The sequence below is a fragment of the Oryza sativa genome, chromosome 11, assembly GCF_034140825.1.
Source record: "Oryza sativa Japonica Group chromosome 11, ASM3414082v1".
Taxonomy (NCBI): Eukaryota; Viridiplantae; Streptophyta; class Magnoliopsida; order Poales; family Poaceae; genus Oryza; species Oryza sativa.
In genome coordinates, this window is record NC_089045.1 from 4,574,076 (window position 1) to 4,646,164 (window position 72,089).

Genomic DNA, 72,089 nt, shown 5'->3' on the forward strand with positions numbered 1-72,089 from the left:
ATATTATATGGGACACCACCTCTCCTCCTCCTTCTTGCCCACTAGAACCGTAACACTTCTCATCAAAGGTTTACGGATATCAAGCTGAATCTTTACTCTCAAAAATCTACTCGACATTGGATCACTATCCTCCAGGTCCACCTCCATGACTTCACCAATTTCCCCTCCAAGCGCCTCCCCCACCATCCTGTTCATCATCCCTCAGGGAGGTTTGTGATCCGCACCTAGATCGGGATGAAAGAAAAGTCTATCTCATCCAAGGATTTTGAACCATCAAAATCAGCCATCACCAGTAGATCTCTAGAAAGCATCCATGGACCCTCATTCAAAGCCTTCTTCTTACCCAAAGCCTGGTGAAAGGTGAACATAAAGTGATTATCACCCCAATCTGTGCATTCAATACCCTTGATTGGACACCAGATCTTCCCTAGGGTTTGCACAAAAGCCTCCACAAGAGCCGGTTTCTTTGAGAGGAGTCTACCGACTGTGCGATGATCCATCCCATCCTTCAACTTGTCTTCCTCCACCTCCTTGATCTTGACCCCCTTCTTCTCCGTTGCCGACAGCTTGAGTTTCTCCATCAACCCTTCAACCTTCTCCATCACAGCACCGAAAGCCAAGGAAACCGCATAACCAAAACATGCTAGCAGATCTAGGGTTTTACCGGCTGCAAAACTGCAGTGATATGGTGGACACCAGATGGCACGGGATTGGTTGAGGCGACCTAGAAGATGGGAAGGAAAATGAGAGGGGATTGGAGACCGAAAATACGAGGAGATTGGATGGGTGACGAACCCTAGACGACCGACATGAGACTATCCTCGAGTCGCCTAGGAAACCCTAGATGCCAAGACCTCATAACTATTACTATTGAAGCATATCTTGAAGGTCTTGGTAGTCTTTTGGGTCTTTCCTCAATGAATAAAATATAAGGATGTTGCTCAAGTCAATCATTATTATAAGAAGAATCTAGTGGAAACTGTGTACATCATTGCCCAAATTTAAACTAAATACTCCCTTCGTTTCTAAATATTTGATGCCGTTGACTTTTAGTACATGTTTGACCGTTCGTCTTATTCAAAAAACTTTTGTGAAATATGTAAAACTATATGTATACATGAAAATATATTTAACAACAAATCAAATGATAGGAAAAGAATTAATAATTATTTAAATTTTTTGAATAAGACGAACGGTTATATATGTTTAAAAAAGTTAACTGCGTCAAATATTTAGAAACGGAGGAAGTATCATTAATGAGGTCAATTAGGAAAATGAAAATTAACCAACATAGATGGTAACAACCTATGCCCCCAGGACCTGAGGTTGGGACCCCGTACGGGAAATTGATGAATGCTATTACCAAATACAGTTGTCTATAATATGTAACTATTCTTTATAACATATTTATAAATATAATACGAGAATGCTCGGTGCCTGGCGTCCGATGCCGCGTGCTTGCATCGGACGCTCCTGCCGCGCAGGGCCCCCACGCCTATGCTGCCCACGTGCGCCTGTGCTGCCCACGCCTCTGCGCTGCTCCCTCCACGTGTCCCCACCATACACGCCGTTGCAACAAATCACCCATATATTTTGGAAACCCTCTATTAAGGGAATTTAGTTTATTTTTTGTTCCACCAAAAATGTTTCACCTAGTGTAGTCACAACGTTTCACTATGTATAGATCTAATGTTGCAGTGAACTAAAATACTCCGTTGCAATAAAAAACCCACATATTTTGGAAACCCCCTATTAAGGGAATTCGTTTTATTTTTTGTTCCACCAAAAAATGTTTCACCTAGTGTACTTATAATGTTTTACAATGTATGGATCAAATGTTGCAGTGAATTGAAACATTATTTCACTATTTGCTGAAACATTGTTTTTATATAAGGTGAAACAACACCCGATTTAAACGAGTGAAACATTTTCGATCTACTTAGTGAAACAATTCCGATATACCTGGTGGAATATTGTGCAACACTTAAAAATAATTCAATAATAAGCTAAAAAAAATTCGTCGGAATATATCCATGTGTGATCTTGTTTTTTTTAAGTTGGCCAGCAGTGTTAACACTATTAGTATTATTTTTCGAAGTGGCCAATAGGGTTTGTAGTATAATTTTCCATCTTTCCCTACAGTTTTTGCAATTGCCTACAATGTGATCCCCACATTACCCACAGTTTTTGTAGCTGGTGAATTGTACCATCACTGTTGGCCATCTATGCAAAGACACTGTTTGGGAAAACTACAAAGACTTGTAGTAGGGCATGTTCATCATCACTAATACAGTTATCTTATTAATAGTGCATGCTCAGCAATAAATAGGTCGTAACGCCTAACCACTCTGCATTAGTGATAAACAATCCAGTTCAGCGCGCAACGCCTAACCACTCTCTGCACCGTGACTGAGCGTATCTCCAACAGGCTCCTTATCTCACTCTCCAAGTTAAATTTTGATAATTTTAGAGTAAAATCGCACTCCAACAAGCTATCCAGCTGGCTAAACTCCTCGCTGGCCAAATTTGGCCAGCCAACATCAGTAGCTAAATATGGGCCCCACACATCCCCACGATTTTTTCCCATCCTCTCTCCCCCAGATCGAGACGGGATGGGCAAGAGGAGGTGCATGTGCGAGCGCTGTCACCGGCGGTGCCGCTCCTTCCCAGCACCCCCTCCACCGATGCTGCTCCTCCGCGCCGCCTCACCTCCGTGGATAGCACCACGCGTCAAGATGGGCTGGGCGAGAGGAGGCGCATGTGCGAGCGCCGTCACCGGCGGCCGGGCTGAGGCCGGCAACGCCGACCGCCCTCGCCGACGCCCTGATCCGCCAGTTGCTGTTGCTGTCGCCGGCTGAGCTCGATTCTGGTTGCTGTTGCTGCCGCCACCGGCTTCTCCCCCTCTCGTCGCCTGCCGTCGCCGCTGCCGGGCTTTTCCCTCCTCGTGGCCTGCTGTCGCCGGTGGTGCTTCCCTCCCACGTGGTCTGCTGCCGCTTCTCTCCTCTCGCCACTGTTGTTGTCGTCAGTGGGTTGGGAGAAAAGTGAAGGGGAGGAAGAGTGAGAGAGTGACATATGGGTCCTAGTGTCATAGACCCATAATAGAGAGGGTGGATGGAGAGGCTGTTGGAGTAAGCAACGGGTTTAACTTACTAAATCAATTGAAGAGGTGGCTATATATAGATGTTTAGAGAGTGTGATTTGGGTGGTGTGTTGGAGATGCTTTGACCCTCTATAAAATTAAGTTGATACCGGAGCATATATACGCACCTTAGCTATTAGACCACCACCTTCTTCCGGACTCGTACATGTGGAGGCTGAAGGTGTCGGAGGGCGGCAGCCCATGGCTGCGGTCGGTAAACAATCTCCTCGGCCGGCAAGTGTGGGAGTTCGACCCTGACCTCGGCACGCCAGAGGAGCGCGCCGATGTGGAGAAGGCGCGCCGCGAGTTCGCCGAGCACCGCTTCGAGCGCAAGCATTCTAGCGACCTCCTCATGCGGATGCAGGTTCGTCCATGTCCACGACACATCCATCGAGCACATCTTCTCGGTCCTGTGGTCCTTGGCGCAACCCGTTGTACAAAATATTTTTCATTTCCAGCACGGGAAGACGGCTAGCTACTTTGGGCTGAGTCAGAGCTGTGCGCTAAACTGAACCTAATTCACACTAAACTACTTCCTCCGTTTCACGATGTAAGTCATTCTAGTATTTCCCACATTTATATTAATGCTAATGAATATAGACATATGTTTATATCTATCTAGATTTATTAGCATCAATATAAATGTGAGAAATGTTAAAATGACTTACATTGTAAAACAGAGGAAGTACTTAACTTCTCTTGTAAAATTGGCACTGAAAAAAAAAACATACACTGTTCTGTGCTCATGACCACACTGACTCTCTTACCTTCTGCTCTCTATTTTGCAGTTCGCTAAAGAAAACTGTCAAAAGCTGGACCTTCTCGCTGTCAAGCGTGGAGAGCACGAAGACGTCATGGGGGAAGCTGTGTGGAGCTCTTTGAAACGGGCCATAAGCCGCGTTTGTAATTTGCAGGCACATGATGGACACTGGCCCGGGGATTATGCAGGACTTATGTTCTTTTTGCCTGGCTTGGTACCTGCTCCATCTTGTTTTATCTATCTATTATATTATTAAAACAGCTTTAAAAAGAGACATCATATTCGCTGTGGAACCTAGAAATTACTACATTAATCAAAGAAAAAGAAAAAATATTAACCACGTTAGATCATGGTAGATCCATATTTTAATGGTCTTAGATTGATACAGCAGGAAAAGCAATGGATATAGACTCCCGCATATAGAGTCATACAAGGATAGAGTCTGACCATATCGACTAAATCGAGCCCTCATAGTAGAAGTCATACACGTAAAAAAAAAGGCATCTGCATCTCCCGCGTATGCAAATATATTCTGAGTTTTCTTCGTCCTTATCACTTTATGTTCTTCCCTCAAACATATATCTCTATTGGTTTGATGCATTATCTTAAAAAATATTCTATTTGTGTCTACGTTTGCACAAAAATAATGTTAGGTCTTTAAATGATTTTCTAAAAAAAAATATTAGTTTCATATGTTCTTCCTGTCAGCGAAGGAAAAAAAAAGATAAAATTTAAGTAGGAATACAATGTATAAATAACCAATTTTTTTTAAAAAAAGGTAAAATTGAAATAGCATACATCTAGAAAACAACACGAGATTAATTAAAATTTAGAATAGAAAATAAAATAAATTCTAAACTGGATTTTCAGTACAAAATTCAAATAAACTTTAAAAAACAATAAAATTCAAAACAAAATATAATAAAATAATTATATAAGTAAAGACTACATAGCAAGAATAATGAGTTTAAGTAGGATTATAATTTAGATCGTGGTCGGTCTAGATTTTAACGGTTGAGCTTCAATAAGAGTCCACAAAAAGTTCTGGAAAATTACAGTCGTCTATCTAAAGTGCATTAGAAACAGATACATCGGTACATTGCAACGACAGACTACGACTCGGATATGTACAAAAAATTCAAACAAATTAAGTAGAAAAATTGGAATAATAAATCAAATAAATTCCAAATTTGGATTTCAACACAAATTCTAAATAAACTTTAAAATCATTAAAGGATCAAAATAAAAACTCACTTTGGATGGTAGATAGTCCCACATTAACCTGAGTAAAAATAAAGAAGAGTTCAAGTAGAAATATAATTTAAAAATATACTATGTTTGTTTTAGATATTAGAAATTCTCACATTAATTGAAGGCAAAGAGAAAATATCCTTAGAAATAATTGAATACAAAACAAAATTATATCCTTAGAAATAATAGAAAGGGTTGTAAAAAGAGGAATTAAGAAAAGGTTGCATAACTGGTGGGCATCCTAATACGATTCGGACTATTATGAGGACTTTAGCCTAATGGAATTTTTTTTCTTTAAAAAAAAAAGACTCGAGACCTGCTAGAAAAAATGAGGGCTTTCCGATAGGGGGAAAATGCAGAGGCGTTGTTCGATCAGGCTGAACTGCTTAAGGCTCATGTACAGGCATTCAGCCCTACATTGCAGCCATACATCGATTGTCTCATTAAAATTTGAAATAAAAAATACATTGTAAAATTGGATTTCAATACGAGTTTCAAATAAACTTAAAGAATCATTAAATTCTGAAATGAAAATACAGTATCAAAAACTACCAGAGGACGATGACAGGAGGAAAACGAGTAAGATAGAGGATACGGTGCTGACCATATATGTGGGACTTCTATTGTAATCACAGCGATAATAAGTTTAATGAAAATATAATATCAAGAACTACCAGAGGGTGATGATAGGTGGAAAGCGAGTAAGATAGGGGTTACGGTGCCGACCACATATGTGGGACTTCTATCGTAATCACAGCGACAATAAGTTTCAATTTTGAATGGCACTAAATGATAAAGAAAAATAAAGATGGCATGGCTTGACGAGTGGATAGACGAAAAAGGGGTAGGGAGGCAGTGGTTTCCATGGGAGAGCAAACCGAGAAGCAACAAATGAGTAAAGCAATGGTGGCGGTGTCTAAAAACTATAAAAGGAAACCCGGACAATGCTAAGGTTCAATTTTATAAGTGCCGATGACAATAAAGATGAAAACAGCAGCACTGGTAGATAAGTGGATGGGTGACAAAGGAGCAGGGAAACGACGATTTGCCATCAAAGAGTGAGCTGAGGGATGGCAAATGACAATAAATAGGGGGAGCAACAAATGAACTGTAAAGGAGTACATCTAAATATTGTAAAAAAAACCTCAATTACAACTAGATTCAATTTTAAGAATCCCAATGTTGATAAAGAGTAAGTGTAGCAGATAGGTCATAAAGGTGTAGGTTTATGGCGGTTGACTGGACTACTAGAAAGTAAAAGAGTAAACGCACAATAATCAGGTTTTATTTTCAAATTTCCAATAAGAATAAAGAGGGGAGGGGGCAATAAGCGGACATTAAAGGAGTAGGGTGACGATATTTGACTGGACTTCTAAAATTTCTAAAAACATAGCCTGATAAGACAATAAACTCTGAAACCTATAAGATCCAATTATTTTAAAAGTGGATGAACATAGAAGTCATGGAGGGCCGGATAAACAATTAAGCGGCCAGTTAAGGAGTAAGGGGTGGTGGTTGATGTGACTCAAAAATATAAAATTAAAAACTCGATGATCAAGAGGTTCAACTTTTATAAAGTCCTAAGAGAATGATATTATTATTTAATAGTTCTTATAGAAAATTATGTGTAAAAGGATTGGAAAATTTTATCTGGGTGCTAGCCGCGTAATTGTGTGGGTTATTGTATTCCATGACACACCGTGCTATTTTGATAATTACCCACGTCACGACCTGGGTGCATTTAATTTTGTATAGGCAGAATGCACCCACCCTCTAGGGTGTTTGGTTCGTAGGGACTAAAATTTAGTCCCTTTCGCATCGGATATTTAGACGCTAATTTGGAGTATTAAACATAGACTAAGTACAAAACTTATTCTGTAACATTGGACTAATTCGCGAGATGAATCTATTGAGCTTAATTAATCCATGATTAGCCTATGTGATGCTACAGTAAATATTTGCTAATTATGGATTAATTAGGCTTAAAAAAATTCATCTCGTGGATTAGCTCTCATTTGTGAAATTAGTTTTTTATTAGTCTATGTTTAATATTCTAAATTATTATATAAACATCCGATATAATAGTAACTAACAAAATTTTAGCGCCATCTAAAAATTGCAGTTTTGTTGTAACTGCTCGATCCAAATTGCAACTCGAACCGTTGCAACCGGCTCCATCCGAGTTGGAACCAGCTCGGTCCGAGTTGCAACTGGTTTGGTCCAATTGCAATCGTTGCGTCAAGCTGCAATTGGCCTAGTCTCTCGGTTGCAACTGCAGCGTACGTGCATTCTGAATAGAGAATGCAACTGGGTGCATTTTAACCTCATATGTTATTGATTTTTCAGTTCTTGCTAGGTAAGAAAGCTGCTCATCATTATGTTTTGACTCGCATGTGCTCAGATTATAACATTGCATGTCAGTGGAGTTCTGAACACTGTTTTATCATCGGAACATCAGAAGGAGATGCGCCGGTACATCTATAATCACCAGGCAAGGTTACTTTAATTAATTTGTTGATAAACTTTACAAATTCTATGCTGCGAGAAAGCAAATTCATTACTTTTCGTGAATATATGTTGGAAATTGAACTTACCACAGCATCAATGTGAACAGATCTCGTTTGTGCCACATGCTAATGCAACCACATTAAACAAATTAATGTGACTAGCTAGAACATCTCCACCTAAGGTTGTTCTCAGCTGCCCCTCTTTCCAACACCTCTCTCGTTTTTCACGCGTACGCTTTTTAAACTGCTAAACGATGTGTTTTTTTGCAAAAAAGTTTCCATACGAAAGTTGCTTAAGAATGGAATTAATCCATTTTTTAAAAAAATAGTAAATACTTAATTAATCACCCACTAATCGCTGCTCCGTTTTTACAAGATTCAAACATGCATGCATAAGTCTAGATTATTCCTAACAATATATATAATTGCAGAATGAAGATGGAGGGTGGGGGTTGCACATTGAGGGCCACAGCACCATGCTTGGCTCATCCCTGAACTATGTTGCTTTGAGATTGCTTGGGGAGGGTCCAAATGGTGGAGATGGATGCATAGAGAATGGTCGAAACTGGATTTTAGATCATGGAGGAGCCACATTTACGACATCATGGGGGAAGTTCTGGCTCTCGGTATGGGATTAATACACTTCTTTGTTTATGGCATTTATGCCATTTCAAACTTTTTCAAATTGGTTTTATAGAGAAGCTTCCGTAGTTTCATTTCACTTATTATCTCAGGTACTTGGAGTATTTGATTGGTCCGGTAATAACCCAGTGCCACCAGAGTTATTACTATTGCCGTATCAACTGCCGTTTCACCCAGGTAGTACTGCTTGCTTTCTTGAGGCATCATATTCATGCACGTGTTGTATAGGGAATGTGTTTGGGGTTAGCCCCAAAAAATCTTAGTCGCAACTTAAATTTAGGAAAACCTGGGGTGTTTGGATTGTAGCTATGCCAACACTATCAGTATATACCATATATATGGGCCTTATGTCAGCTCTATGGACAGCCACCATGTACGAGTAGTCTAATTCGCGACTAGTCGCGCTAGCTCTCCCGCGCGACTGACGGCGTGTCGCACGCAGAGAGGAGGCGGCGAATGCGCGTACGGTTTTGTTTTTTTTTTTCTGTTTTTTCTCTTCCGTATCCTCTCCAGTTTTCTTTTTTTCTTTTTTTTCTTTTCCGTATATTTTTCCGTTTTCTCGGTTTTGTAATACGTATGTATGTAAACTTTGTATACACGTATTTTTTGGTTTTTTATACGTAAGCCCACAAACTTTATATACATATGTATATTTTTATACATTAAAAGTGTATACATATGTACGTATACAAAGTTTGTGTACGAGTATACAAACTTTGTATATGTGTACAAACTTTATATACGTGATGTATTTTTTTATTTTTAATATGTACATATATAAAGTTTGTACGTCGTATATAAACTTTGTATACATATGCAACATATACAAAGTTTATATACATGTATATATTTTTTATAGTAGTAGTACTAGTAGGACTATAGTATAGTAGCAGTAATACTGGTAGTAGTACCGTTGTAGTAGCACTGCATGAGAAGGTAGTACGGTATTTAGGGGTGGCCGCGCGCCTAACACCACCCCCCCCTAAAAAAACCATGTACACCCTCTCTCCATAGTACACGCGCGCGCAAACACATATCCGTATGGCACCTCTAAACACTGTACGTTGTGCACATGTCATCTGAATTTCACAATGCGTATCACCACTATAGCTCATGTACAGATCAACACATAAGAGAGGAAATTAATCTTATTAGCTACGACTAGAGATCAATGAATGAGCCTCCATCTAGGGTGAAAATTAAATTATCTTAATACGGCAGATTATTCAACTGCAATACACCGAATTGATAAATGCTGAAGTTTCTATGTTGTTGGCCATTCATTGATAATATGATGTATTACTGATTCATAACATAATGCAGGTCGAATGTCGAGCTATATCCGAATGGTGTTTATACCCATGTCTTACATTTATGGAAAAAGGTTTGTTGGCCCAGTAACACCAGTTGTGCTAGAGCTAAGAAGTGAACTATACAATGACCCCTATGATGAGATTGACTGGAACAAAGCTCGTACTCAGTGTGCAAAGGTTGGTACAGAAAATTGTGTAGAATAAAGCTCGTAGTCAATGTACTGTACTATTTTTATTAATGTACTGTACCACTAGAAAACTGTTGTTTGGAAAATATATTAACAAACTATTTGCTAATTACATATACTACCTCGGTTCTTAAATATAAGACGCCATTGATTTTTTTCATTCATTTGAGTTTTCATCTTTCCGGCAAATATTTATTGAAATAGACAAATATATTTGTAAACCATAAAATAGTTCTGATGTTAGATCTAATGTTACCCATTTCACTTTACACTAATTGATTAAATAAATATTGTGAGTCATTTGAGTAAGAAGTTAATGGTATTATACATTTAAGAGCGGAGGTAGTACTTGACATTAATGTATTGTACCATTAAAATATTGTTGAATCACGACAAACTATTGGCTAATTACACATACTTTAAAACAAATATAGCTCTATAATTAGCGTCTTGATCGTCTCACCAGAATATACAAAGCAACTTCATAGTTGCATATATACTATCTCCTTTGTAAAAGTGTAAAGTTTAGGATAAGGTTTTTAGCTCTTTTAAAACTAATTAGCTTGTCGTAAATCTCATGTATTAAAGATTGAAGGTAGTAGAGGAATAATTACACAGAAAATTATCTACAAGTTGTATATGTATTGGACTTGCACTACAAGAAACCAGAATATCCTTAGCGGCCAAAAACAGTTTGTTTCGGTTATTTTTATATGACTTTGTTTCAACAGTTTGAATTTAAATTTCAAATGATGACAACTTCAAACAACGTTTTCAAATAGTAAATGATTTCAACTGAAAAAATCATCAACAACAAAGTGGCATAACTCATCAAGATCTATAACTTCTATTTTGGTCATTTCTTCATCCGACAAAGTGATTTGTAACATTGTTCACAAAATGTACATATCTCCTATATAGTTTTATAAACTATAAGAGAGATATACAAATTTTGGGAAAAATGTTACTATCATTTTGTCGGATGAAGAAATGACTAAAATATAAGTTATATATCTTGATGAGATAACTTTTTTAGTTGAAATCATTTACTGCTTTAAAATATTATTTAACTCCCATGAGTTAAAATTTTACGAGTTAAAATTTTACTGGGAGTTAAATTTTAACTCATGAGTGAATCTGCTGTTGGATGGGGAGGGAATGGACGGTTGAGATTGAGATCGCGGGAGAAGGTGTGGATCGATGATGTGGCGTGAGGCGCAAATCGGTGATTTGGCACTTGGCGGGAATTTTTGACCTGCAGGTGCACGTAAAAATATGAAATTATCTTGGCGGCTATTTCCAACCGCCAAGGAAATATGTACTAAGCAAACTATATATTTCCTTGGCGGTTGGAAATAGCCACCAATGTTTTGCTTAGCGGCTAATTTGAACCGCCAAATTAAAATATAATCTTGGTGGCTGATTTTAGACCGCCAAGAAAATTGCATGGCCACCAAGCCACCAAGGATATTCTGTTTTCTTGTAGTAATTGTATGTTGTCGATGCACAGTTTGGTAGAATAAGATCATTGGTCTTCCTAAGAATAGGTGAAAAAGTATCAACTATCTGTAAAATGGAATTGAAATAATTTATTTATAAAATAATACCATGGAATAAATATTCTTATGGAAGGATCATTCTGTGAATGATATAATTCACATCAATCAGATGAAAATTTATAAAAATGCATTTTCTATGAATACATACACTACTATACAGAGCTAATTATATAGCAGATCACTGACACCTTATTTTATCAAATGAATATTGATGAGCCAGCATTCATGAACTGGAAGTGATTAGCCATGATCTATTGATGACAGTTCTTGGTAGACTGTTGGTGATAAAGACAATGTCACTGATGGTTCTTACTTGATAGTGTCATTCTAACTCCGCAAAAAAAAAAGTCATACGAGGATTTTGTAGGAGATATTAACAAAGAAGTGAAGTGATCTTCCTTTGCCCCTATTTACTAACGAAAGGGCATGTAGCCTGACCTGAGTAGTACCGGTCCTGAATTCAAATATCCTATGGAGCGAATTTCAGATTGAGTTGTTTGCGGGGCTAAGTTCCCTATTTCAATGACCGTATATATCCGGTTGGATGTATAGGCCTGGTAAAAAATACCCTTCTCTAAAAAAAAAGTCACGTTACTAATTGTTGAAAAACATATAGGGTGTGTTTCGCCATGAGCACTCAATGGAAACAATGAATATATAAGACATCAATAATTATTGAACATTTTTTCCCTGAAATTGTAGGTTGCTTGCAATCAAGAGATTTAAAGTTTGACTATAAATATTATTTTTAATATTTCAAATATACCTTTGAAAATAGCATAACTAGATTTTTTCTTGAAAATGAATTTAGCAACTGTCCTACTATATCACTAATTTATAGTCTATGTAGTATGTTGGGTTCCTTGTCTAGTAAAAATGGCACTCTGTTTTAAACAGATAGTAGTTACAATGTTGCTGTGAATTTTGGCTAAATTAACAACGAAATGTAGCACAAGTCAATGCAGTAGGGTTTGTCTGAAATTCCCTTGCAGCCTGACTGCATATGAAAACACCTTACACTAATGTAATAGGATTAACCAGGAAGTCCCATTTTTTAGAGTGCATAGGATGTAATAAGTTAGCCTCGACCTATCTAAACTTTCAGTGTGATCCAAAATCAGACAACAAAAATTAACAAATTAAAATGGGCCTTGCCCATGGTCACCTCAATAAATGTTAACAGTCAAACTATTACAAGTGTTGGCGTCACTCTACAGTAAATAGTCTACACAAATAATAGTCCTTATTCCTTTTCATCAAGAACACACGATATTCAGTGATCAATATGACTATTTACAGATTTTAACTGGCAATATAGTTAAGTGCATCTTTCATACGAATGTCTCCTGAAGTATATTTTCCATATCAGATAGTAATTGAGCACAAAGCAGTTGAGTGACATGAGAATTAATTATACTCCCTTGGTTCCAGAATATAAGTATTTTTAGTATAGTGACAAGTCAAATATTTTTAACTTTGGCTATTAATAAAAAAATAAAGAATATCAATCATGTAAAATTGATAGTCATGTAACTTTGACTATGATAATATGCAACTCTTTTTATTTAAAACATTTTATTTCTATAGATATTGTTAGTCAAAATAGCATCTCGAAGAACGTGTCAGAGTCAAAAATACTTATATTTTGGGATGGAGGGAGCAGTGAAAACTAAGAAAGTATATATATAAGAGATGTCGTATTATAGATGTCATATCATCTTGTTCTGTGACCAGGACTTTTCTACTGTCTAAATGATCATTTATATGCTCACATCTCAGGAAGATATGTACTATCCACGTTCATCCAAACTGGATATGTTTTGGTCCTTTCTCCACAAGTTTATTGAACCAGTTTTGTTGCGCTGGCCTGGGAGAAAACTGAGGGAGAAAGCTCTGGCCACTTCCATGAGGAATGTTCACTATGAAGATGAGTGCACTCGATACATCTGTTTCGGTGGTGTACCCAAGGTAAACTGACTATGATTGTTTGTTATTTTTTACATAATAGAGGTGCTGTCTTCTTGCTTAGAACTTTCTTGATGCTAATTGACGCAGCTACTTTTTTAGTGACCTTGCCAAAAAAAAATACATGAGTGGGTAGTAACACTCCATTTATTTTAGGAACAAGAAGTCCATCTTTAGTCTTTTATAATATGACAGTGCATATACACATAGCGTCCCTATCCATTTTCATGGGGCATAAACAAGAAAGTACTCCATCCGTTCCAAATAACTATTTTATTTTGTCTTTTCTAAATTAATTAATAGTAATTTGGAAGGGAGGGAGTACTATGGTTGATGACTATATATATATGACTTATGTGGACTGCACGTAGCGCGGGTGGCAGGAGCCAGTGGCTCGCTCGGTGCTAACCAGCGTTCAAGTCTCAAGACTTGACACTCGTCCCTCGCCCGTGGGGAATTTTCCCCTCTTTCCCCGGGACTGTCTTTGGAAGGTCCCGGGTAGGTAATAAGATATACACACGCGTACACGTTCAGTGGGACTGCACGTTTTCAACGTGCACTGAGACCTAGTGCCTACAATCTCTTTCCTAGCGTGTGTTAGGGACGTGCACGCTTGTGTGTGCGTGTGTCGTGGTGTGAGTGTGGTGTGTGTAAAGTGTGTGTCCTAAGTTGTACCCTTCTTAAAAAAAGATATATATGGCTTATAGGAACAATCTAATCTCACGGAAGATTGTTTTGCGGTCTGAGTTGGAAAGTGTTCTACTATTAGCAACGACCACTAGAATATGTTCGGTCATCTGTAACGGGTCTAAAGCCTCATCTCTATCGGATAGCGCCTCCGTCACTAAGCAAAGGTCACTGATGTGAGAAAATATCTCAATTAGGCATCCGGCCATCACGGATGACACACATCTCAATCGGGCCAACACTATAGCCCATCACAGATGACTCTCATCTCTAACGGACCTAAACTATAGCCTGTCACGGATGACTCCTATCTCAATCGGGCCTAAACTATAGCCCGTCACGGATAACTCTCATATCAATTGGGTCTAAATTATAGCCCGTCACGGATGAGTATAATAAAAAATAAATAAATTATGTTTTTTTGGCTAGCCTCAGCACACATAACCGGGAAGAATTTCTCGGTCGGTCACCCATCTCAAAATTGCTCTAACATAAACACGCTTGACCTTAGAGTTCTTTAGGATCACCTTCCGGAGAAGAAGTTGTACGTTGATTCACACACACAACCATCAATATATTTAATACAATCACATTCACATAACATCCATTTTGATCACATATTTCACATCCATTCACATATTTCACCAGCAAAACCGAGTTAATTTGATCAAATATATATTTAGCAAGTATGAGGAGGAAAATCAGACTTCTAGGCAAAAATAAATTTCGAATTGAATTTTATAATACTAAATGAACTCATATGAAAAAATCGTCAAAAACAAAGTTGTAGAACTCATTGAGATCTACCAATTTTGTTTTGGTCATTTCTCCATCCGGGTTTGATTGAACTATATAAAATTTGAATTTTAAAATATAAGAAATTTAAATAATTTTTCGAGCAGTAAATGATTTCAAATGGAAAAATTGTCAACAACAAAGTTGTATAACTCATCAAGATCTATAACTTTTATTTTGGTTATTTTCTATATAACATTTTTTGAACAGTTTGAATTTGAATTTGAAAATATGATAACTTCAAATAATATTTTCAAATACCAAATGATTTCAAATAGTAAAGTCATCAACAACAAAGTTGTATAACTTATCAAGATTTACAACTTTTATTTTGGTCATTTCTCTATATAACATTTATTGAACAATTTGAATTTGAATTTGAAAATATGACAACTTCAAACAACAATTTCAAATACTAAATGATTTCAACTAAAAAAGTCATCAACAACAAAGTTGTATAACTCATCAATTTCAAGCCTGTCACGGATGACACATATCAGTGACGGACCGTAGTTTAGGCCAGATTGAGATAACATTGCATATCTCAATCGGACCCCAAGTTAGCGCCCGTCACGGATGACGGGCGCTAACTTGGGGTCCGATTGAGATATGCAATGTTATCTCAATCGGGACTAAACTACGGCCCGTCACTGATATGTATTATCCGTGACGGGCCTGAGTTATCTCAATCGGGCGCTTTTTTGGCCCGATTGAGATTCTTGTGACAGTCACTAATTCCAAGCATATTAGAGGCCGTCATAGATGGAAGATTCTGTACTAGTGGACATTACTATGTGGAAGACAAATTGTGATCATCAAAATGCTTGGTAGAATAGCTTAATTAGTGAGAAAATATTGTAACGGCATCTTGTTATTTATTTCAGCATATACATTAGGAAAAAGTAGTATCCATAAACCACCACTACTATTTGTAGGAGCGCCCCCATCTTTTTGCAAGGGCGGACAAAAAGATCTGTCACCCCTGTAAATATATTTACCAAGGGTGGACGTGGGAGGCAAGCCACCCCTAAAAAGCAACTCCATTTCCAAGGGCGGAACACGTACACATAGGGGCCGAGTCTAGTTCCAAATTTTTTCTTCAAACTTTCAACTTTTCTATCACCTTAAAACTTTTAACTTTTCCATCACATCGTTCCAATTTCGACAAAACTTCCAATTTTAACGTAAACTAAACACACCAGGAGATACAGCTTCCAATCCAAGTAATTAACAAGCAATGAAAGGTGAACCGCTTTAACTTCGATCCGGTGCTGGAATTCACACAGCACACGCTCCGAGAAACCGATCAATTAATTTTCTCTTGATGAATGGGTTCAAATTCTTATCCCAATTGGGGTGTGTTTAGAGCAACTACAATAGCAGACTATTAGCCAGCTGTAAACATATTTTAATGAGATAAGGGATGAGAGAGAAGAGCAGCGGGCTACAGATCTGTAGCCAGCTGCAGCGCGGGCTCCAAGACATAATGTGTGTATGACACGTGAGACCATATATTAATAGTATAGTAAGCAACTATTGTATAAATTGGTTATTAGATTAGCTATAGATGAATTGGAGCTAGTAGTGGGCTATACTATATTGAACTTGTTCTTAGTTCCAAAGTTTTTTTTCAAACTTCCAACTTTTCCCATCACATCAACCTGTCATACACACACAAACTTTCAATCACATCGTTCCAATTTTCAACCAAACTTCCAACTTCGGCGTGAACTAAACACAGCCTTGGTTAAAATTAATACCGCTCCGTTAAAAAACTATTCTAACCAGTTAATATTCAAGCTGGCTAGCATATAGGATATATGTGCCGGTAGGGAATAGCACCGGTTGTCGTTGGTACAACAACAACGATGTATGTTTAGTTCATTATTCGTACAACAACGGTGGTACGTTTAGTTCATTATTCGTATCGGTTGTCGTTAGCACCGGTGTGAATGTACTAAACACAACCGTGTACTTTGGACCAATACGTATGAGCCGATACGAATGACGGTCTCTGCACTAGTGATATTTTAACACCAAGATAAACAGATGCGTATGTACAGCGCATCTGTTCAAGCTCTCATTATCTCTTCACCCAAACCGAAGAACCCGTGCTTTGACCAACAAGGATAATGTTTTAATACATGCAGTGCAGTCAAGAAAAGACAGATGTGAGGTTCCAATACCCATCTTATAAAGGGGCAAAGTGCCTCTGAACGAACTATCCAAGATTGACCCTTTTGGACAATATGGTTGTTATCAGGGTCATTGTATGCTGTTGTTCATAACATCGCTCATTCCAAGGATTTTATAAATGAATGTCATGCCTATTATACAGTACCATATTTAGAATATATGGTTCTATAGTTCAGTGGCATTAGAGAGAAACCAGGAAGGCCATGGAAGTACTGACGTGGAGTAGTGGACATATACTGATATAGGCTTTAACACCATATGCTACAGCTAGCTTCATTACCTTGAGGTCGTGTCCTTCACACAACGGATAGTATGAACAAACATGTTGAATAATTTTGCTAACTTCAAATCAGAGAGATCCACTATCTGTCTATCCATCTCTATTCTAATCACAACCTCTCAAGAAATTCCAAGGTTAGTTTGAGAAAATAATTGACTGTTAATCCAATGTGGGGCCAAGTAATAATTAATGGTGAGTGTTGGAAATTTTTTGTAACAAGTTGACAAGCATGATCGTAGCACCTAAACGCCTTGCGATGATATGGTGTTGCCAACCACCCTAATCTAGCAATTGCTAAATCAAGATGGGTTTCGATAGATTAAACCGGCTAGAGGAACCGATTTAGAGATCAAAATCAGCCTCTAGGCCGATTTAGATCGATATGAGGATAACTACCCGTCTCGTGGGTAAAACGGAAGGTTTTTAGGACAAACCTACAAAGAGGTGCCGCCCTCTCGCAGCGGCGGCGGATGATTTACGGCGCAAATCGATAAAGATGTACTAAAACTAGGGTAAAGTAGAAAACATGGCTAAAGATAAAAAGAAAAAGCGATTCAAGTATATTGTGTATTCAGGGTATTACAATGAGCTGGCCTTGTCCCTTAAATAGGGATTGGTCTTGCCCTCTACAGGCCCTTCTCCACATTCAACTCGGGATAGAAACCAAAAGAAACCCAAAACATGCCTTTCCGGGCAAGGAAACCCGAGACCCGATGAAAACAGACTCGGACTCGGACCCTGACGGTCTGACCGACCACATACCTGTGGTTTAGACACGGCCCTACTAGCCGGTGAGACCGCCCACATACCTGTGGTCTGACCAGCCCTGTGAAGGAAACCCGGCAGTTTCTAAACTTTGCCAATTTTCTCTATTTCGTCCATAGGTGCTAAATTTGGGTGTAAACACATGCATCCCTGCCTTTTTTATGAACATCGTGAATCTAAAAGCATAGAACATGTTGTCTTAGGGCGATAATCCAATTACCAGCCACAGGACTTCCTAAGCATCTCGCCAAACGCTAGGGAAGTATTTCTTCAAGTATTTCCCATGGATTGTTTTCTTGAAGTGCATCCATCTCTTTCAAAGTCTTCAAACGCTTATCGATGACGTCTTCAAAATTGCCTCCCATCAATATCTTGTAATCTTCAACCGACAAGTCGTCTTGCTTGAAATACCGAAGATAGCCAAGATTTACCTCAATTGGCAAAACGGCTTCTTGTCCACAGACCAATTCAAAAGAAGTGACTTTGGTAACACCATGTTTAAATATCCTATGAGTCCATAATGCTTCCGAAAGCACCTCATGCCACTTCTTTTGGTGTTCTTCAATCTCCTTTTCGACTAATTTCAACAATGTTTTATTACTCGACTCGGCTTGTCCATTAGCCTGAGCGTAGTAAGAAGAAGAACTCAACAACTTAATATCATAAGATTCGGCAAAACTCTTCACCTCCTTGGACATAAAAGAAGCTCTTTGATCAAAGTTTAAGGAATATCAAATCTATGAACGATATGCTTCAAAACAAAGTCAATTACCTCCGTGTAAGTAATATTCTTGAGCGGCACGGCTTCGGCCCACTTGATGAAGTAATCCGTTGCGATTAGCACGAACCGCTGCCCCTTTGATGATGAAGGATAAATTTGACCAATGAAATCCAAAGCCCAACCTTGGAACGACCATGGTTTATTGATAGGATTCAACACAGTGGTAGGCACTAATTGAACATTGCCGATCCGTTGACAAACTTCACATCCTCTATATTACTTGAAACAATCATCAATCACTTTCAGCCAATAGAATCCCACTCTCCTAAGCAACCAAATCCATCTTACGGGCCAATTGATGAGTTCCACAAATCCCTTCATGTACTTCTCCCATAGCAACCTTAGATTGATCATTATCTAATCACTTCAAAAGTACTCCATCTATTTTTCGACGATATAATTCTCTATCAAGCAAAGTGTATTTGAACGCTTGTCACCGAATTTTCCGATCAATCCTGAGACTAGGATCTTTCAAATATTCTATTCAAAGGGATTCTCCAGTTTTCTTCTGACTCTTCGGCACAAATATCCGAATTCACAATTAATTCAGCCTTTGAATCAATTATAACGTGCCCCTTAGCTTTTTGCCCGGGATCAGTTAGACTGGCCACGCAATGCCGGTCGGACCGCCCTATCTGCCCGGTCAGACCAGCCATGCAATGCCGGTCAGACCGCCCCTGGTCTATGATTTTGTCAATTTCTCCCAAAGATTTAAAAAATCAAGCACCGGCTTTTCTAGTTTCAAAAAGTAATCCTTTCTTCATATTATAGCCAGATGTTTGGTGTATCAAATTACTAGACCAAAATTTCTTCTTTCTAGACATATGAAAAATTATAACATCCAACTAATATATCTAGATGAATACTAATTCAAGTGGCTTTTGAAACAATAATCATCAAGGCATCAAAAATGCTTAGCCGCTTGAAGTATGATCAATAATGAATCACCAAAGTCATATGTGTCACATGCATAGATTCCAATAAACTACAAATGTAAGTAATCGACTTAAGCATGTATGCAAAATATTAACAATGCCAATGTTCCTAAAAAAAACCACTCTAGAGCAAATCATCACATTGACCATTGACATTAGCCGAATTACTAAGCAAAATTTTCATGGTGCAATAAATATGAAATCTATATCTTATATGGTGATCCATAAAAACATACATGATTTGGCTTTTAATAAATATCAAAGAACCATGAGCCAAATCATACTTCAAACAAATTATATGCCAATTTACCAATTCCACTACTTAGAACTGGCATTTGCAACATGTATGTATAATATCAATTTGATAAGCAAAAACACATGTGCTAGATAGCAAGCAATGTTCTAACATGGCATAGGCATATAATATAATGGTAAACATAATAAACACATACCTTGTCTTAGCATCCAACAAACGGCGGCTCAAAGATGTGATGTTGTACCCATCGTTGTTCATCTCTTTTGATTTCTTCATGAGCATATTAATGTCTTGCCCCCCGAGCAAAATCGGCTTTCTTGATTGCACGATTTCAAAGGCAAGATGAATACCGCACTAATACCCATAGCATCATATGAATGAGACTTATCTCTAATGACCGATGATTCTTCTCTCATCAAATTGGATTTATCACTACTTTGGGAAATCACCAATCTCTTAACTTTTATCTCTTTAGGTCTCCACGCTCGCTTAGGTGTCGTTCGAGGCTCAAAATTGTTACATATTTTGTTCTCCACATCTTCGGCTTCTTTTTCTTTTTGACCTATGGCTCGAAGATGTTGTAGCCTCCTCTTCTGAGAGCGAGATAAGCCAGAAGGTATCCACTTCGGCTGTGGTTGTATTCCAAGAGCTAAATGATGATTCTTGATTTTTTTTCAGTTGAAGTGGAAGTTCTTGTGTTGTTCTTAACTTTCCCACTCTTCTCCAATGCCCCCCGGTCAGACCAGCCTCTGGGCCCGGTTAGACCGGTTGCAAGCCGTCGGTCAGACCAGCCAGCTGTCTCGATCAGACCACCACTTTTGGCAGTCACGGCGTCGGCTTCAGTCTTCTTCGCTTGTATAGTTTTCACCGCATCTCTAGTAGGTACTTGAACGTCTTGAGATTCCTCCTTGATAGTGACGACCTCCGGAGCTTTGGCTTCTTTTCTCACCCACACCTTCTTCACCTGTTTCACCTTTGATCCACCGGACCGACTCTTTTGTGGGAAACGGTCTTGACTAGAGTTAAATGAATGACTTGGTACTGACCTAGATGATTGCTTCCATTCTTGATGAAACGGCATATATGGTTGAGGCATCCATGGCATATAATACATAAAAGGATAACCATATAGTGACATTGGATATGGATACCATGGCATCACAATCGGAGGTTTGTATGGAGTTGGTATAGTTGATGGCTCCGATTGCTTTGGTGTTTGACCAAATCTCTTCCTACGATATGATCTTGGTCTTTTCAAATCACTAGTCTGATTATCGAATTGTTGACCAGCTAATCCTTTCTTGTACTTAGCCATAAGCATCTCAAAAGTGAGGTTCAGCTTTTTGGTCTTTTGGAAACTAGATGACTCATCCTTTACAACTTTATGATCGTCGGCTTTTGTATTATTGATCCTAGTCTTAGGCCGAAGATCCCCAATAATAACACATTTCCCTTTTGTGGATTCGGCTTGACTAGGCCGAATCACTACTTTCTCGTTATCTAAATCAATAGGACTAATAGGGAGAGGATTACTAACAATTCTGGTCTTAGCAAAAGGTATAACCGAAATAGTATCACAAGTGACCGATGAATTATCAATCGGATTTTGCTCCATCAAGCTTGCATCTTTAAAATAATCATGAAACTCATGCTCCATTTGCGACCATGTAGAAATTGAATTGGGAGCAAGTAAACTATACCATATAGATGCAAAGTTTGACAAAGAAAGAGAAAACAATTTTAACTTAAGCAAATCATTACTACCGGTCTTACCAGATTGTTCAATAAATTGGCAGATATGCTCCATTGTTGTTCTAGCATCCTCACCTGTGAATTTCGTGAAGTTGGGCACCTCAAATCCTTGCGGGTATGGGACCAAATCTATGCGTTCAGGATACGGCCTTTGATATGTATGCATAGCTACTTTGGATTCTATTTCACTACTATACCGCAAGACATTGTCATCACCTTTTCCAACATCCACATGATTGATTTGTGACTCGATCTTAGGTGACAATACTATTTCACTTTCGCTTGTGATACAATCCGAACCATCATTTAGTTCGGCTATATTTTCAATGGCACTATTGTCTAAGCTAGCAACACAATCCGAACCAACACTTAGTTCGGCTATACTCATTATGGCATCATTGACCAAATTATTAACACAATCCGAACTATCGCTTGGTTCGGCTATACATGATATTGCACTATCATCTAAACTAGCATTTAAGCTATTGTTATCCACTCGGCTTTCCTGAGCCAGAGCTTCATGCAACACATGATCAACATCAAGAAATATCTGGCCATTCAATCTCTCTTTAATATAATCAAGCAATCCATCATATGCAATGTCGGCCAAATCTTTGTCAGTTATTTTCAAACTAAAACATCGGCTTTTAATATCTCTAAACCTTTCAATATAATCAGCAACAGATTCATTGTGTTTGTGCCTAACCGATGTTAAATCAAACAACCTAAGCCCAGTTTTACCAATGCAAAAATAATTATGAAATTTTTGTTCTAATTGAGCCCAAGTATGAATAGAATTTGCCGGTAAAGAAGTAAACCATGTAAAAGTAGTAATGGACAAAGATAAAGAAAATAAGCACAATTTATAAGTATCAGAACTACTAGCCTCACCACGTTGCGTTAAAAACTGACCTACATACTCCCATGTGGTCCTACTATCCTCACCACTAAAGTTGGTAAATTCAGGAACTCTATAACCACGAGGGTATGGGATATTGTCATAATAATCAGGATACGACTTTTGGTACTCCCTAGCACGATCCATCGCTTCAATCCCAAATTTATCCCTAATAATGATACTAGTTAACTCTTCCATATTCTCAGGCCTATGCTGATTTGGTGGTGGGTTTGGTGACCTAAAAGGTTGTGGTTGTGGCGCAATATAATTATATTAGCCATACCTAGTATCGGGAGGATATCCCCTAGTAGGATCATTGTAAACATTAGGGATATGTGGGGGAACATAGGGATTAACAGTAGATACAGGAGAATCATGTACCGGAATATGGTATAAAAGCACATTATTTGTCATTGGATCAATCCCCTATACCAGGATAATTACGCCGATCTGACCGGTCTAGGGCCCGTTCTGGCTGGCATCCAGAGGTGCGGTCAGACCGGTTTAGGGTCCGGTCTGACCGCTGGGAGGAAACCCGGTCTGCCGGTCTGACCAGCGGCGAGCGCGCGGTCTAACCGGCCGTCTAGCCCGGTCGGACCGGCTGAATGCGCAGCTCCTCCCTCGCTGGTTGTTTGCATATTTGCCCCATCGGTTTTGGGGTAAATTTGATCTACATGGGCTTAACTAGTACTGGTAGAGGCTTTATTTTAGGTTGGAAATCGGCTATAAAAGAAACGAATTTATTTCTCAAAAAATCAGCAAAACGAGATTCAATAGATGCATCTAATTTACTATTTAGAGCAGCAATGGATGAATCTATTGTAGTTGCTATGTGTTGTTGGATAGGAATTGATACCTCTTCAGTACTCACCATATCAAAACTAGGTTTGATCAACGGTTCAGGCTTGAGAACCACACCTTGGTGGGTCCTAAAGCACGATCTCATTAGCGCCTCCTGCGTGATCGCTTTGATGCACTCCTCCGTAATCTTGCGTGCTTCCACATCAAGATCCTCCAATGAGATCTTGTTGATCTCGTTCCCGCTCGTCATGATTGATGAAGAAACTCCTTAATTAATTTCAGCCATACAGCTCATAACCAAAATATTTTGACCGAATAAATTAATATACGGTCTCTAAATTTCCTTGATATGCTACTGTTCTTAGCCAATTTTGTCCAAAACTAGCTTTTGTTGATTTCCTGGACGTAACAGTGAATTCGGTACTGTAGCAAAATATACAAAAATTAACCGATCTGAAATAAGATCGGCTGCTCTGTTTCCTATTTTCTTTTTGGTAACAGTGTGCTACAATAAAAAGGAAACAATATTCTTGCTGCTTTTTGTTTCTCAGCAACCGTGTATAACACGTACTAGCACGATTAATCAGACTGATCGGCTGCTGTGCCGCTGTTAACTGGTTCCTTGCGTGTTGATGCTCCTGCTTCCTGCCGACTAGATCGGCGACTGCCCTGGTCAAACCGGACTGAATACGTCGGTTAGACCGGTGCAATATGACCGGTTAGACTGGCTCGGCTATGTCGGTTAGACAGGCACAGTGAGCGGTCAATTAATTGACAGATAGATTTCGGCCGTTGGGCCGAAACTCTTGATTGGATGAAACGATAGACAATTAGATTAAACGAAATTCAGCCGTGATATGGCTGATTAGATCGTTCCCCAGCGAAGTCGCCAAAAAATCGTGTTGGCAACTTTTTTGATAAGTCGACAAGTACGATCGCAGCACCTAAGCGCCTTGCGGCGATATGGAGTCGCCAACCACCCTAATCTAGCAATTGCTAAATCAAGATGGGTTTTGATAGATTAAACCGGCTAACGGAACCGATTTAGATATCAAAATCAGCCTCTAGGCCGATTTAGATCGATATGAGGATAACTACCCGTCTCGTGGGTAAAACGGAAGGTTTTCAGGATAAACCTACAAAGAGGTGTTGCACTCTCACATCGGCGGTGGACGATTTACGGCGCAAATCGATAAAGATGGACTAAAACTAGGGTAAAGTAGAAAACATGGCTAAAGATAAAAGAAAAAGCGATTCAAGTATATTGTCTATTCGGAGTATTACAATGAATTAGCCTTGTCCCTTAAATAGTGTTAACAGTGAAATTTGGTAAGCCCGAAGTCATCATCAGCTAAGAATAAGTATCGGCTCTAGAGTACTGGAATCAGCCGATGGGAGTCATCAAATCACCAGCAACCGTATTTCCCGTGGAGTCGGATCAACTAAAGGGAATTTATCCATAAGAGTCCGAATTCAAGAAGGATGCGGCATAGCAAGTTATCTATTAATTAGGCATAGTTTAGTTTCCTTTTATCTTTAGGAAAGTGTGTTTAGTGTCCGATAAGGACTTTATGTTTTTCTTTTATCTTTAGGAAAGTTTTTTTCTTGTCCGACAAGGACTTGTACCAACCCATGGGTATAAATATGTACACATGGGGTCTATGTGATCAATCAATCGATCAAAACAACTACTCTCGATGCATCGCCACCCTCTTTACTGAGGTTTTTACTTATCTTCCGGCGAAATTTGGGCACCTGACGCGGGGCTACATCGGTTCAGTTCGATCTCCGGCGAAGGGGTAAGTCCTACGTTCCGTTGGGCCCTGGTGAATCTGTCATCTACGTTGGCGTCGTTCAAGGCTGCATCAGTACATTGGACCTCTTGGATTGCTCCGGTTTGGATGATATGTTTGCCTACTTATTTATCATATGTCTCTGTTAATCTAGTGTTACCATATCAATTTAGCTCTATCGATTGCTTTTCGCTTTAGGGTTTCTACCGGTATCGGCTAAATCGTGTTGCTAGATTAGATTAGCTTAGGCATCTACCACCCTGAAAATTAGTCAAGGGCTTGATTGTCTAGATATTGTTTTTCTTTTTATACTTAGTGCTGCATCAGTTAAGTTTGATCTACTAAGTCGTGCTTAGAACCATAATCCCTAGCCTACTTGTTGACTGCCAATAAGGGTTTCATCGGGGTTTCAGCCGATGAATTATCTGGACGTTGCATCGGCTTATAAGGATTGTATATATAAGTTGGATTTAGCTGATCGCAACAAAGGTTTCACTGTTTAATATAATCTTGTGGATTTTATGGCATTGGATCTCCAGCCGATGTATTATTTAACCTTCGGATCAGTGCTTATTCTACCATGTTATTATTAGCCGATTGGTTTCTATTGGATTATATTATTGTTATTTTATTACATCATCATCAGCCGAATACCTTTATATCATCATCTACATTGGACATATAGTCGGTTGCTTAAGCCCTATCGCTATCGGCTGGTATCGGCATCGGCTATTATCGGCTATCGGCTGGAACTACTCCATCGGCTTGTCAGCCGATCGGCTGTTTGATCTACTGTTTACATATCTTGTCAGTTACAGGATCAAACTGACTAGCACGCCCGCTTCTCATCTTTTGAACCTGCACTGGAGCTAAGCAGATCTCCCAGGCCGGTGTGTTCGATTTTTTCGTCAACAAATAGGGATTGGTCTTGCCCTCTACAGGCCCTTCTCCACATCCAACTCGGGATAGAAATCAAAATAAACCCAAAACATGCCTTCCCGAGCAAAGAAACCCGAAATCCGAAGAAAACAGACTCAGACACGGACCCTGATGGTCTGACCGGACATATACCTGCGGTCAAACCTGCCCTACTAGTTGGTCAGACCGCCTACTTACCTGTGGTCTGACCGGCCCTGTGAAGGAAACCCGACACTTTCTAAACTTTGATAATTTTCCCTTATTTCGCCCATAGGTGCTAAATTTGGGTGTAAACAGTTAGGAATAAAGATTTGAAGTTAGCATCTCTATTCTAATCACTACCCACGAGTCCATATCCCTCACGTTTTATTCAATGATATTTTTTCCTGAGATCTATCTAAAATGTACTCTAAGAAATCAGAGTCATCCCTCCAAGAAATCCGAAGCCCTCAACTGTAATATCCCCTGCCCTATGTATCACTGTAGTAGTAGTTGATGGCCTATGTGGCCCAACTGTAGTAGTGATATGGTGGGGTTGGTACAATGTTCTATGTTTAGGGGGTGAGGGGCCAGCAAATACTCGTCATTGCTCGAAATGTAAAACTTTGGTGTTAACCGTTTTACATGAACTGATCCTTTACGATTTATTACTTTGTGTACTTCATAGTTATTGAACTTCTGTCAGAAATTAGTTTATGCCCTAGTGTGGTTACATTTGTTTCCCATCAGCTTGTCACTAATAGCTGAAAAATAAAATAACTAAGTAAATTATACACAGGCATTAAATATCCTTGCTTGCTGGATTGAAGATCCAAGCTCAGAGGCATTCAAATGCCATATTGCACGCGTATATGATTATTTATGGATCGCTGAAGACGGCATGAAGATGCAGGTAACTTTTGGTCGTTCTTTGATTGTTTTTAAAAGCAAGTATAATAATGAGTTTTAAGCCTACTATAAACTTAGATGGAGAAGAGAGATAGTAAAAAACAAGGATGTTGGCTCTCATGCAAGAGCTAGCTTATCACAAGCTCCAAGATAAATACATTAAATGTATAAGTGAGAGATAGAGAGAGGAGAAAAAAATTATAGCTAACCTTATAGCTAATCTATTATATATGTTGGTTTTAAGATAGGCTAACAGTAGGAAGTGAGCTCTACTATTATCTTTGCTCTAAGAGCACCCGCAATGGTAAAGTAAGGTGCTATCTATAAAACATGTACATCTCAACAATAGACTAGATTAATAGTAAACCACTTTAATGGTATGTCTACATGGGTATCTATAGCTCTCTAATCCATTACCTCGTTTTTCTCTATAGACTATCTCTAAGTTAGTAGATAGTTTTGTTCTCTCTCTTCATTTAATCTCTTTCAAGTAAGAAAATATGCTGACATGAATCTCTTTGTAGAGAGACTATAGATAACCATTGTGGGTGCCCTAAGGCTCACTTCCTGCTATTTGCTTCACAACATTCCATACAATGGCTACTGCATTAACAAACTAATTAATCAACATTTACACTTCAACGGTGTTTACTAATTGTTTGTTCATGCTCAATAAAGCCATTTTTAGTATACCAAATACTGAATATATCATAACTGTTGAGATTGATGTAGTTTAATAGATGAAAAGTCCTTCCTACCCTCTCAATAAATGTCCTTTGTTGGGACAGAACTCAACAAGTGTGTGTATTGCCTCTATATTCAATGTGCCTGAATGTGAGCAGTGTTTACATATATATATACAAGGGTATACAAAAGGAAATGTCTTCAATGCCCCTAGCCCTATGATGAATCTCGAGTGGCTGGCCAGTAGGCCAGCCTTTAATCTATTAGTAATATCATAGGTGGCAGGAGGGAGGTGTCCATTAAGGAGGCAGTACCGATTCCCGAGGTAGCTCGCTATTGCTCGCCTAAAAGCATGCTCCGGGTAATAACGTGCACCGTCTGGACGTCATCAACAGTGTCAGGGTTAGTTAGAGCATGTAATGCGCATTTACTCCAACCCACTAGCGCCTGGTCCTTGAATTTGGGCCGTTAGGGCGTATTGTGCCTTGGTTCCTTCCGAGCCGCACTATTAGCTCTGGAAACCTCCGAAGCTCCGAAGTCCCTGGCCGCCTCCGGAGCCCCTTGAGCGTGCTCCGAAGGCTCGCCAGGCTCCGGAGCTCGAGATGCCCTCCGTGGCTCCAGGAGCCTCGGATGCTCCGGCTTCCTTGATCACTCTCGGAATCCCTTGGGCGACCTCCGAAGCCTTGCCAGGCTCTGGAGCCCTTAGTGGCCACCGGAGCCATTACTATTCTCCGAGACCCTTAGTAGTTTCCGGAGCGGCGGCTTCAGCCAGGGGACCCAAAGTGGCATTCACCCTCGGTTATCTCCCTGGGGAGGATGGCTCCTCGAAGCCCTGCAGGCCTTCCGGAGGCTGACCATTTAATCCGGAGCCATTCCCCCAACATCCTTTAATATACTACTATTCAGGCAAGGTGAAGGTAAATAGAAAAATTACATTCAAGGACTCCACTGCTACCTCGGTGGGTAGTCAGTATTACGAGTTTTAATTTGGGCTACGCAGCCATTTGCAGTTGCTCAGAAGTCTCCATTAGCATTCAAATTTAAAAACTACTATTCATAACATAAATGTGTGGTGGAGGCGTGGAGCAGTAGCGCCCCTGATTTCACTGCAGGGTTACGACTTCTCAGGCCCTAGTGGGGTTACAACGTTAACTATTTAGTGCAGATTTACGATGGCAGCCAGGTGTGGGACGCAGGTTTGACAGTTGAGGCCCTTGTGGCTACTGACCTTGTCAAAGAGCTTGGACCAACTCTTAAACGAGCGCATTCCTTCCTTAAGAATTCGCAGGTATATATAATCATGCCACTAGACCTCAGTAATTTGTCCATAAAATGTCAATTTCAATCAGCATTACTTACTGGTTATGTATAATAAGGAAGCTATTTTCTATATGAAAGTTGCTTGACAATTGCCCCCGAGATTTCAACCGCTGGTATCGCCATATATCCAAAGGTGGATGGACATTTACAACAGCTGATGATGGCTGGCAAGTTTCAGATTGCACGGCGACAGCACTGAAGGTAAACGATTAAATTTTCCTTATTACCAATATAGATGTTTTTTCATCTAATTTAATTTCTTTCCCTTTGTCTACCGAAAACGTTATGTGCTCATGCATATACAAAAAATAAAGTAGTAATTCTTTCAGAAGCATAACAGTTTTCCTGGACACCACTACTACAAAAACTCCTTTTACAGTTGCTGCAGAACTATATATTACCGCAGTAGGATAAAGAACTTGCTGTCAAATAAATTAGTATAATGTTTGAATATATATATATATATATATATATATATATATATATATATATATATATATATATATAGGGGCATGCATGAATGAAAGTTATCTTTTTCATTGTCCAACCAAATCAAGTTGAACTAAGGTACTATGGTTGTGTTTAGTTCCTGAAATTGAGGAGAAGTTTAGAGAAAATTGGTAGTTTGGAAAAAAAAAGTTGGAAGTTTTGTGTAGGAAAGTTTTGAATGTGATGTGATGTGATGGAAAGTTGGGAGTTGGGGGAAGTTTGGATGTAATGTGGTGTGAACTATAGATTATTTTCTGGAATACATAGAATAGCTGCAAATCGTATCATTATGGAAGGATAGAAAAAGAACCTCCAGAACATGCCCAAATCAAAAGATGCATAATCACAACCCACCAAAGTCAAATTAGACGGGACCCTTAGTGGACGAACAGTCACCCCAGCGAACGGTGGGTCCCACCTGCCCTTACTCATTCCTTATCTTCTTTTTTTTTCTTCCTTTCCACCATCTTCTTCCCCCGACCACACGTCTGCACCAGCAGCAGCATGTACCGCCCGCGGCCAGTGGCGAAATCGCCACCGCGCCCAGGGGTGGATCTACAGTATTATGACCGGTGTCAGGCGACACTGACGACTTTCGGCAAAATCTATAGCAAATTTGCTTATCCATATGTTATAACACCATAATTTAAATATAATTAGGATTCTATGACACCGATAGACACGTTATGACACCAATGAATCGATTTTCTGGATCCGCCACTGACCGCGCCTCCCCCCGCCTCCCACCCCTGCGGCGTCACAGCATCCTCCCGTGCTATTGCTGACCCCTGCCACTGGGGTCCTCCCAAATCCGGTCGGCAGCGCCACCGCCGGCCGCAACCCGCCAGGCCACCACCACGGCCGGCGACCATCCCTCTAATCCTGCCTGCCATGGAACATTCGAAACCCCAATCCCTAACTCAAATCCCTCCCCCACACCCCCGCCCCCGCTGCTGGCCTCCGCCACCACCCGCTTCTCCCACCTCTCGCCATGGCCGCTTTTCACCACCCTTTTGTTTCTCTTGACGAAGAGTTGAAGACAACGGGTGCGGATGGATCAGAGCAGAATCAATCAGCACCTTACGCGTGTCCTTTCATTACTTACGGTAGCAACACACGTTCATCAAATAATATAAGGATTTCGCAAATCAGAACAGAAACACCACTGTCAATGAAAGGACCACCATAGCACATGACAACACATGGAGGGGTTCCTGGATCAGTATATATATATTAAGACCAGACTCTTTAGATACTAAATAATTGATTGTAAGAAACTGGTTGTAACTTTTAAGGGGTGGACTTTCTAGCCATAGAAAATGTGAATATGAATATTAGAGACTAGCTGCTATCTAGCTAGTTAACCTCAGATCATGGTTGTCTCCTTCAAATAATTAATGAGTTGTCCAGGACATTAAAATGGCCAAATTGGATTTGAGTAAGGGTTGAAGAAAGTTTTAATTATGGAATAGGTTCAAGTTCAAACCAGCCAAGCAAGGGTGTGTTTAGTTCCACGTCAAAATTGGAAGTTTGATTGAAATTGTAACGATGTCACGGAAAAGTTGAAAGTTTGTGTGTGTAGAAAAGTTCGATGTGATGTTTTTGGGTTCAAAGTTTGCATCTAAACACGGTGTAAAATATAACAAAATTCAAGAAAGTCCCATCAGCATCATTAATTCTTGGGTGCAAGTTCATTATTAGTGATGTTAAATTGGAGTAAATAACTAGCCCAGTGCAATAGTAATTTGTTTATGCTTATTGTTGGTTCCAAATATTAAACGTTTAGCTAATTTTCCCAACTTGAAACACATGTTGGAATTACAACAATAGGGTGTGCGAGTGCCTGCAGAAATACTGAGGGGGAGTGGGAGCAAATGGTCATGGAACATATAGGGCCTCCACTTTTTGCCCTCCACATTTTTATATTATCTTTGTGTCATCAAGTAACACACCAGATACACATTTAGTACAGTCAGTTAAAAAACTTGACTCCCTTGAAGTAATATTACAGTTGGCCATGCACTGTACAACATGTTTATCAATATCAGTTCGTAGATCCTCACATGGTTCAAGAACTCAAGATAATGAACCAACTGTACTGTCAACATCTTTTTTAACCAACTGTTGCATGTTGTTTTTGTTTCTTAATAAATTTCTTTGGTTTTTAAGAGTATCTATGCTGTTACAATTTACGTACAGGCATGTCTATTGTTATCAAGGATATCTCCTGAAATCGTTGGTGAACCACTGGAAATTGATGCACAATACGATGCTGTTAATTGTCTGATGTCTTTGATGGTAAACATTTTTCAATCTTCCGTCTACTATTCTACACGAGTTGTTGTAGTCAATGATCAGAATTTTGTACAATATTCAACTTTGAAGAGCCTTGTGTCTGATATGTTTGTGTTAATTACCATTTACAGAATGATAATGGTGGCTTTTCAGCATTTGAACTCGTAAGGTCTAATACATGGCTGGAGGTGAGGGGTTGATTTCTTTCAGGATGCTCCTTTGTCCTTTCCCATGTTATATATACACGTAAATCCCAATGTACCAAGTTATTTTTTCTGTTGCTAGCAAAAGGGGGAAGATAGCGCGCCTAAATAAGTGGACTTTGCTAATGAATAATAATGATACCAATGCTATATGATAGCGGTACTAATCTGTCCGGGAAAAAAAATACAATTGCACTCTTAACAGGACAAGAGAGAAGATCTCTAACCGTGGTAAATTTATAGAAATAAAGTGTTGCAGTTAAAAAAAAAGGTGGATGGAGAAAATCAAGTACAACGGATCAGAACTTCAAATTCACCCCTGTTTTGTACAATCTCAAGTAAATGGTGTCATAGAATGCAAACTTAAACAGGATAACTGTTAACATAGTTAAATGCACATATGCATATATGTAAATTAAATGCATATCTGTTTTTCTCCCTAATTATATGGTCGATGAAAAAGCACAGCTACATTCATCACTGTGACTAAATTTGGCTAATACTGACATGTTTTGTTGGAGTTCAGCATATTAATCCTACAGAGGCATTTGGGCGTGTAATGATTGAATATCCGTAAGATGAGATAACCCATTGAATTTCATTTCTTATATACTTCCCTTTTTTATCGTATATAAGACAATCCCAAACAATATGCATCTGAATTGACAGGTATGTCGAATGTACATCATCATCAATTCAGTGTCTAGCATTATTCAAAAAACTTCACCCAGGGCACCGCAAGGAAGAGGTGGAAAATTGTATCAGCAAAGGTGCTAATTTCATTGAGAGTTCTCAGAGAAGCGATGGTTCATGGTATGTATTAGGACAGGATGCATACATAACTACAAATATGTGCGACCGATGATTTTATAAAAATCCCTACTCAATTCTGATTAAGCTGTGTTCTTACAGGTATGGTTCTTGGGGGATTTGTTTCACCTATGCCACATGGTTTGCAGTGACAGGATTAGTTTCTGCAGGCAGGACACTTGGGAATAGCGCTACAGTTAGAAAGGCATGTGACTTTCTCTTGTCAAAACAGCTTCCTTCGGGTGGCTGGGGCGAGAGCTATTTGTCATGTCATGACGAGGTAACTTTCGCATCAGCCTTATCAGTTTGGACAATTTCGTTTATACCCCTATTTTGATGTTTAATATTGATTTTATCCTTACTTTTTAGGGTTTTCGTTTTTGTTCCCACTTTTTTTGAACCGAACAATCTTTTTGCTCTTGTTTTAGATAGAGAAGTTAATGGTGTTAAATACTTGGCAAAAGGATATTTATACCCTTTCCTATCTCTATTTACTAATTGTGTTTTGCCTCCATTCTATGCATGACTTTGGAAATTTATTTAAGTGAATATGTTTTAAATTAAATGACCCACATTGAGTAACATAACAATTTGGACAGATATCTGAATTTGATGAAATTTTGATAAAATTTCAGCAACATTTTAACAGAAATTGAACAGACTTTTGACAAAATCTGAACAACATTTTACACAGTCGTATTAAGTCATTTAACAGCCTCACAAGTACTATCACAAATTTCAACTCAATGTCATTGACTTGTCCTACAAATCACATCACAGCAACAAAAATACACATGTACTCCCTCCGTCTCATAATAGGTGACGTTTTTAACTTTTTATTTACAACGTTCGACCATTCGTTTTATTTGAAAAATTAGTGCAAATATAAAAAAGATAAATCATATGTAAAGTACTTTTGATAATAAAGCAATTGACAAACAAAATAAATAATAATTCTAAAATTTTTGAATAAGACGAATGATCAAATATTGATAAATAAAAACTAACTAAAAAGATAAAAAGATAAGTAATATAAGTAATATGGGACGGAGGTAGTTAGCTAATTGTTGCTTGGATGGACGGCGCCGTGCGTTTGAACGAACCCGCCCGCCGGTGTCGCGTTGCTGCTGATCCTCAGTTAATGGCGTGGAGCAGCGGCCCCGTGCTGTTGTCGAGGAGGCAGGTGGACGTACGGGTACGCCGCCTCCAACGCCATATGCCCCGCGACTAATCATTAGATAAATTTTTTAAGTCTAATTAATCTATAATTAGATAATGTTTACTGTAGCATCACATATACTAATCATAAATTAATTAGGCTCAATAGATACGTCTCGCGAATTAGTCCAAAATTATGGATGAGTTTTATTAATAGTCCACATTTAATATTTATAATTAATGTTCAAACATCCAATATGATATGGATTTAAAAGTTTTAGTCTCATCTTAAACATGGTCGTAGTCCAACGACATCGACGCCCACCAGTTGGTGCAGTCGACGATCAAGCTGCTGCGACGACTGGTTGTTCGTCCAGATGGACGTACGTGATGCCCTCCACCGCCGCCGCCTGCCCGATGCCCAATCGCAGCCGCCTGCGCCGCTCGGATTGATTTCAGGACTGACCCCGTGTGTGAGAGGAGAGAAGAAGAGACTCTAGGTAGGGTAGATATTTCCCATGGGTACAAACCTAAATCACAAATTCGAAAAATGTTTATTTACTGCTATAAATCTGGTCCCACTAACTTCTGTCTAAATCACGGGTGGTAAACGTCTCTTTCGGTTAAAAAAAGTAGGGGCAAAAACGAAAACCTAAAAAATAGTGTTAAAATCAAATTGAACATTAGAGTAGGTGAAGAAACAAAATTATCCCTATCAGTTTTGTTTGAAGCTGGTATTTAGGGTGGCTATTGTTGCATGCTGCTATGTCAGGATTTAGTGTTTCTACGTATTTCCTACAAGGAGTCAACACGACGGATGCTATTGGATTATTTATTTTCGCAAGAAATTTTGAAAAAAAAAACAGCTTGAAGATTATGGATTTTGGAATCCGAGATTCAGCAACATGGTTCTAAAAGCTAAAATAAATAGGCCCTAAATCAAGCCTTCAACCACGTAGAGCTGACCAACCATCTTCTGATTTTCATTCAATCAGGTTTACACAAATCTTAAAGGCAACCGACCTCACGGTACGCACACTGCGTGGGCCATGATTGCACTAATTGATGCAGGGCAGGTATGTTTTTTTTTTTTATGTATAACTTTTGGCCTGTGGATTTTGGGACAATAATTCAAGGTGCTGTTATAGGCTGAAAGAGATCCAGTGCCTCTGCATCGAGCAGCCAAGGCTTTGCTCAACTTGCAATTAGAGGATGGAGAATTTCCACAGCAAGTAAGTAACAGCTGATCGACTGCTAATTACAACAGCAGTGTTAATTTAATTATAAACTATAATGGTAAATAAGGTTCATGCACTACTACAGAAAGCTTTTGATCGCTGATTCGTAACCACCACCACCACCCCCCCCCCCCCCCCCCCCCCCAAAACTGCACCACTGGTTTTGGCAACCACTAGATGAATAGTGACAGTGATAGCTGCTCGAACCCACAACGACGATAGCCCTTAAGAATGAAAAAGAACAGTGTAAAAAATACTTCTCCCTTCATATTTTAATGTATGACGTCGTTGACTTTTCGTCCAACGTTTGACTATTCGTCTTATTTAAAATATTTATGAAATTATTATTTATTTTATTGTGACCTGATTCATCATCAAATATTCTTTAAGAATGACATAAATAATTTCATATTTCTATAAAATTTTTGAATAAAACGGATGGTCATACGTTGATGAAAAAGTCAACGGCGTCATATATTAAAATACGGAGGGAGTACATAATTAATGGTGGTATACACTTTAATTTCTCCCAAGAGACTACCTAATGTAGCACTGGATCAATCTTCCGGTAGGTATGACAGATTCGATTTTGGTGGATAACTTGGCGTAATGATATCCAGGCTTTTAACTCGAACCGTTGAAGAACCCAACTCCATTGATCTTGCCAGGAATTAATGCTTTCCATTGCAAGCGAATCAAAGGACACAAACAAGAAAGTGAAAGAACGTGATCTGAAATTGCAGATGCATATGAGAGCAAGTATAATAGTAGGCTATAAGCCGGCTAAATGCTGAGATGGAGGAGAGAAGAGTGGAGAGAAAGGAAAAGCGGGCTGTAAACTTACAGCCGGCTTGGACACAAGAACCAAAAAAATCTATGAGAGAGACAAGTGGACCCTGTATTAATTATAAAGAGTTAACTATTATATGGATAGGCTGAGAGAAAGCTACAAAGAACCTTATAGCCAACAGGTCGGCTGTATTATTAGCCTTGCTCTGAAGCGAATCCGAGTATGAAGTTTGAGCTCTTAACATGAAAGGACTAATCGCCATTGTCGAGAAGAACAAGAACAAGGGGCTTTGGATAACAACAAATGGACATGTCATCACAGTTATAATGAACGATATGTCTAGATAAAACACATGAAACTAAGAGACGGCTATTGAGCTTTATGCACTATAGGATGACCTAGGGTTGGGGGGATTATTGCCCGACACGATATGAGGCCCGATGCCCCGATACAGCCCAAAACTGGCCGGTGGCGTACGTAGCACCTTGTCGTGACTACACGGAATGATCCACAAGGCTTCTTAGTCTAGAGATAACTAGAGAATGCCCCGCGCGTTGCTGTCGGACTTGGTTAACATCAATTTGTTAGATAGGAGGTACAATCTCAAGAAGAAACGGAAGAAACAAATGGCTTTCTTGGAGAAATTCTTTTTAGCAACCCTATTCAAATTTTGTAGATAATTTAGGTAGCACATTTAAAGCATAAGCTACAAAGAAGCAAAATGGTCTGATCGTAAGTTAACAAATTGTAATGTTAACTGAATGGGCGTTCAGTCATAAAGCTCTTTTATACGGATTGATGGGCCGGATACATGTAGATGTGTGTAGAGATGGGCCAATATGTTTATGTGGGCTATATTTGGCACTGAGGAGATAAAGAGACTCACCCGGTGCCTGACAGGTTGGGCTCTATGCTGCGGTCCATCCAATGGTTGAGAACCAATATAATGCATTCATTCAACGGTTCATAATTGATGATGACGTGAAAATATGAGGTCTGAGCTTTTAGCATTAACTTTATAGAAAGAAGGGATAGAAGAACCGAAAGAAATCATTCAACATTATTAGCTTATTACCAACGCATCAAAGTATGCCTAACTCGCTTCAATGTCGTATGAAGGAGATATTATCATTTCCATGTAGGGTGGTCAGCTAGTTCCGAACCGAACGCTAGCTAAAGACTGAGTTTGTGACAAATTGTAACTTGGTGCGAGAATGGCTCGTGTGTATCCACCATGGTGATGTCCTAATCACTACCAGACGATTTCGCACATGATGTATCCTCGGGGATTCAAACACTCGTGCGACCAGAGCATACTATGCCATACAGTCACTTGTGATTAGTGAAGGGACATTTTTATAGTAACTAATTCTCTTAATCTCGCTATATTAAATATTTGGATATAAAAAATGAACCCAACTGAAAAGTTCTAAACAATTAAGGTTCATATCTCGTAAAGCACTACAATATCCTTCTGAGCTCATTTAAAAAATTCAAAATTTTGAATTTTAGAATATCAAAAATAGTAATAAAATATTTCAGCACCTAAACTTATAAATTATTTCATCACCTAAACCATTTTAACTGAAAAAGGTTGTCAACTACAAATTTTTAGGCCTAATCGAGTTCTAAAACTTTTTATAGAACATATCTCTATCTGAAGTCATTAACAAAATCAAAAATTTAAATTTAGATGAAAACTTGTGAGCTACAAATTTTAGATGTCCTCAAAATCTATAATTTTAATACACAAGTTGTCTTTGTCTGACTTCATTTTTAAAATTATAAATTTCGCTCCCGGATCTCTGTGTCATTGTACTACTCACACATCACCGCTAGGTCAAGACTGAAACTGGTGGTTCAAAGTGGTGATAAAATAGCACTCCCTCCGTTCCATAATATAAGAGATTTTGACTTTTTGCTTGCACTGTTTGACCATTCGTCTTATTAAAAAAAAATTAGAATTATTATTTATTTTATTTGTGACTTACTTTATTATCCAAAGTACTTTAAGCACAACTTTTCATTTTTTTATATTTGCACAAATTTTTTGAATAAGACGAGTGGTCAAACAGTACAAGCAAAAAGTTAAAATCCCTTATATTATGGGACGGAGGGAGTACAAGTTATTGATGTCAGTTTGTAGATGAAACCAGCAGTTATATATCCCCATGCACCGCAATTTTAAGGAGTAAACAAAATAATCTTGTAGTAGCAATGATGTTATTATGTTTGCCAACTATACCATGACTACTATAAAAAATAAAAGATAGCAGATTCACACTAGTCTCAAAATCGTTATTGATCTCAGCATGTTTAAACATAATACACCTGAACCTATTTTGTATATATATCTGTGCACATTTTTTGCATTGTATAATATGGTCAGATACAATAGATCAATCGTTGAGTTGAAATGAGAGAACATGTTTTATTGTAAATATACATAAACTTTTATTACTATATGCAAACAGTTAATTAAATTTTTATTTATGACTGTCAACAACAGGAAATTGTTGGAGTCTTTCTCCAAACTGCCATGATCAGTTATTCCCAGTACAGGAACATCTTCCCTATAATGGCTCTCACAGGGTATCGCCGCCGAGTACTGCTTGCAGGCAACATATAGGAGCATGATTTTAAGTTATGCCAGCTCTTGGCATGTTGGTTTGCCAATAAAGTTACATTTCACCTCCCCTAGCAGCAGTACTCTCTACTGTTCTAGCGTTTGTATTTTGTATTTTCTAAGAAAAAAATGTTTTACCGCATTTACTTAGTTCCCTTTGTTTGTAATAAAACATGGAACATACTGCTTCCTTGTAGTTACACGTGCGTTCTAATAAGAAACATTATTATATCTAGTATGCTTACCAAACCCCTAAACACGTCGGCAATCCTCAAAACACCTGAGCCTCTTGAATTGCATTCTCAGTTCTGGCAACCACCGTTCTGATACCATCTTTTCTTGTTCACCATTAAGATAGCAGCTGGCCACCCTATATAAAGGAAACATCAGTAGCCATTCTTAAAACGTACTCGTAGTAAGCTGGAACATAGATTCATTCCACCAAATATAAGAAAATATTCAAGACCAACACACACAAAAAAAAAAACAGGATTATTTTTGATAAATAAGGGCATCCCAAATTGCAATTCCTGTTTTAGATAGACATCAGCTGCAAATAATTATTTTTCCCTGCTCATCAGCATACTAAATAACATCTTGTGGACTTGCTACTAATTCAAAATAAGAGTATGGCTTCAGTTCATGAATCCCAACAGTACACTGCTCAATTGGTAAATGTTACAGCTGACACAAGCATTACAGTGAACAAAATGTATTTGACACGCATGTTAGAATTCTTATTAAACAAAACCCCCCTTCCAAGAGAACATATGTACTGATAAAAAATACCCAAATTGAAATACTGTGATTCTAAGGAACAAGCCAAAAGAGGGTGGAAGGGCATAGAAACAAACATTGACACCAGTCCTACACAAGGTTGTCAGGATCGGGATACTAGGTAGTATCGTTTTGCTCAAAGTAATATCATATCGTAGGATCGTATCGTAGTATCGGGATACTATGAGATTTTCTTTTTTTAAGTTTAATTAATATTTATATTAATTATATGTAGCCATTCTATATAAAAAAAATGTAGTAATGACATATGTCATGCAAATAGAGGCATTTATTAAGAGAAACCACGTTGGTTTTGATATATTTAACTGAATTTTATATAAATTTGAGCATATTTATTTACATTATTTTCATACCATGTTATTTTAAATAATATTTTGTAGTATCGTAGAGATCGTAGAATCGGGATACCACCTAAGATTTCGTAGGATCGTGTACTAATGAATAGTAGGATCAAGATACTATGAAAATTAGGATACTAGGTGGGATCGGTATCGTTTCGGCTTGGTAGGATCGTAGTATCGTAAGATACTAGGATACGTATCGGGATACTGACAACCTTGGTCCTACATACTGTATACCGACAATCATTGACACACTAGACCTGCTTCATGCCAGTAAAGTTCCAGTTGGATTCAGTAAATATCTATTGTTAAGAAAGAAAAAGACTGAGTAAAATTTCGGCGTACCTTTCATATTCCTGTTGAGCACTATGTACAGGGTTTAGCAAAACACGATCATTCTCAACCAGATTTCTTCGCGTCTGCACCAAATTAATAGCTTTTGATAAATCCTCTAGTAGACACAAGTGCAATGTATCAACAATTAAATCAAGAGAATACGCAATTGGTTGGGTTGGACACGAGACGGCTTGGAACTATACTATCGAATACTCCCTCCATCTATTTTTTATAGTCATATTTCCAAATCTGAAAAATTTATTTTTGATAGGCATATTTCAATCCAACAACTTATCATCTTAATGACTTTCTCGGATTTAATGCGTGACTCTCTATTCTTCCACACAAGATTAACTATATGGGCATCGAGAAATGTAATATTAATGAATCGCTTGTTTACAGGGAATGACTAGTAGCATGTTTAAATAGATGATAAGTAAAATTACTTATCCTTGGTATATGTGTTAAGATGAAATATGACTATCAAAAGTAGATGGAGGGAGTATTAATTAGCCATTGCTGGCATTACACCTGTCAAAAGGTGTATCTATGTGTAGTGTTATGTATGTACAAGGGAAAACTAGCCTATAATGCCTTCTGGTCCAGTCGCTCTTTTCAGTTCAGGCACCTGATCAAGCTGAGGATCCAGTCACCAGTTTGGACAGATTTATTAACAGTTGGGAGTGGGTGCTGACTCATGGATATTTCAACAGTCTACTCTTGATAATTGCTGCCTCCTTTTGCCATCAAATGATACCCAGACGTTACTTCTTGCATCATCTGGTATCTGTGGAAGTTGCAAATGTAATGGCAGTTACAAAAGAGTGTGCAAATTTTACCAGTTAGCTAACCAGGTTGTGGTATTGTGGGTTAAAAACAGGAGCTAAAGCTGCTACTAGAGTCTGAGTTACATAGTCATAGTAAACATTCTTAATTAAGGGTGATAATAAAGGTTGCGTGAAAGCATAAACATTTTATCGGATGTTGAATGTTGATTGCTCCATACCTTCAATTCAAGTCGTGCAGAAATCAGGAAGGATGACAAGTCTAAATGACAATGAGTGCGGGCAGATTGGAGTAAACAGCAAACATGGGGCATTTGGATGGACCTAGATAACAAGAGCAACAATGATCATAGTGAATAACTGTCCTGTTCAATTGGCACTGGGTAGCGTGCTTGGAAATGAAACATTTCCATGGCAGATATAAAAAGACTAATAAACACACATTATGTGATTGCATATCGAACACAATGTATTTGAATGAAACAACAAACAAGAGTACATGACCACCATAAAAGCAACAAATCTACCCATCATTTATCCTTGCTCAGTTTTCAGAAATCAAAATGGATTATACAAGAGCGCCAAAAATGATAAGTATTTTCAATGCAGTAACAATGTTCAATATTAAATATTTCCGATGAAATAGTTAAGAAGAAAGAAAATGATATTTAGCTCATTGACCTTGGAGATTGGCTGTTACAATTATTCTTAAAGTAAATGCTGGGCATGCTTCTTTGAAGTTTAGCAAGATGGTTCCAGGAACTATTTCACTGGTATAGAGTGGAAAGCGGCACAACTAGCCTTTTCATATGTTCCTCTTTGAACATGTACAGGATGCATTATTAGAGAGAAGTCATATTTATATAAAATAATGTCGTATTTTCATGTAAAAATCTTCCCTGAAAATATTAAGCATGTGCATCATCAATGAGAAATATCTATACATAACATGGAGCGGAAAGCAATAGAGGAAACAGATCTTATTTAATAACACGGGAAAATGCTTTTTTTCATGGTCATTTATCACTTAACATGGGGTAATTTAGTGCTTCTGAGGATTTCTACAACTTGTAAGAATTAGCCTACCATTGAGCCTCCAGCTGCACCAGAGTATGCTGTACTGCCAGTCGGTATAGCTACTATCACCCCCATCTCCTTCAACCTAGAAATATTCTCATCATATTAAAAAAATAGAAGTTTTTAGTACATATCTAAAATAATATTAAAAATCCTGAACTTATAAACAAATACAGGAATAAAATAACAAAAATAAGCTCCAAGAAGTGTGTCTACATTAGTATTTAATCATTAGTTCCAACCAACACTTGCTTCAGGCAATCAAGTGACACAATGAGTTATGAAATTGTGAAGGACAATTCAGCTTAGAGAAATATGAACATAATGCAATATGTTTTTTATCATATGAACAGTAGCAAAAAACATAGTTATGGCTTCTCTATTTCAGTGCAGCTGTCGCCTAAACTCTGTCAAGCTTAAAAGAATTGAGAAATGGGCCTACCTTCATGATTCCATCCACTAAATATCCAAACAGAAAAGGTGGATTTATGCTACAAGAGATGTACTTTTTTAATACCCTCTGAATCTTACCTTTGTGATTAGATGGTTATGCTCGTAGCATTCAATTTTGGGCAGGTATGGATCAGAACCCTGATCAACAAGTACGTCATTTAGGACATCAAATACTTTTCCTGGCATTGCTTTTCCATTGCAAAAGATCTCACCTCATATATGCATTTTAAGGGTTATATAAACTCCAAGTGTAATGTTACCATGGATGACAGTTACCACTCCAAGTGCTGAGGAATCCTAGCACAAAACCTTGCATCTTGAATATAGAAGGTGTGCACAAAACCATAACCAGGAATCCTAGCAAATATATCATGAACAGCAGGCTCGATGAGAACATTCAAATGATCAAAAGCAAAGCAACCTGAAAAGAAAGTGAATGAAAGTCAGCAGATCAAAAGCTATGTCTGTTGCCAAACAGAGATGGGAATTATGTAGAAGTACATGAAATATATTAGCCTAAGTGGCTAATAGACAGCTTTAGGGAGAACTAAATCAAGACCACCTTTGACACTCACAAAGATATGTTGCCAAAAAACATAAAATGAATGAGCTATCGATGCTGTGAAATCTTTAAGACTTAATTTATACACAAAAATACAAAACTGTGTCACACAAAAAATCCCTACCATAAAATACCAGTTAATCAACTTGACATGAAAAGGGGTTATTGTATCCAATCAATTAAATAACCAGAAGACAAGTCCAATGGTGTATCCCACATTCCCATGAATTCATACAGCTCATTTTAGTTTTGAAGCAAGCTCTTAAACAGGAATTGTTGATCAATCAAAATATTTCTATAAACTAAAGCCAGAGAACATTTCCAAACTATGGAAGAAATTATTCTACAAGTATTGACTGTATTGTACTCCTCATACGATCCTAAAGAACTTTCAACTAATTACATGTAGTCCAACATCTTACTATATATTAATGAGATGCTCAGAACAGATCAGGACAAAAAAGTGCATTCTAACCATGAATCGTACAACTTTCATGGAAAGAATTCTCTAGCAGGATCTTTAAAAACTTCTAAAATCCTCAGTACATCGAGTTGCAATTTTGCATAAATAAATACTGTTCTCTAAGAAACAGGAATGAATAATAAGAAATGTCAGTGATAGCATATGAGGCAACCGTGGAGGCGCAATTGGCCGTGCCAACAAAATGTAGAAATGTGCTATCGATTGCAACTTAGTGAACAAATCTTGGAGAAGACCAATAGTTTATTCGTTCAGACAAAAATGACAGTTTTAAATTCTATACTGAGCAATGGAATTTTATACAAAACCATATGCCTTTGAAGCATGAAAAAAGGGTTTACTCCTATGACCACCAAGAAAAAGGCAACACCAAATGAGATTGCAATTTTATACTGATCGATAGGATTTTAGTACTGACCTGGCTATATGAATCACTACAGTCTCTGTTCACTTGGTAAAAGAGTTCACAATTCAATTTAATCCGCTTTGGTCACTACTCATATTGGAGCACTGTTCCACGTCACAATCCTGGGTATTTTGACTCTTAGGTAATAGGCCTAAACATAAAAAAGATTGCAATTATCTTCCCTGAACAACTAAAGGACTCTCTTCTAGTGAACTAATCTATCACCAGGAGTTGTTGAGCTCTAGGTTCAACAGGTTAAAAATATTTCCCTCAAGCACGTAGACAAACAACAATCTAAGCAATAGAGCACAAGTCAGAACATAACAGCTAGTTGACCCAACAGAGAGCATTCTCGGGTCCTCTCCTGTCCAGATCATATTAGTTTCAGATCAATTATGTGTATTATCATATTAGTTTCAGATCATTTCAAAAGATGCACAACATGATCGCTAAAAGGAAGATCAAATGTGATAATTTGAGTTCGTTTGTAGAAATTAAAAAATGCATGCAGTTATCACGACTATCATGATGTAGAATATTGATGCTATGAAGGAAGGGACATTTTAGAATTTATAGAAAAACATCACACGATCTAGCAGGATAGAAACATATAATATACCTAACAAACCGAGACCCCATATGGCAAAATCTTACCATACAAAACCAGTCTACTATGTTTAGCAGTACACAAGATAATTTAATTAGTTCTCACTTATGTCAAAATCTATTTCAGAACTATTATTTTTAATGCATCAGGTATGCGTAGAAATTTAATCTATTAGTCATCTTGTCCGGCAGCTAACATATACAAAACATGGACCCTTGTGAAATATCCATGGAAACCACAAATCAAAAGAAAAAAAAAGCATGAAGGCACTGAGGCACAAAAGCAAGAGAAAAGGATGCCACCATGGAATTCATCGCCAGCAAGGCTACATTTCATAGAATGGCTCTGCAAGTTCTTTGCGATAGCCAATAGCACGCACATCATTGTGTCACATATAGTGAACTATAACGATGGGCTTGCATGCCATGTTATGTCTAATGGTTTTTCAAATCAGTTACAGTTGAACAATAATAGGAATATATCTTTAAAAAAATATGAAAGGAAGATTAAATGGTATTCAGCAACTTACTGTAATGCTATGCAGGATATCTGTCAATTGTTGAAACGATAACCTCTTTAAGATGCATCAATTGCAAGGGAAAGCCTGTTTCCTTTCCTCCCTTCTGACGCGGCCCAGTCAACCTCTTTCTTCCTGCACCAGCCTGGCCTAGTGTGTCGGCCTCTTCCTCCTCCCACGAGAGCGCCGTAGGTATAAAACCCCCCTTACATGTACAGCTGTCAATTATTTATTATTTATACGCAAATAAAGATCAGACAAACATATATATTTGTAGCAGAGTCCATGTATATACCTTGAGACGAATTTCAGGCCTGCTGATCGATTATCAATTGATCTGCACATTTGGACTGCAGTAAAAACAGAAGAAAAAAGAAATCTCAGTCAATAAACAAAGCCAACGTGTGGGAATATCCTGTAAATTAGAACTAAACTGCACATAGATATTATACTGCTCTTCCTTCCTAATATCTGACCATGTACCGACTTGGCTATTCCCAGGAATCGCATGGGAATGATTAGAAGAAACCACTGTATACAACTATGATATGAAATATATGAACCGTTCATACCTAGAACTCTGCATTGCAACAAGATTACCTGACCAAACTGATCCAATGTAAACCTGAAAAATGTATCAAGCTTAACCAATGTAAACAAAGAAAAAAATTGAACGGGATGCTCATCAGCTGGGATAACACCGGATAGAATATAACCAGCTCACGGCCATCAAGAAAGAATGTCGACGGCAGCGGCATGCATGACAGGAGATACTTAACGATCTTCTCCACCGAGCAACAGCACAACCCAAGTCATATTAACATGTCGCATGAATCTGGCAAGGCTATTGAATGAAGAGCACCCTGAGTTAAATCTTAACAAGAGGGAAACATATCAGGTACGAATAAAGGTTTTATCCTAATGAAATTATGTTGCTAGGCTATCGAGAAAAATAAATTGTATTTACCATTAGCTTCCAGGTGTTGATGATCCATCAATATGACCTGTTTTTTTTTCTCTCCAGATAAGGGATACCGTTCCTTTCAGCAGATTTTTGTGATCCAAGCTGACAATTGCCTTTAGAATTGCTGGCATCAGATGTCCTAGGATCAACTGTTACCACTGAAGCTTCGATTTACCTTTCCTCAACAGATGTGGAGGCTCCATTGCTGGATGGTTTTCCATTAGTAATACCAGAAGCAACTGATAGAATATAGTCACTATCAAAGGATGCCCCAACTTTTCAAGACCATAAAATCTCAGCTGCTTTATAGTCAATGGCTCATTTTGTTCAGCGCTGAGACTCTGTTTTGTCCTTAAGTGGTCAGTAAACTACTCGACCGTCACTGAGGGTTCAGAACAGATTTTGGATATACTCCTTTGCTTCTAAAAATGTCAGTCATCCCATTTGTTTGGGGAACACATCTCAAGAAGGAAACCATGCCTCAAGGGGATTACTCTCTAATATATAGCTTGACTGAAGTTCTGTCCTGGTGCCATGCAGTTCACCTTGCTCAGTACTACTGTCGTGCTTGCTCAGTACTTTTGGATACACTTCTATGCCACATCCAGATTATGCCGTGCTGCTTCAATGTCTATGTAACATGTTTCCCTCTCCTTCACTGTTCCATCAGATTACAGAAGTGCTGTTTTTGCTACCTTCTGAGGAGAAACCTGGGCTGTTTGTGAGCTGGTCTGTTTGATCATTCTTCACAGGCTTACCATTCCCATTTAATGAGCCATTTTGTGTATCCACAGTCTCTCAGCACAAGTGACATGCTGCTTCCATCTCGAGACCATCACATATGTCCTACCATTCCCTTCCTGGCAATGAAGATAAATGGGCTTCTTCACACTATCAGACACAACTTCTGTCAATCGCTGAACCTGTTTGGCAGAGGGTGCAGTCCCAATCTCAACAGGTATATTCACCACCTCTATCTTTCCCAGTGAGACAGCTTCCTGAACTGCCAAAAGATATAAATCATCTTTAACATCTTCCTCCCAGAGATCAACTATAATTTTGAATCCCTTTGACAATAACCATTCTAGTTTCTCCCCGCTGAATTGTCCTCCCCTCCAAAATGCAACCTCAACAGTCTATCTCATCTGATAGCCAAAAGAATTAGACGCCGCATCAACCCAGCAAGCAGTGCGCCAAGGTCCGCTCCGCAGATGTTCGACGAAATGCTCACAAGCAGCAGGAGATCGAACCAACGAACCTGGCAGTCGAGCCCGATCCGCGAGCTGAAGAACGACGCCCACGCGGCGACGACACCATGCCGCGCGCCACCACCACCTCCCGAAGACACCATGAAGCGCAGGAAGGGAAGGAGAAGAACGCGGTGGCGGGTGGCGACGGGGAAGGGGACGGAGTTGGCCGCGACGGCGTCGACGAGTGAGGCCGTGACGCGGAGGGGATCGGGAGGCGGCGCGGCGCTTCCGCCTCAACTCCGAGCGCCTAAGCCACAGCCGCCGCCCCACCACGCTCGAGCGCTGGCCCTACTCGCCGCCGCCTCCACTCGGACTCGCCGTAGCAGCCGCCGCCTCGGCCGCGCCGCCACCGCCGGCAGCAACGCCGCCGCGGCGACTGAACGGGGAGAGGGGAATCGACACGTCACACGCCACACGCCTCTCCCTTCCCCAAATCGACTTGACCCAAAACCACCGGACCGGACCCTTGTGCTAGGTGACTGACATGTGGGCCAACCACCGGAGCGCAGGGCTGGGCCCACCTGTCAGCGAAGTGAACGGAGCGAGCATGAGGTGACCTCGCCGGCGCAGCCTCCTCCCGCCGAGAGGGCTGACAAGCTGGATTTTTCACATTTTGGTCCTTTAAAAAACTTATTTCGCAAATAGACCCCTGGAAAAATTTATCCAGAAATAGTCCTTTTTGGGGCGCCAGAGTGGCTGGCGCCGTCGTCCAACTGGACGGCGCCAGCCTCTCTGGCGCCGTCCCCCTGCCGACGTGGCGGGGCGATGCTGAGGTGGCTAGGGGGAGCGCGCCAGAGTGGCTGGCGCCCCCCCCCCGAAATTTTTTATTTTTGTTTTATTTGTTTGATATTTTTTTCACGCTTAAGGACACACAAGAACCAACCATAGAAAAAATGAACTCAAATGGACGTAATATGTGACCTATAGAATTTTTCCTCTCCTCTCCTCTCTCTTCGAACTAGTGCAAACGAGAGAGATGTGCAACTTTTTTATTTTTATTTTATTTTTTTAATATTTTTTTCACACTTAGGAACTCATAAGAACCAAACATATAAAAAATAAACTCAAACGGACAAAATATGTGGCTTGTGGAATTTTTCAAAGCTCTACCGAAAAATTTCTCTACTCGAAAACACAATCTTGCAAGCGGAATTTGGAGGTTTTAATATCGCCGAACCCGGCAAAGATGGGGAAAATCGGATGTAACTTTTTCAAAGCTCTACCGAAACATATAAAAAATATATGTTTGAAAATATATAAAAAATAAAAATTCCACAAGCGGAATTTGAAAAACTTTTTTGATATTTTTTTCACACTTAGGAACTCACAAGAACCAAACATATAAAAAATAAACTCAAACGGACAAAATATGTGGCTTGTGGAATTTTTCAAAGCTCTACCGAAAAACTTCTCTACTCGAAAACACAATCTTGCAAGCGGAATTTGGAGGTTTTAATATCGCCGAACCCGGCAAAGATGGGGAAAATCGGATGTAACTTTTTCTGTAGATGTCCGTGGATATATTATTTGCCTGATTTCGAGTCCGTATGAGAAAGTTACGCCTATTTTAATAAATGACACTCGAATGACTTTTCGGTAGAGCTTTGGAAAATTCTACAAGTCACATATTTTGTCCGTTTGAGTTTATTTTTTCTATGGTTGGTTCTTGTATTCTCCTAAGTGTGAAAAAAATATCAAAAAAATAAAAATAAAAAAAACTGTATCTCTCTGTACTGTTTAACTTATGGCTATCATTTCATGTGGTTATATTTTGAATTAGAGATTAAGTAATTTCATATAGTTGTAGAGTGCATTATGTTTAACATGCTGATCAAAGGGTTTTACTAAAGGAGTTATGGTCTAATTTTGATGAAGGTGCAAAGTAGGCTAAGTGGTATGCTATATTTCGTTCGAGTTTATATTTTTTTCTGTGGTTGGTTGTATCGTGATCCTAAGTGCGAAAAAACATCTAAAAAAATAAAACAAAAATAAAAAGGTTACAACTCTATAAGAAATAGGAATGGAGGCGAGGGGTGATGGGGGGATAGGGCGGCGCCAGCATGGCTAGCGCCCTCCTCTCTAGGGCGGCGCCAGTCATGTTGGCGCCCTCCTCCTGCCACGTCGGTTCGCGTATGCCACGGTGGCAGGAGGACGGCGCCAGAGAGGCTGGCGCAGTCCCGTTGTACGACGGCGCCAGCCACTCTGGCGCCTAAAAAGGACCATTTCTGGGATAAGTTTTTCTAGGGGTCTATTTGCGAAATAAATTTTTAAAAGGACCAAAATGTGAAAAATCCAGGCTGACAAGTGGGCCAACCAACGTCGTCCACATGGGACTGGGCCCACCTGTCAGCGAGACAGATTTGAACTGCGAAGGCCCCCACCTCGCCGGAGAGAGCACCTCCCCCCTATAAAATGCCGTGCCTCGACTCCCTTGCTTCTTCGTGGCTGGCTCACCAACCAATCTGCCGCGGCGTGATCGGTTCGCAGCTTGGGCGTCTCGGAGCCGGAGCGGCGTGAACGCCTCCTCCCGCGGCGCGGGTTCGGCGTCTCGGAGGCGAGCGGCGGTGAACACCTCCTCCCGCGGCGCATCGATCTTCCTTGGCCGGCCACCACCAGACCAGGTACGAGCCCAACTATCCCACCCACTCGACGCCGCCGGAAAAACACCACCGCGTCGACGAGTGGGTGGGTGGTGTTTTTCCGGCGGCGTCGAGTGGGTGGGTGACTGGGTGGTGTTTTTCCGGCGGCGTCGAGTGGGTGGGTGGTATTCTGTTGTTAGGCGCGGCGAGTCCCCGTCGAGTCGTGGTGTGACTGGTGTCCTCGGGGGTGTGGGCTTGGTGGGGGTCAGCTCTAGGGCAGAAATGGAGGTGAGCGAGCGGTTCGTCTCGGGTGGGTGGTGGAGGCGCGGGGTCTCAGATTGTGTAGCCGCATGCATTGGTCGCCGGAGAGTTGCAAGGAGGTGGAGGTGGAGACGATTTGGGGCGGTGAAGAGCGGCGCGAGGCGAGCACGAAGGGGAGTCGGCGATGCGGTACGGGTCGCACGGCGTCGACGCGTAGGTCATGTTCTCCGGGGTGGCGAGTCCGCGTCGTGTCGTGGTTTATGCGGGGGCAGCGTGGTGGCGGAGGGCGCAGTCGCGGAGAGGCGAATCGCCGTGTGGTGCGGAGACGGTGGGCGGTGGAGGGGGTCGGGGATAGTGCGACTGCTCGAGCACGATCCGACTTGGGATGGTGACGTTTCTGGTGTTCGTCGGCGCTCCAGCGATCGAACAGCAGAGAGGGCGTGGTGTTGGTACGGCGGGTTCGCCACGTGTGGGCGGCGTAACCGCGGTGTAGCTAACTGGGAGGCGACCGCCGACGAGGCTCGGTGGTCTCGCGGAGGGCGCGGTGGCGAGGGGCTGGCGTGTCGACGATGGAGGCGCGCCGCGCACACGGCGGCGTGGCGCGGTGGCAAGGGACTCGCGTCGACGGTTGAGGCGCGGCGTTTGCACTGCATGGAGAGGCTGAGTGGCCTGGCGGGGTGGCGAGGGGGCTTGCGTCGACGCGCTCTGGTACGCGTGTCTTCGAAAATGGCAAGAGCGGGGTTCGATTTCCCATGTTCGCAGGCGGTAGATTAGGTTGTCCACGGTGGCCGCGCTTCGGATTTATGGCGCGCAGCTACTATTGACCGTGCGCTGCAAGGCGGTGAGCTATGTCAATTGTCGTGGCGAGGAGGTGGCAGCGACGAGTTTAGGCGGTAGCCTTGGAAACCCAAGAGAGGGAGCAGGGACACTATGTCAATCTTCGTGGCAGAGCGGCAGAGGCAGTGCACGCGACGCGATCGCGCCCTGGCGCGCGTTGGCACGGCTAGGCTTGGAGGAAGGCCTGGGGCCTCGGTGAACGGCGGCCATGGTGGCGGCGCGCGCGCGAAGGCCGAGTAGCCTGACGCGCGGTGGAGAAGTGCTCGCGTCGAAGGTGAAGGCGGCGCGTGCACGGAAGCCGAGCGGCATGGCGCGGTGGCGAGGGGAATGGCGCGCGTACAGACTACATAGGGCGAGCGGCGTGTCGCGGGCGGTGGCGAAGGGCTCGGGTCGACGGCGGGGAAGGTGTGCACCTGACCTGATTGCACATGGGGGCGTTGGCTCTCTGGAAGAAGGAACGCGTAGATGATCCAGGCATCAAGCTCGGAGGGTGGCAAGCAGTCAGGAACGTCGAGCCTAGCTGGAGGTGTCGCGCCGCCTTGCCAGGAAGAGAATGACGGCGGCTACCACCTCTGTTGCAACCAATTGGAAAAATAGAATGAATGGACGATGAGAAATGTGTGTTTTCTCTACTGTTGTGTGAAGAAACTTTGTATATTTTGCCTATCTCACACTTATCCATTCCTACTCAAATCTAATCTTCAATGTGTTATAACTACAGGTGTCAACCATGAAAGACGATAACACTAAGTCTTTTCTGAACAAGGTGAAGGATTTTTGGACTGAGATCACAACTAGAGAGTCGCAAGTTGTGAAAAATAACAATGCGGATGAGGTAGGTGCCTAATATGTTTTTTCTATGTTAAAATTAATTTCGTATAAGCTTCAATTGATTCTAGACTGAGTTCATTTTTTCACACAGATTGAAAAAAACAACAAGAAGCGTTCAGGACTCTACCGCGACCTAATTGTGATGTTCGCGCTGGGTAGTGTATTTTGGAGTGGCGCGAAAAAAGCACTTTCTCAGCTAAAGGGTTGGGTTTTTTGTGTCGCCAGTGTATACATCAACTTCGCGCTAATCTCCATGATGGTAGGGGCTGCGGCTGGTACCTTGCCAGATGTCTTTAGATGTCACATGGGCCTCTCGGGCAATGGCGTGCTTCAAGGACTTCTCTTCAATATCATAGCCTTCAACTATGAATTATTCACAACCTTGTTGCCCGGTTCCTTAGTTAAGCTGTCCCAGAGAGTTATGTACTGGGTTACAGGAGCAACAAGTGCTATTGCAGTAACAGTCATTTGGACGTTGGCCACGGAAGACCCCCTGGTATGTACCTGCAGTACAACTCTTTCAATATTAGTCTAATCCACTGGTACGTACTCTGCTAAGTATCCACTGGTAATTAGTCTAATCCATTAAATTGGTATCTTCCATTTACTGTAGTGTGCTCTGGTTGTTCTGAGGATAATTGGGCGCTTCTTGCGATGGATCTGTGTAGCCATTTGTTCTTGCTTTCCTGATTTCAGGTTTGAAAACTCCACACATATCATTTGTTGTTTGGGATGGTACGGTGTTTAACTAAACTAGAAAGGTAGCCCGCGCATATGCGCGGGCATCTTATTTAATTGTATTAGAAATTTGATTAAGAATGTTTATGATTACTCAATTGTAAACATATTTAATTTTTCAATAATTTGTGTGGTGTTTCTCTGAATGCTGAATGCTAGTAACCATCGCCGACATATAAATTCTAAACTAAAATTACTTGAAACCATGCCTTTTTGGTTTTATAAGAAAAAATATATATGAAACTATATATCATTTATACATAGATATTTTCTATTAAAAATATGGCTAATACGACTACATCATCTAATTAAAAGAGCTAAATATGTTGAAATGTTGATTTAATTGTAAGTATATAGTATTAAATTATGAAACTGCGGTTTAGCGATAAATGTTTTTCTCAATCAGAAAATATATTACAAAATGAGACTTTTATTGCTCCCAAGTTGTAGTTTAGGGTTGTATACTTTGAACTGAAATTGTGTTAGATTTTGTTTCCAACATAATGCCGAAAAGTCAAAATTCCTATTATATTTTATTTAAAATTTTAGTTATTTTCATTATATCAGTACTCCTAAAATTAAAATATTTGAACATTGAGAATGGGTTTCAAATAAAAAAATGTTAAATTTAGAAAAGAAAAGTTCAGTCTTCAATTATTTTTATCATGTTATTATTATTTTTCTAGATTTCCATTCATCCAGCATCCCTTAAATGTTTTGATCTCTGCAAGTTGAAATAGAAATATAAGTGGGTTAAAACCATATGACTTGGCATGGGATAAAGGCATCCTTAAATGTTTTCAATCTGTTGTCTATGACAAATATATCCTAGACGGGTACACGTTATGACATAAAAAAATGATATAATTAAATTTTTTTTCTCTAATCTATTAGTGGCATCAGATATCATATGTACAATTTAGATGTTATGATCATCTTAGGAACGTTTATTTATCTCTAAAAAGATCATTTATTCATAAAAGCGCATCTAAGATCAAGTATAAGTAAATAGCCCCAATATGCATGTTAAGAGAAATTAACTACTTCCACTAATGAGGAAAAATATATCAATATTTATAACATCAAATTATATTTATCGAACTCAAAATTTAATATGCTTTTATAATATAATTGTTTTATGTTGCAAATGTTACTATGTTTTTTATAAACTAATTCATGTTTTTTATAAACTAATTCAAGTAATTTGACATAGACAAAATTTAAAATGGCTTGTGATTTAAAACATGAGGAGGAAAAAGGTCATTAGATGTCTAGCATGGTATAAATAATGGGTTGACCCTTTTTAAAAAACACAAGGTGGGATATTTTAATTTTTAATGAGAAATTTTAGTATTTTATTTTATTTATTGGAGGCTTCAGGGTGGATAGATGTGGTCTACAATGCAAGTCAATACGCATATTAAATTATTGATTTAATTGAAAATTACAATAGTTTAGAAATATCATAAATTGAATATACGCTATACAAATTTATGATTATTTTAAAGTCTAATTTATGTTTTTTACTATAAGTGCTAGCTTGAGGAGAAAGCTAGCTAGACTGGTTAGGCAGAGTCTATTTGTGGGAGTTTTTTTTTCCCGTAAAGATAATTTTGGATTTAGTTGCTATGGAGATAAAAAGACCATAGAAGGAATAGTAGGGAGAGAGGAACAGGAGGGAGTGAGTTTTGGGATTTTCTTTTAAAGGGAGACCTAACCATATAAGATATTGGATCCATCGATTTAAGTGGAAACAATGGTTAGATATTTTATTTTCATTTGTCACACTTATAGATTTTTTTTAATTTATTAAAGTGTTACGTGGCGATCGACTTACAAGCGTTCATGGGCATACCATTAGGCCCAGACATTTGTAGTTAGAACGGCTGCACGATCTAATTTTTAGATAACAAAATATGAGCAATATGGATTTTAAATTTTATATTTCATTATAAATAACACAACAATTGACAAAAACTGAGAATAAAATTGTAACTTGGGAGTTATGATCATTTAGATGTCCGAATTAATTTTTGATATATTGAGTGTTAACTAAAAAATAGGACAGGAGGGGCGATTCAGAGGGTCGAAGGAGTACATACTGCATTTGTTTTTTTATCTCATGTAAGTAAGGTGTTGATGGTTGGGATACCAGATTTATTTTCTTCGAGATGGTGATCTAATGGTTAAAATTAACAGGTCCATCAATTCAAATGAAAATTAACGGTGTGATTATAGAATACAACGTGACGATCTAGAAGCATTTGTAGAAGCCATGTGGCGGCCGAGAGCGTTTATAGGAAATTTAATTGGTTTTTAGTATAAAAACTCATTGAGCTTCCTATAAACACTCTTAAGCCATCACGTGGCACTCATATAAACTCCCGTAGGTCACCACATGTCATATCTCTAAACTAAAAGAAATATTAAAAATTCTGAGAAAAAAATATCTAAATCGGTAAAATGTGATTTTATATCTATTAACACTTCCTTCTAAACTCCCATCGTGTACTTACTATATGCGTAGTAGTAGTACTGTTTTCCGAAGGTGTAAACGAAACGTACTGTTTGCAAAAAAAAAAAAGGCGAAACAAATAATACTTACGTATAGTAACGTATGTACGCCAGTGGAAAAAAAAAGAACGTACATACCCTGCCCGATCCTCACCTGATCCCAATTTTGGTGTACGTTCTCCTCCTATTTCTTTTTCTATATATATTAGTTATAGCAAACATGTCATTTTTTTTTCAAAAAAAGTGGGATACCAGATTTATTTTTTTTATGGAGATCTAATGGTTAAAATTAACGGGTCCACCGATTTAAAAGAAAATCGACGATGAGATTATAGAATGTCACGTGGCGATCTAGGAGCGTTTGTAGGAGGCCACATGGCGATTTGAGAGCGTTTGTAGGAAGTTTAATGGACTTTTAGTATATAATAGATAGATAGATAGATAGATAGATAGATAGAAGATAGATAATAGATAGATAGATAGATAGATAGATAGATAGATAACCCCGTGGCTCTTGCAGGCACCCGAAAAAGATGTCGAAGAGTGCAGGGCACAAAGGCACGACCAATCAGTAAGTATAAATATTGTCATTAATCATGTCCCTCATTCTTTGGTAGGCCCAGCACAAAATTTGTACACTCCCACTTAAATCCATGCGTTGTCTAGTAGTAACAGTATTGTTTACGCAAACAGGGATCTTGCAGCTGCTCTGGTGGGGACCAATCACTCACAAGTCTGATGTGGTACCCAAGAAGAGACCAACTGATAGTACAGTTACTCTGACTGACATGATCAGCATAGAAGATTCATCCTATATGGAGTACTCCTGCTATAGATGCATACTCCTACTCCCATCCAGTCCTCTATTTGTTGACGTTTTGAAGCTGGGCTTTTTGGCTTCAAAAGCTTGACGCTTTCGTCTCCACATACTCACTTTGGACGCTACTCCTGCTTTAGATGTTTTAGGTGTACTACTGGTACTGGCAGGGAGCATAGGCCAGTACCATGAGATTTGCCAGATTGAAACCTTTTGTGTTTCGTCCTATGTGTTGGGTGGATTTGTCATGACATGTCAGGCTGCACCCTCCAGCAGAGACGCGGCCACGTTTAATTTCAGACCATTTTGCTAATGAAATTTTAGACCATGTGACGTTGAAATTCAGATTTGATCAAATCTAAAAATAATTAACTTAAAGAAAAATCAAAACTATCTATAATATAAAATGAAAGTAGTACACCATTTAACAATCAGCACGGAGGATGACGTTGGCACGGGGAGAGGTGCCAACGCTGGGTCGAGCCTGGCTTCCTCGGCTCCTCGCTCCCGTTTGACACCAGCGGCTGGTGGCCAGCTCGCGGATGCAAGGCAGGGTGCTCCTAATGCACGGGTGATCGCTCCCAACGACCAACCCGTCCTTCCCCTATACTCCTCTCCCTTCTCTCTTTTCATCATAAATTTCAAAAAAAAAACAAAGTTAGTAAAAAAATTAGAAAAAATATAATACTCTCATTCATGTGCATATATTTTATACCGTAAACTTTGCACGCATAAACTTTATAATAGAAATATTCTATATATAAAATATTTGAATCCTAATTTGAATTTGAATCGGGTATATAAACTTTTGACTTATAAATATATTCACTCTATAAACTTTAGGTGGATAAACATTAGATGTGTAAACTTTAGGTGTATAAACTTACTAAAAGAGGAAAATAATGTGCGCATAAACTTTGTGTATAGAAATATTCTATATATAAAATATTTAAATCCAAATTTAAATTTGAATCGGGTATATAAACTTTTAATCTATAAATTTTAGGTGCGTAAACTTTAGATGCATAAACTTTAGGTATATAAACTTACCAAAATGATAAACTATATGGAGAAAAAAGAAGAAAAAATAGTGGGAAAAAAGGCGATTGGCGATCGATCGCTAATTAGCGATCTCGCTCTTTGCATGCTCAGGCTAGGTCTTCACCAAGCGGCACCGGTGCGTCCATCGGCGGCAAACACTGGAGCAGAGATTTTTTTTTCTTTTTATGTGTGTGTGCCGGTGAGGCCACTTGGGCTAATAGAGGGTTATAAGAAGGCTGAATGCTGAGGTGGATGAGGGAGGAGAGGGGAGGGACGAGAAGCGGGCTGTAAGCTTATAGCCGGCTTAGACATATGTGCCAAGAAAATCTGTAAGACAGACAGGTGGACCATATATTTATAGTGAAGAGCTAACCACTATATGAGTGAGTTGAGAGATAGGCTATAAAGATCTATACAATAAGCAGTTGGCTATATTATTAGCCTTGCTCTAAGCGCAATTCTAGCTTGGTTTTCATGATGCTGCTGGAGGCTCCGGTTGGTGAAATGTCAGATCCTAGGAGTAGAACAAATTCAGAAAACAAGATCACCAGAGCACAATTTTTCCCCTGAAGGTGGATGCCGCAAGACTATTCTAGGGTTCTAGATATTTTCTACTCCTAAAGACAAATGATATGGTGTTCGATGCCTCTTTCATTCATTCTCCAAAGTATTTAAGCTTACAAAGTGAGGACCACAGCTCACATCACCAGAATACAGCTCATTCAGAGAAAAAGAGGAAGAAACGGACATAATATGGGCCACAGTGGTCCCCGACAATCATCTACGGTCAGATGTCGCTTGTACCTCTTCGGAATTAATCCTGGCCATAGGATCTTCATAGACGCAGGCTTTGCTTTCCCCTCTCCCTAAATCGATCAATCTCTGAAATTCTAACTGAACAACTGAATCTTCAGACTTCCCCCTATTCTGATCCCAGGTCTTGACAATACCTTCCCCTTGAGATTATCCTTGTCCTCAAGGATGAAATGTTGGATACATGCTTTGAATCACAGCAGCATCCTCCCATGTGGCATCTGCTGGTCCCAAATTTTCCCACAGTATCAACCATTGAGTTACTGCTACTCCATTTCTGGGAATCATCCTCCTCTGCAATACAGCTACAGGTTGTGTTTTGATCTGTCCATCAGGACCCATAGAAGGCAGATTAGACATAGGCACTGCTCTTTGACCCAAGTGCTTCTTCAACTGACTTACATGAAACACAGGGTGTATACTGGCATCCTCTGGTAGCTGTAATTTATAGGCCACTTGACCTATCTTCTCCAGTACCTTAAATGGTCCATAAAACTTAGATCTCAGCTTCAGTGATCCCCTGATACCAAATGCAGTTTGTCTGTAGGGCTGCAGTTTAATGTACACCATGTCCCCAACATTCAGACTCCTTTCTGTCCTGTTTCGGTTGGCATAATGTTTCATCCTTCTTTGATCCTCAGTCAGACTTGCTTTCAATTTCTGCAAAATGGCCTCTTATTGCTCAATTGTCACCTTGCCTCAGCAGACACATTGCAAGAAATTGAAAATTCATTGATTTGTGGAGGTGGATACCCATAAAGAGCTTGGAATGGTGTCATCTGAAGGGATGTATGATAGGTGGTGTTGTACCACCATCCTGCCAAGGATAGCCAAGAATACCATTGATGTGGCTCCTGAAATGTCATGTTCCTCAAATAGGATTCAAGGCACTGATTGACTCTTTCAGTTTGCCCATCTGTTTGTGGGTGGTATGAAGTACTGAATCTTAGCTGAACCTTCATGCTTTTAAATATTTCTTGAAATAGTTGGCTGGTAAAAATCCTGTCTCTATCTATGATAATTGCCATAGGCATCCCATGCAGTCGGTGTATATTGTTCATAAATATCTCCACCACCTGTTCCACACTGTATGGGTGTGACAAAGCCAGAAAATGAGCATATTTTGTCAACCGATCCACCACCACTAGTATGGCATCTTTCCATTTCGACTTAGGCAGCCCTTCTATAAAATCCATAGTGATATGTGTCCATGCCATGTCTAGAACCTCTAGAGGATTTAATAGACCAGGTATATGTATATGTTCGACCTTAGTGATCTGACAGACAGGGCACTCCCTGATGAACATCTCCACTGTCTTCTTGAGACCTGGCCAATAAAACAAAGCTTTGATTCTATGATGTGTTGCCCTCATCCCTGAATGACCCCCAAAAGCAGAACAATGGTAATCTCTAATTAAGTTAGTTCTGATAGAGGTCTCTTCACCGACATATATTCTTCCCTTGAATCTTAAAATTCCATTTTCAAAACTGTAGTGTTGATCAGGATCACTATTGGTTCCAATCATACTCAAAATTTTGTGAGCCTGCACATCACCTTCATAGCTATTTTGAACATCAATGATCCATTTAGGTATAACCACTGTAATTGCATTACATATTTCAGTTTGAAGCTGATCTTGGGGAAGTCTTGACAGAGCATCTGCCACCACATTGTCTTTGCCAGCCTTATACTCAATTATATAGTCATATTCCATCAGTTTTAACAGCAGCTTGTGCTGAATTCCCTCAACCAGCCTTTGGTTCATCATGTGCTTCAAGCTTTGTTGGTCAGTTTTGATAACCAGCTTACTGCCCAGGAAGTAATGCCTCCACTTCTTCAAAGCCTCCAATATTGCCATGGCTTCTTTTTCATAAATTGATTGAGCTGCAGCTTTAGGACCAAGAGATTTGCTGTAAAAAGCTATGGGTCTGTCACCCTGCATAAGTACAGCTCCTATTCCAGTACCACATGCATCAGCCTCAATTGTAAATTCTTTGGAAAAGTCAGGCAAGGTCAGGACAGGACTGCTACACATTTTCTGTTTAAGAAACTTGAAAGCCTCAGTTTGTTTCTCTCCCCATTGAAAGCCTTCTTTTTTCAGCATGTCATGTAATGGTCTGCAAATTAACACATACCCTTGTATAAACCTTCTATAATATCCAGTCATACCCAGGAATTTCCTGAGATCTGTCACATTCTTAGGAATGGGCCAGCTGACAATCTTCTCAACTTTGCCTGGATCAGTGGCTACACCATTTTGTGATATAATATGTCCCAAATAAGACACACTGGACAGACCAAAAGCACACTTCTTGGGTTTGATCACCAGATTGTTTGCCTTCAGCACTTGCAGTACCAGCCTGATATGTTCTTTATGCTCTTCCCTGTCTTTGCTATAGATAAGTATATCATCAAAGAAAACCAATACGAATTTCCTAAAGAATGGTGCTAACACTTGGTTCATAAGTGATTGAAATGTGGCAGGGGCATTAGTGAGACCAAAGGGCATGACTTGATACTCATAGTGTCCCAAATGGGTTCTAAATGCAGTCTTGGGAATGTCAGGTCTCGACATCCTAATCTGATGATACCCTGACATGAGGTCCAACTTAGTGAAAATTTTAGCTCCATTCAATTCGTCCAACAAGTCTTCAATTATAGGCATTGGAAATTTGTTCTTCACTGTTTGTGCATTTAACTGTCTATAGTCAACACACAATCTCCAGGAACCGTCTTTCTTTCTCACCATTACAGCTGGTGATGAGTAGGGACTATTGCTAACCTGAATCTCCTTGGATTCAATCAGTTCAGCAATAATTTTCTCCATGGCTTCCTTTTGATGATGAGGTACACGATAGGGCCTGAGGTTAGGGGGTATAGCTCCATCCTTCAAAGTAATAACATGATCACACCCTCTCTGAGGTGGAAGGCCTTTTGGTTTTTCCAAAACAGTAGGAAATCTTTGCAATATATCTTGAATATCATCAGGAATGCTGATGCTTTCTTCCACATCACTCTCTTCTGCCACTTGGGTGATTTGAAACAAATATCCCAGACCACCTTTCCTGATAATTTTGTCCACCTTACTGCTATCAACTAACAGATGTTTCCCAGTATTAGTGAAATCTTGTAAGGTGATCACCTTTTCTCCCTTAGTTATACCCAATTCCCTTTTCTTCAAATCAAGAGTGATTGGGCTATATTTGTAAATCCAATCAGCTCCCAATATAATGTCATACCCCTTCAAAGGTATCAAGTTAAATTTGTTGGAGAAAGTTTCACCCTGAATTTGGTACAGAATGTCAGGGACTTGTACTTCTGATTTGAGCTCTCCACCCCCTGCCACAACAACTTTCTTAGAATCAGTAGATACCAGAGGACAATCATTACGTATAGCATACTCCTGATCCATGAAAGTGCTTGGACTTCCACTGTCTACCAGCCCTACTGCCCTTCTTCCATTGATTTGTATAATCACCGAGAACGTGTCCGGTCTGGTAGCCCCTTGCATAGCATTCTGTGACACATACATCAGTTCCTCCTGATCAATTTCTTCAGGTGCATGTTCAGTTTCTTCCAAGACTTTCTCCTGTGCCTTCTTTTCCCTGCCTACTTCCTCAGTTCCTTCATATTCCTCCTCCTCCAAAAGTAGTGCATTTAGTGCCTTCTTCACCTTGCATTGATGTCCAGGAAACCATGCTTCCTTGCAAAACCAGCATTTTTTTCTCTCCATTCCCTTTGTTTGGTCCCTTGTTCCCAGTATTCCTTGCTTGGTTAGTCACAACTTGGTTTTGTGGACGATTCCTAAACAGATTCAGAGACATTCTTCTAGCATTAGCAGCCCTTTCATAGTTTTTCGCAAACCAATATGATTCCAGTAACCCCTGTGGTTTGTGCCCACTCACATCATGCTTGATGTCACTTCTCAACCCCCCAATAAAACAGCTGTTGAGGTATTGCTCCTGCAAGTATGGATGGTCCCTTCTCACCAAATCCATGTATTCTTCAAATTTGTCAATATAATGTTCCACAATTTGTCCATGTTGTTTCACATTTTGAAAAAGTTCCATTGCCTCATGCACATCTGCTGCAGAAAAACTGGTGCAAACCATAGCACACCATTGTGGCCAAGTGATCACCTGCCAAGGAAGACCAATTCCCCTATACCACTTGAGTGCTCTGCCCTGTAAATGTGCCAAAGACAGGTTGACCCATTGCTCCACTGGAGTTCCAGTGATCTCGTAAAATTTTTCACACTATTTCAGCCAATCAATTGGATCTTCTCCACTAAACAGAGGAATCTCCAATCTGGGGCCTTTGATGACAGCTTCAGCATAATGGTTTCCATCAGCTCCCTGTCCTCCATATAGACCCCTATTCTGATCCAAGATATGTACCCCAGAATTCCCCTGAAACCTTCTAGGTATTCCTCCCACACGGTCAAACCCCTGCTGACTCCCATTTCCAAACACATTAGGCCGATGAGTGCCCATACTAGTGTCAAACACCCAACCATTCATTACAGCCGCTGCATCCTGAGGCCCCCTTGAACTACCAACTCCCTCAACAGAAATGGTGTTGTGTTCAATGGCAAAACGTACCTCAGGAGGATTCCCAGCAGTGGGATTGCTTGGTCCTGCACCCCCAGTATCTGAACTAACAGTTTTGTTAGCCTTTTCAGCCGCAACAGCAGCAACTGCTGCATCTGTGTCACCGTCAACCTCCTCCACATTCTTCTGCTTGCAGAGTTCCAACAGCAACCCCTTGATTTAATTTACTTCAGACTTGAGAGTTTTCAGATCAGCCACCTCCTTCTTGAGATTCGCCATATCCACCCTGAACTCATTTAGCTCCTCCATATCCAGAATCGTCTCGTTGGATCGGGTCTTAGTAACCATCCAATTTTTCTGCAAGAAAAGTTCAGGAACTAGTTCCCTCCCTTGTTTCCTCTTGCAGAAGTGTCTACCACCGCCTGGTTCAGATCTGAGCTCCGGAGATTTCACGGGAACACAACCTGATGAACAGGATGGTCCTCCAACCCTTGCTCCAAGATCTGTTCCTCACTCTCGCCTCCGGATTGATTTCACCACGGCTCAGGGATTTTACAGTGGATCTCACCGCCACCTTCCACCAACCCTCACCTGATGAAATCAAGAGCCAAGAATTCGTACTGCTCTGATACCTCTGTCAGATCCTAGGAGTAGAACAAATTCAGAAAACGAGATCACCAGAGCACAATTTTCCCCTGAAGGTGGATGCCGCAAGACTATTCTAGGGTTCTAGATATTTTCTACTCCTAAAGATAAATGATATGGTGTTCGATGCCTCTTTCATTCATTCTCCAAAGTATTTAAGCTTACAAAGTGAGGACCACAGCTCACATCACCAGAATACAGCTCATTCAGAGAAAAAGAGGAAAAAAACGACATAATATGGGCCACAGTGGTCCCCGACAATCATCTACGGTTAGATGTTGCTTGTATCGCTTCGGAATTAATCCTGGCCGAAGGATCTTCATAGACGCAGGCTTTGCTTTCCCCTCTCCTTGAATCGATCAATCTCTGAAATTCTAACCGAACAACTGAATCTTCAGACTTCCCCCTATTCTGATCCCAGGTCTAGACATGACAGCCAATCGATTTAGCTAGTTTTCGTATAAAGTTGATTATAAAAAATTATCGGCCTCCTCCCCTTTCCCCTTCCTCCTTCTCCTTCTCCAAGTCCAATGATGCGAAGCCCCTGCCCTATTGGTCCTTTTTCGTCTCTGCTGGCTGCCGGGTCCAAGCTCAAGCATTTTTTCTTTTACAAAAGATCGATCCGCCTATATAGCAAAACACATAAAGACAGTGTTCTTATAAGCTAAAAAGAAAACAAGCAGCTGGTTTAGCTAAGAGACTCCCAAGCTCGAGGGTGCAGTAGCAGTAGAGCAAGCAAAGCAGCAACAGTATGCATATTATTAGATTATGTACCGAATATACTAGTCCTACTAGAAGTTGTACTTAGAGTTGAAATAGGTGTAGAATTGTCACGATCTAGGATTATGTGGAGAAGAATCGGGATGAATGGGGATAGATTGGATTATAGTAGATTAAATAACAATGAACGATCCTGAACCTAAACGGCGCGACGCTCTCTGTCGCACTGAGAAGGTAGGCCGATGGGCACTAAGATAAATCTTGATCTAATGCCTAACTGACCTGGGATAGGATACCTCCTTATATAGATGGAGAACTATTTAATCTAATCCTAGCAAACCTTATCTAATCCTAACAAACCCTAATCCTAACATTACTCCTGCCTTTTTGAGCAGCTCGTCCTCGAGCTGCAGCATACACCTTGCTATACTCAAACGAAGTACCATAACCTAAACGAAGATTCTCAAGCCTTTTACATCTCAGCTTGTAAACAGCCGTAAAGAACTAATACTGTTGTCATCATGGACATAGACAGGAGAACCCCATCCAGAACAGAAAAGTAGGCCCACGCCAAAAAAAATCCAAATCTGAAAGCCCAACTTGATTGGCCAGCTGCTGATCGAAGCCCAGTCCACCAGTCCGGCCCATGTGACTTGCCCAGCTGAGTGAAGAAAAAGAGAAACCCTTGCTCCTCCTGTAGACAGCACCGCTTCCAACAACGAGCGCGAGAAGAGTGCCATCCGCGAGAAAATAAGCTGGTCCACGCCAAAAAAAATCGCCCTCCCCCAAACTTCCTCATGAAGTCGTCGCACAATGGCCGTGCCCGCAATTCGCATCGCACGCATGCCGCTCGGAGACCCACCGCACCAGCCAATCCCGACGAATGCGCCTAGAAATTGGACACCCTCGTTGCCCACCCACCACAACAAAAATCTCCACTTTCTCGTCCATCTCTCTCGAGGGTAGCGACCGAGACAGCGCCACCGCTCTCGCTGCTGCCGGAAAAGGCGCCATCTCTAGACCACAACTCCAAACCGTCCCTGCCGCTTCCGAAAACCACGCCGCCATTCCTGCTCCTTCCGGAAACTGCGCCGTCTCAGTTGGAGGTGCCAGCGGCGGCAACAGCGCCATCGGTAGGCCCAACAACTGAGTCGAAGACCGCTTGAGGGCAGCTTGGGCAGGGGAGGCAATACCATGGATGCCTTCGTGCCGCCGACTACTGATGGATGGCCAAGAGGGGCTGCCACCTTTGGCTGCTGCTGCAGGCGACGCATCCTGCTCCACGAGCGGCGCTTGAAGTCTTGCTGCCGTGGGCATAGGAACAACACAGCCTGCCGGTCGGATCACTCGGTGGCTCCGAGAGACATGACTTGCTCAACTGAGTGAGCCGCCAAAGCCAGGAGGTGGGCCGCCAAATCTATCATCTTCTTCGAAATCTTGGCAAGGCCTTCACTGATGTTGGGGACCGCAGCGATCTCAGCACCCATGGGCACGGAACCTGGCTCTGATACCAAGTTGTCACGATCTAGGATTATGTGGAGAAGAATCGGGATGAATAGGGATAGATTGGATTATAGTATATGAAATAACAAGGAACGGTCCTAAACCTAAACGGCGCGACGCTCTCTGTCACACTGAGAAGGCAGGCCGATGGGCACTAAGATAAATCTTGATCTAATGCCTAACTGACCTGGGATAGGATCCCTCCTTATATAGATGAAGGACTAATTAATCTAATCCTAACAAACCTTATCTAATCCTAACAAACCCTAATCCTATCCAATGAGTCTAGGACGCTATTGACAGAAAACACGAGGCCTGGGAGATCTGCTTAACTCCAGTGCAGGTCCAAAACTCGCCTTCGGGTGTGTAAGCGTGCCAGTTGATTTGATCCTGCAATCAACAAGAAACAAAAACAAAGAAACCGCGATTAATCCTATAAATGATAGCCGATCGGCTAAGTGCCGATGACATATCATTTATCTTTGAGCCGATGTCATATATGTATCGATCGGCAATCATGAATAGATAAGAAAGAACTAAATCTACTCGATCGGCTGTAGATATTAACAATATATACTCCCTATATCGATATATACTTAAACCAAGTGATTGGGATAGATCGGACGCCATGCCGAGACAGTATAAATCACTTAGATCGAAATATATATTAATAATGGAAATATATACGTTTATAGCATAGCCGATCAGATAGATCTAGCATGTATCGGCTAATACTCCGATACTACTCTATATTAAGATATTAAAGCGAGTAAAATATATCAAACAGAAGCCTAATATACTTAAATGCAACAAGATCTTAATATAAGGGGCGGATTCAACATGTCAATTAAACATATAGAATAAAAGTAGTTAAATCAGGTAAGATCGGCTGAAACCCCGATACTACCCTAATCGGCAACCAGAAGGCAGGCTAGAGATTGATATTCTAAGCATGACTTAATAGATCAAACTCAACTGATGCAGCATTAAGTATGAAAAGAAGAACAATATCTAGACAATCAAGCCGCTGGAAGTTTCATAGAGTGGTAGATATCCTATTCAATCTACATCAACATCGATATTTAACCTAATCAGCTGTATTCTACCAACAGATGTTAGCCGATTGTAGGTTAGATAACGATATTGCTAGAGATTATATAAGATATATGATAACTCGACGGATTACATAAACAAGATTAGAGTGTCATAAAGATGTAAGCACTAATCCCGAGAACACAAACCGCCATAACAAGTTTTACCTCTTGTTGAAGATCGAAACCGATGCAGCTCAACTCAAAAGCAAGAACTCGTCGAAACAAAACTAAAGCAAAAAGGGTGGCGATGCGCCGAGATTGTATTGAACGTGTGTTAGTTTTTTACATAAGACTCAGGGTCTATTTATACCCGAGGATTACAAGATATGTGTCCATACCGAACACGACTATTATCTCTAACAAACTCTAAGATATCAAAAGTCTTTACGGCAGACTTTTGCCCAAACATATCTCTAAGGAAATTGCATAGAATATCCTAATTAATAGATACAATTGCCTTCTCAGGACTCTATCCCTACGTGGCAATCACCATGAAGCACATTAACTCAACCCGATGACGCACACCGAGTCGTACTGCCGGAATCAACTGTATCGGCTAGCCCTGTCCGACTTGAACTCTGCCGATCCTGACCGTAGCCGATTTGGATTGCAGCCGATTCTTACTCTGTTTCCGCAACAGCCCTTATCTTCGATTCCGCTTCGATTCCATCTTCTTCTCCAATGCTGACACTACCAAATTTGGTCGTTAACACATGCCCCCCAAGTCCGGGATATTTGGTAATGTTCCGGATTTGCCGAATACACCGAGTACGAGTAAAAATCGCACTTGCCGTTTTCCGACCGTTACACAGTGCTTTAAATACTAACCGCTGCCCCCGAGAATCTTCACACCGTGACTTCTGTTTCCACCGCTTAAGCGAATTCCGTCTTCTCTCTCTCTCCGGCGATCTCCCCGACGCATAAAGCGATTTCTAGGCGATTTCCTCTCCGGCCAGATCTCCACCCGTGGCGATATCGACCTCCGCCGTTCCGTCTGCTGCGCCATCAACCAGCCCATCTGCTACACCATCAGCCGAGTACGCAGAGGTATGTATCCATTGGCTAGATCCCCTTTTCCTATACAGTAGATTGATTTTCTTCATCTCATCTTGTTTTCTTCTTCTCTACTTCTTCTGTACATGTAGCATCTTTCCAATCTTGTTGCGGTTCCCAGTTTATTGCATGACCAACAATACTTCCTCGGTCCAATCGGCAATCTTGACCCCACTGAATTCGTCACAGCCAAAACCAATAGAACCCCTTTTAGGTCAGCCAACCTAAGCATGAGTCATTGGAAAAACACATTTAAATCCTGGCCTTCTCTTGAGAAAAGCTGGCCTGTATGGTACAAACGGATATCGGCTAGCAAGCAAGCTCATTGGGATGCGATTGGAATCGGCCAAGCCCTAGCCCTCACAATAGCAAATTCAGCCAAAGATGAACCCCTGTTAGCTGCTGCCACTTATTTTTGGTCCAACACCCTCAATGCCTTCCTCTTCAACCAAGGGCCGATGACCCCAACTCTGCTAGATATCATCATGCTCACTGGCCTAGATGTGACCTCGTCGGCTAACCCCATGAACTTGAATACCAAGAACACCTTCGAGTTCAAGACTAAAAGCATTGGAGGCTGGTCGGGATATATTGCAGCATACATGGGCAAAGGACCAGTTACCCCCAGAGAGCATGTGGCCTTCCTGTTGATGTGGCTAGAAAAATTCCTCTTCTGTGGGTCAAGCTGTGGCCCTACAACCAACTAGCAATTCTTAGCCGAAGCCCTAGAATCGAAGAAACAATTTCCCTTGAGCAAGATCCTTCTCGGCTATCTATACCAGATGCTAAACAATGCATCAGCCAAAATAATCATCGGCTCAGTAGTTGGGGCAGGTGGACCATGGTGGTTATTGCAATCCTGGCTAAACCTGGTAGTCATGAAAGTTGTCAATCGGCCATCTGTGACAGAAGCCAAATTTCCAAGGTTAGAGCTGATTGTGGAAGATAGTGGAAAGGAACGCACTCATCGCAGATGCATGTCATACGGGGAGTATGCATCTACACCAGCCGATGCAGGAGCAAAGCTATCGGCTGAACTTCTGAAAGATTGGTTTTTCAGTTTCTATGAGGGATTTCAGAAGGATGCCCGAGTTTGGTTCTTTTATGCCGACTCAATGGATCTTGAACTACCAGCCGATTTCAGATTCGAAGACATTAATCACGAAAAATTTCAGCAATCTAGAGAAGTCTTCACTACTGCCATCAGCCCGTGTATTCTCCCCGTTGGCATCCATCAAGGGAGAAATATCCAAGTCTCCTATGAGTTCTATCATCCAATGTCATCGGCTAGACAACTCGGAATGGGACAGCTGCCGATCGGCTTGTACTTCGTCGACAAGATCCAGTGTAGAGGTGACATCTCTTCAACCTTAATGATGGATCGGCTGCTGAACATTCCTGGACCTCCATTAGGCAACATTGAGAACATAAAGTTGGCAAGGTTCAGGAGCCGGGCATTTGACAGATGGTGGAGCGAATGGAAGCTACACTTGTTCCATCAATCGGCTTCCATGTATATGACAGATCTATTCCCCGATGCCATTCCTCAGGTAAATCCTCACTTAATAAATCTTGTTTAAATAATTGACAGCCGATTTGAACCTTGACTAACCTTTTCTTCTGATTTGCAGACAACAGAATCCTCTCCTCCTCGCCGGAGTAATAGCGGCAAAGACATTGAATATGCCCCGAGTCTAATTCCAAATGGAGGTGGGCGATCTCCCTCTGCCATCGGCTATAATGCCCCCAAGACTTCAGCGCTTCTTCAAGGGCTTATCAGGCAACCAGCCGATGCCGGCGAGAAACGAAAAACCAGATCATCGGCTGTGGATACTTTAGCCCCAGCTTTAAAGAAGAAGACTAAGCCGAAGAAGTCTACGCCAGCTGATGATCTGCCTGCTCTAGATCCATCCATTGAGCAAGCTCTGGATGAAGAAGCAATCGAGGAAGATGTTGACCAAGCCGCAGCCGAAGTAAGCGATACTGAAAGAACACCATCGGCTTCACCTAAGCAGGCCCCTCCAAGTCCTTCTGTTCCAGCTCACTTTTCAAGAGTAAGCAGCTTTCATCGATTCCTTTTATAGTCATTCTACCTTATAGCCGACTCCTCACAATTTCAATAATTACAGAAAAAAAACTGCTGTGAGGAAGAGATCGGCTGCGCCAACTCCCAAACCAGTTCCACTAGTAATATACTCTCAATCCTCTCATTAATTATGTCTAACATTTGCCCTTTTTTCAGCCTCCTCCTCCTCCTTCACCTCCTGTGCAACCAGAATCAGGCAAACGTACGCCATCGGCTGCGGATAGTCATCATGTGGAAGAAGAAGAACAATTAACTGCCCCTGCTATTCCAGTAAGTTTTATAGACATAAGTTTGAGATCGGCCGATCATATCTTGATTCTTAACCATCCATGATATTATTCCTTGCAGGTCTTAGCCGATCTTTTCTCCTTCGACATCAAGGATTATCTTGATGAAACAGAAGAAGACACCACTAGCAAAGCAACAGCTCTTCTGCCTAACGATGTGAAAAGAACACTTGAAGACATCTCTCATCGGCTAGGAGCATCATTAGACACAACCTGGTAACCAACTGTGGACCAATCCGGGCAAGGTTCACAGACATCCAAGCTCTTCTTCCGGATGAATTAGCCGACGCCCTTACTCCAGCCGTCTACCTTTAGCAACATCAATTCAAGTTGGAAAAGGCCAGGCAGAGATTAGCCGATCATTGGGAGCGCAAAGATATCGAAGCTACAATCCAGCACAATCGGCAGCTTGTGCACATAGAGAAGTCTAAGCTTGATCAGCTGTCTGAGGGCCCGATCAAATCCAATATTGATCGGCTTGAAGCTCGCAAAATTGAACTCTTGGCACAACTTCAAGAATGCAACGCCGAGCTGGATATAGAGCACAAGAAACTAGTCGATCTCCCGCAAGCCGTTGAAGAACAAAAGGCAAAGCTGAAATCGGCTATCAAGAATGTCGCTGATATGACTAAGTCCTTGAAAGTCATCCCTGGAACCGATGCTCAAGACACCCAAGCTATTGAAGAAATAGAACAAATTAGGAAAAGGGCTATACCGGCTATCCAGTGATATGTGTCCCAGTGACATTCTGTGTAACAAACTTTAGAAAACTTTTGTAATCGGCTAACTTTTGTAACTTTGCTATCTGTATATTCCTTGTGCCAATTAACATACTTTACAAATATGCTCAAAATTTTGCGATTTTCCATGTATATGCCCCCCTAATTTTACAATGTCAAAAACATTGATAAAATTATAAAAAACAACTAAGGGCGATATAACCATATCTTAATATCTTATGTCCTGAAGCAGCATCAACCAACTGATCGGCCACTAGCATCGGATATTCGTCCTTCGGGGTAGCTTTATTCAAATCTCTAAAATCAATACATACCCTCACCTTACCATTTTTCTTGATAACATGAACTATACTAGAAACCCATTCAGCATATCGGCAAGGACAAATAAAGCCAGCATCATACAAACGTTTGATTTCAGCCTTGACAGGTTCAAGCATATCGGCTTTGCATCTCCTCAGGGGCTGCTTGTGCGGTCTAATCCCTGGTTTGAGAGGTAGCCGATGTTCAACGATTGATCGGCAGAGTCCTGGCATCTCATGATACTCCCAAGCGAAGCAGTCTCTAAATTCTTTCAAAAGCTTTATCAACTTGGTTCTAAATTTTGAAGACAAATTCTTACTAATAAATGTCGGCCTTGGTCGATCACCTGGACCTATATCTATTTCTTCTAAATCATCAACCGACATGAAACCTTGACCTTGCTTGTCATCAAGATCATCTACCGTATCCTTGGTGTAGACATTTGAACCCTCCACGATGCCCTCAAAGTAATAGCTTGGGTTCTCCATCTTCAATTGGCTATATATCAGAATCGGACACTTTTAGAAAATCCCCATCCCAAACCTTTCCAGATAAACAATCAAGGCCATCCATCTCCTCCATTTTATTGTCATTCTCTACGAAGGGCGACTGCTTTGTGTATGGTAAGCCTGTGCATTGGACCAAGGATTGTCCTGATCGCAAGGACAAGAAGTCTGCAAACATGGTTGTTAGCGAGGGCGGAGGAACATCGGGGTACGGTAAATCCTTACCTACAGTTCTCTGTGTTTGTCACTCTTCTGATTGGTGGGTTGATACTGGTGCTAATATTCATGTGTGTGCTGACTTTTCCCTGTTTTCCTCTTATCAGGTCGGGAGAGTGTTGACGGTCGTTATTGATCAGTTTCGACCGTCAATATTACTAAAATAGAGGAGAACTAGTGATTCTTGCAATGCATATATCTGTTAGAATAATAAACTTCTACTAGTATTAGGTATACTAACCTTTTGTAGAGAATGACAATAAAATGGAGGAGAATCGACATCAACACAGACGACAAATCAATCGGACGATGTCAAGAACCAGACTTATGTATGAATGGGCCAAGAACTCAGAATTAATACAAAGAATTGGGCCAAAATTCACAAGTCTGCGAATAGAAGTAACAGAGGAGGCCACCAGCCGAAATTAGGCTGGATTGGGCCGGCCCCAGGTTTGGCTGAACCAGGGGGTTCGGCCGAACCCTCCTCAGCGCCATCCGATCCAGGGCTTCGCCTGGACGGTGTGGATTAGCCCCCAATGACGGTTGGAGGGTATTTCCGACCATTCCAACCATCACAACCGTCATTGGGAGGCTATATAAGGAGTTGCCATTCTCACTTCACTCACACACCTCAAGCAATAGCTCTCTCATTTCTCTCAAGTTTAGTTTAGTAGTATCTAGCTGGTGGAATAGGAATA

The 72,089-nt window shown here is 40.4% G+C and overlaps 1 protein-coding gene and 1 pseudogene across 2 annotated transcripts; one reads left to right on the forward strand and one right to left on the reverse strand.

The window, feature by feature from the left end:
• Positions 1–3,204: 3,204 nt before the first annotated feature.
• On the forward strand, positions 3,205–38,917 carry LOC9268610 (parkeol synthase-like). Of its 2 annotated transcripts, none has more exons than NM_001424267.1 (18): positions 3,205–3,503; positions 3,928–4,113; positions 7,552–7,641; positions 8,089–8,283; positions 8,392–8,476; positions 9,623–9,789; positions 13,139–13,327; positions 26,960–27,073; positions 28,919–29,041; positions 29,152–29,274; positions 31,762–31,860; positions 31,989–32,045; positions 32,587–32,633; positions 32,730–32,873; positions 32,973–33,150; positions 35,024–35,104; positions 35,177–35,260; positions 38,566–38,915. In NM_001424267.1, exons 1-18 carry the CDS (start codon positions 3,306–3,308, stop codon positions 38,683–38,685), a joined length of 2,280 nt encoding a protein of 759 aa, NP_001411196.1. In that variant the 5' UTR covers positions 3,205–3,305; the 3' UTR covers positions 38,686–38,915. The 2 variants fall into 2 exon arrangements, with proteins under 2 accessions (NP_001411196.1, XP_015617633.1); XM_015762147.3 differs by lacking the exon at positions 3,205–3,503 and adding an exon at positions 3,598–3,689 and having other exon boundaries at positions 38,566–38,917.
• Positions 38,613–47,360, reverse strand: LOC9271253 (probable NAD kinase 2, chloroplastic; annotated as a pseudogene).
• Positions 47,361–72,089: the final 24,729 nt, after the last annotated feature.

Excerpts from the sequence above, each read along its gene's own strand:
- LOC9268610 (NM_001424267.1), top strand. The coding sequence starts at position 3,306 with ATGTGGAGGCTGAAGGTGTCGGAGGGCGGCAGCCCATGGCTGCGGTCG. Across the intron at positions 4,114-7,551 it reads TGTTCTTTTTGCCTGGCTTG|ATTATAACATTGCATGTCAG; the intron begins GTACCTGCTCCA and ends GCATGTGCTCAG. Across the intron at positions 31,861-31,988 it reads ATTGTCTGATGTCTTTGATG|AATGATAATGGTGGCTTTTC; the intron begins GTAAACATTTTT and ends TACCATTTACAG.